This window comes from Medicago sativa, chromosome 8, assembly GCF_051527215.1.
Source record: "Medicago sativa cultivar Bolivia chromosome 8, Bolivia_mono, whole genome shotgun sequence".
Lineage (NCBI taxonomy): Eukaryota > Viridiplantae > Streptophyta > Magnoliopsida > Fabales > Fabaceae > Medicago > Medicago sativa.
The window spans coordinates 30,657,621-30,729,709 of NC_140756.1; the positions used below are offsets into that span (position 1 = coordinate 30,657,621).

The window sequence follows — 72,089 nt, forward strand, 5'->3', positions numbered from 1 at the left end:
TCACTATCAGAATCACTTGCATTTGCATTGACTGATTCTTTGGACTCTTCTTTGATAACAATATGTTCATCTAAGCATGTTCCACCAATATCATCTCTATTTAAAACATCTCCTTGGTCCATTAAAGATGCTTCTATTGCTATATCTGTATTGGTGAACTCATTCAACTGATATGCATCTGAGCCATCTTCTTCTTGTGGAAAATCAAAAAAATTTCTGGGTTTGACTTTTACCACTGTATACCAATTTTTATTGGCATTCTCCTTCACATAATAAACCAACTCAGCTTGAGAACCTAGGACAAATGGATCATTTGCGTAATATAACTTTGTGATATCGACACTAATAAATCCATACTCATCTTTTTTATATCCCCTGCCTTGATTTCGAACTTGAGAAGGAGCCTCGAACCAGTCACATTTAAATAATATCACAAAGTTATTATCTAAATATCTTATTTCGGTGATTTTTTGAATCATGCCATAATATTCAATATTTCCTGTCAACTCATCACCTTTCACCATCACACCACTATTTTGGGTTTTTAAGTGTTGTTCAACACTCTGTGTACGAAATTTGAAACCATTAAGAATGTACCCATTATGATTTAGTACCCGAGAATCTGGCCCTCTTGATAATGCAACTAGTTGGTCATTGATCCTTCCATCTTGTAATTGTTGTAATCGAATAACCTGCATAATATTGTTTAAAAAAATTCAATTGATAAAAGGATGTTTAAGTTAGCAATATAACATTAATGCCATCAAATTCTCATAATAGATGAATGTTACCTCATTTTCAAACCATTTGGGAAATTGCTCCATCCTCTTTTCAACATTTCTATTATTTTCATTTCTTACCTTCATCATGTGCTCCCTAGCGTTGTTAAAATATACAACTTAATTAGAAATACTATTAATTATAATTTTTATATTAATTAAAAATTAGAGTAAACATACTTACTCGATCCAAGGTCTAACTTCCTCGCAATTTTGTAATATGTAAAAATGAACTTGTTGAATTTCAGAAAGGCTCATATTTTCCCAAGAATCTCCTCCAATGTGCCGGCCATTGTTTTTAAACACGGATAAATTTGTGCAATCATCACTTACATAGTCCATATATCTATCTGGTCGATTTAATCTAGAATCCATATCAATCAAATATCTTGCACATAATAATGCCATACACTCTTCAGCTACATACCCTTCTGCTATGGAACCTTCTGGACGTGCTTTGTTACGCACATAATTTTTTAGTACTCGTAAAAATCTACAGGTAAATACATAATTATACATATACATACATACACACACACAGATATATTAAAATGCAGACATCAAAATGTTATGTAAACTAACCTTTCAACAGGATACATCCATCTATATTGAACTGGACCTCCGAGCTTTGCTTCATTTGCCAAATGAATCGATAAATGAACCATAACATCAAAAAAAGACGGTGGAAAAATGCGCTCTAGTTTACAAAGAGTCACTGCAATATTCTTTTCTAACCTCTCCAATTCATCCACTTTTAACTCTGTAGAGCACAACTCACCAAAGATAAAAGACAATTCAATTAATGGGTCACACGCATCTTTTGGAAGTAATCCTCTTATGGAAAGTGGAATGATTCTCTCAAGAAGGACATGGTAATCATGACTTTTAAGTCCTGAAATCTTGCATTCATTTACATTTACACGACGACTAATATTTGAGGCATAAGCATCGGGAAACCTGGTATCTTTCAACACTTGACAAAATTTAATCTTTTCTGCCGCTGACATTGTGTAACGTGCTGGGGGCATGGTATACTTATCTCCATTCCTAATAAGATGAAGTGGCTTCTTGAATCCCATGTGCTTCAAATCCATTCTAGACTTGAAAGTATCTTTTGTTTTGCCTTCAATATTCAACAATGTTCCAATAGCACTTTCACAAATATTTTTTTCTATGTGCATCACATCTAGATTGTGTCTTAACAATACAGTCCTCCAATAAGGTAATTCGAAAAATATACTTTTTTTCTTCCAATTATGCTTTTCCCCTTCCTCTCTCTTTCGTTTTTTTATAGTTTTACCAAAGATAACCGGCTGTATTTTTTCATGTTGTGCTATGACCTCCTCTCCAGTCAATGGTTGTGGTGCCTGTCTAACCTCCCTTGTATTATCAATTAGTGGCTGAAGGTAAACATCAATGTCATTTCCAGGACTATTTTTACCGGGAATAAGTAACGATAACATAAGATTGGGTTGTTTCATGCATAACCAAGGAGGTAAATTGTAAGGAACTAAAACCACAGGCCACATACTATAATTGGTGCTCATCATACCAAAAGGGTTAAAACCATCTGATGATAGGCCAAGTCTCACATTACGTGCATCTTTAGAGAAAGATCTATGTTGATCATCAAATCTTTTCCAAGTCAAAGAGTCAGCTGAGTGTCTTAAAACTCCATCATCAATTTTCTTCTTCTTATGCCAAGTCATGTCTTCTGCAATTTGTTTTGACATGAATAACCTTTGTAGTCTTGGTTTTATGGGAAAGTAGCGAAGTATCTTATTAGGGACATTTTTCTTCTTATCTTCCTGCCATCTACTTTTCTTACAAATAGGACACTCATTAAGATTTTCATAGTCTTCTCCTCTATACAAAATACAATCATTATCACAAGCATCTATCTTGACATAATCAAGTCCAAGATCCTTGATAATCTTTCTAACCTCATACGTTGAGTCAGGAAGCACATTACCTTCGGGAAAAGCTTCACCAATAGCTTTAGAAGTGAGTCAAGTGAGGTATTGCTCCATCCATACAGTCATTTCATTTGAAAAAGGCGTATAATAAAAGATAATTTGGAGAATTTTTTACAACCTGGATATAATGTTTGTTCAGCATCTTTTACCAATCCATAAAATCTTTTAGCTTCCTTATTTGGCTCTTCATTGCTATTACTAGATGTAGGATGATCAAACACATTTTCTCTATTTGCATTAAATGACTGATGCATGTCATAAAGCATGTTGAACGTCTGAGCATCATCGCTCCTTTCATGATCAGCACCATAGCCAATGTTATCTGCATCCTTCAAATCACTGTCACTTGATGAATCATCCGACGATTCTCCATGATACTCCCAATTATCATAACTTGGTTCAAATCCAAAATCAAGTAAATGACGATCCACTTCACTTCTTGTCTTAAATTTAATATTATTGCATCTACAACAAGGACACCTGATAGTGTTTGGAGGGTTGGGCCCAGAAAAAGCAAAGTCTAAAAAGTCATCCATTCCTTTTAAATACTCCGGTAAACTTCTATCTTTAAGGTTGATCCATCTTTTATTTTGTTTAGGCATTATCACACGATCCTGCGATTCAAAAATAAAATATGCACAACTTTAAAAATATGTGACAAATGAAACATTGACTATACAAAATATAATTCTCATAAGAATGTGACAAATTCACCATAAAAAAAATATAATTCTCAATCATAAAATATGCACAACATTAAAAATATGTGACAAATTCAATGCATTCAAAGCTTGTTTTTATTTCAATGCGTTATAAATCTAATGGAAACAAATCATAAATTTAACTTAAAATATTCAAAACTAATTCTCATAAAATAATTTGGGAGAAAATCTTAGATGGGAACGTAAGTAACATGTCAGCATTTACAAACAACCAATAAAAACATTACACCTCATTTAATTTATTAAAAAAAATTAAAAATAAAATAAAGATGAAACGTGTTCTCCGTATTGCTTGCTCTTCTTTCGCCATTATCTTGAGGAATTGTTTCTCCAACTGCAGAGTTTATATATGACCTTGAGGAGATTAATTCTCAAATTTTAACGTGTTGAATTCAATAGGTTCTGAAGTTAGCGACATAATAAGGTTTGATTTTAAGTAAAATCACTGAAGTCCTTCACACACATGGAAGTTCATGGTTACAAATCTGATGTAGTTTTTTTTCAGTTTTTTTCCTTCTTTTTGGTGATTAATCTGATTCAGTTTCTATTATGGCAATCCAGTCATAATTAATACATCATTTGTTTGTTTAAAATTGATTCATTTTTCTTCTTCACACACATGGAATGAATCCTTGGACAAAATACGTGCACCAAAACAATGTGGAAGGAGAGTAGTAATAAGGAGGTCACGTTTCATCTTTATTTTATTTTTAATTTTTTTTAATAAATTAAATGAGGTGTAATGTTTTTGTTGGTTGTTTGTAAATGCTGACATGTTACTTACGTTCCCATCTAAGAATTTCTCATAATTTGGTCCAAGAAAACGCAATACAACACTCAAGCGTATGAGCTAAAGGGCGGCCCAAGACAAAAAACCAACACCAACAATATAGCCTCATGAAAACAGGCCGTGCTGCCCAGCCAGAAAACACAATGCACCTCTAGCACGATTGCCAAGGGCACTACGCTGCCAAAACAGAAAAACAGAACCACAAAAGCCAAAACAGCAGCCCTTTAAACAGCCCTCTAAAAGCACACAACAACTCACTATATATACATATATAGTCCAGGAAATTAAATTAATAATCCAATCACCAATTATCTAATAATTGTCTACTTTTGATTCAAGCCTTCAAATGTAAGGATTATTCACATAATCTAATATTTGCTCATGAGATTTTAGTTATCGTACACAATCTAATATCTCTTCATCATAATCCAATCTACATCCCCTAACTAAGAACTTTAAGCCTAATTAAGGAACTCACCTCAAATTAGCTTCTCTTGATGTCTAAGGCCTCCAACTTCTACTTTTTTCTCTAAAACCTCCTTGCCTTTTCCAATTCCTTCTATACTGATCCCTGTCATCGCAATTTTCAGTTAATCCAACAAAAATTCAACACAAAATCATGAGATTTTGAGGGAAAAGTTGAGAGAGATATGGAAGGGAAGTGGCTCGACCACTTAAAGAAGAAAGGAAGAAAGAAAATTCTGCCACATGAGAGAAGAAAAGGGGATAGAAAAATTCCTTCAACTTACCCTTTGATTCCTTCAATTAGGTGGAGAAGAAGCTTGAATAAAAGACATGGAGAAATTTGAGTGAATGAATGGGTTGAGGGTTGGGGTTAGAGATGGCTGGCGAGAAAGAAGAGAAAGAGGGAGAAGTCTTAGTTCTTTTTCTTTTGTTTTTATGTCACGTGAAACTTTTTTTTCTCAATGTTTGTTGGCCAAATGGTGAATTTTAGTTTTTTTTCTTTTCTTCCTAATACTTGGTGTTCTTTGATTTTTTTTTTTTAATATTAATTAGTTGCAACATATGTAATGCGTGTCCTCCATATCCTTTTTTATAGAACAAAATTACAGTTTAAAACTAAGTGGCAATGAACAAGTCTACAAACTTGGATTCCTTAAAAAAATAAAAAAAAGTCTACAAATTCGGATAAACTTAATAGACTTTACAAAATTATATTATTTCCAACAATAATAATTGTTGTTGGGATAAGTTATTTTTTCCAGCGATAGCGAAATTGTTGTGAAAAAAAATACTTATTTTAGGAAAAACAAAACTTATTACAACGACTTAAATAAGTCGTTGCTGTATGCATATTAAAAAATTGTATTATTTCCAACGATAATATTTTTGTTGGGATAAGTCATTTTTCGCAGCGATAACAAAATTGTTGTGACAAAAATTAACTTATTACAACGACTTAAATAAGTCGTTGCTATATGCATATCAAAAAATTGTATTATTTCCAACGATAATAATTGTTGTTGGAATAAGTCATTTTTCCCAGCGATAACGAAATTGCTGTGAAAAAAAACAACTTAATACAACGACTTAAATAAGTCGTTGCTATAGGCATATTATTGACAACAAATTGATTGTCGCTGAGAAAAAGTCGCTGCTAAATATCTTATTTCTAGTAGTGAGAATTCGGATAAGTTATCTCTTGCTTTGAACAATGTTTGGTTTGGGCATTTAAGGGTTTGAGCTCGGGAGGCAAAGTTTGATAGGTTTGCGGCGAATGATAAGAAACCACTTATAGTTTCAAAGTCCGGTCATGGAAAGGTTGCGGGAACCAGAGGTAAGGATGTCGACGGAGGATCGTTAGGGGAGGGAGAAAAGAAAGTCAGGCTTGGTGAGGGAGATGTGGTGAAGGGAAGAGGAAGAAGAGGGGAGGGAGAAAAGAATGTGAGGATCGGTGAGGGAGAAGTAGAGAAGGGAAGGGGAAGAAGAGGGGAGGGAGAAAAAAGTGTGAGGATTGGGAATGTAGAAGTGAAGGTGCAGGATGTTGGAGGTGTTCGGAAGGAAGATAGGTGGGGGAGGGAGGTTTTTCCATCGCCGGTGCTGAAGGTAGGGAGTGATGACATGCTGTCATTACGTAATTTTTAGGACTTATTGTGACATTTTGATAGAGTTCTCATGCAAATTATACTGTTCTGGAGTGCAAAAAGCTGAAAAATTGAAGTCAGTCTGAAGCAAATCGCGCCACGCCAATTTCAAGCCTTGCCGCGATTTAAGAAGCGAAATTTCACATCTTCCTGTTTTGAGGAAATCGCGGCGCGCCATTATACAGCCGCGACGCGATTTTGCAACTTCAGGCCCAAAACTCTATAAATACTGCACTCTTTGGTGAGAACAAGGGTGACGATTTTGGAGAGCAAAGTGCGATTTTGAGACATCGGAGACGGCTAGAAGGACGATTTTTTCAACCTTTTACCAATTCATGTATGTTTTAATTCAATCATTGATTATGCTATTTGTAAACTCGATTATGAGTAGCTAAATCTCTTAGAGATTACATCCGAGATGAATCTTTGTAACCCTAATTGACACATGTTGCTGTGAAACTCTATTTTGTTTATGAATGCAATTCTAGTTTATTCAATTCAATTGTTCTTAATGCTTTTTATATCTTGATCACATATAACCTGATTTTGTGAGAACGAATGACCACAGACCATGGCTTTCGACTTAGACCTAATTGAATTGTTCTAATAAACAGGGTTAGTCTAGGAATAGATAATCGTTTGTTAGTGATAATAGGTTAACGTTCGGTAAAACCTTCAAGAATTATTAGACCACCCAAGGGATTGGGGGCTGTAGTTTGAGAAGAGGGTTCTAATTCAAGGGATTGATTAGAGCTATTTTGTTAATCATCGTAAATTAGAAGAAGATTCATAACAAATAGGTGCGGTATACCAATTAGGGGAACTTAGAGGATTCGAAGGATCTGATCTCATCTCTCTCCATATTTTCTTAATCAAATCTATTTTCTTTTATTTGATTTCATAAAATCAAACCAAATCTACTACCTAGTGGCAAACCAAAATAAACTTTACACATCCTATTTCTATAACGCAATTGAATTATTGAAGTTAAAAACAGTCCTCGTGGGATCGATATTTTTACTACTTCGTTAGTATTTGGTACACTTGCCAATCGTCTATCAAGTTTTTGGCGCCGTTGCCGGGGACTGTTGAATTATTTTGCTGTTTATAATTTAGGATTTCTGCAATTTAATTTAGGATTTCTGCAATTTAATTTTCTGTTTTTATTTTATTTTTCTGTTTTAGTATCCATTGATTACTTTGCATTGTGCAGTGCTACTAAGGTATTTTGCTGTTTATGCGAGGTAAGGTGAGCGCCGACGATCTCGAATTCAATCCAGAAATTGAAAGGACTGCTAGAGCACTCCGGAAAGCTGTCCGGTTGCAAAGGTTGTCTCATTCCGTTCCACCGGGTGTTCGAGAACAAATACCGGAGCAAATCTCTCTTGAATCTGAAACATCTGCTTCTCCTAAATCTGCAACAATGGAAGGAGTTGTACCTCCGAGACCGAAGCTAGGAGACTATGGGTTAGCAACTCATCGCGGTCAATTGACCCACACTTTTCAACCAGCTAACCCCGTTGCTTTTAACATCAAGACCACCGTTCTCAACGGTTTGAGGGACAAACAATTCGATGGGACTGAAGCTATGAGTCCACATGAACACTTGAGCCGCTTTGCTGAAACTTGTGAGTTTTGTGTGCAACCAGCCACCGTGACTGAAGCACAAAAGAAACTAAGGCTATTTCCTTTCACCTTGACGGGAAGAGCAAAAGATTGGTTGCTAACAATACCCAACGTGACTGTCCAAACATGGGAAGAATTAGAGCTGAAGTTCTTAGAGAAATATTTCCCTATGTCTAAATATTGGGAAAAGAAGATGGAGATCTCTAACTTCAAGCAAGGGGAGAATGAGTCGTTGTATGATGCTTGGGAGCGATTCAATTTGCTTCTTAAGAGATGCCCTAATCATGAATTCACGGAGAAACAATACCTCCAAATCTTCACAGAGGGGGTAACGCCAAACACTAGGATGTTCTTAGATGCTTCCGCGGGAGGTAGTCTCAAAGAGCAAAACTGATCATGAAGTCCAAGCTTTAATAGAAAACATGGCTGGAAATGAGTATCGTGCTGAAGCTAAGAAGAAAGAAAGAGGAGTGTTTGGGGTGAGTGAACAAACTGCTATCTTAGCCAACCAAGCAGCCATGAACAAGCAAATGGAGGCTCTAACTAAGGAGTTTCAAGGCTTCATTTTGGCTCACAAGCAACAACAAGTAGCTGCAATCAAGTGTGACTTATGTGGTGAAGAACATCCCAATGGTGAATGTGTACCAGAAGGATCTAGTGAGGAAGCTAACTACATGGGAGGCTATCAGAGGCAAAACCAATACTACACTCCAGGAATCAACAAGCATCCCAATCTAAGCTACTCAAATAACAACGCTTTGAACTCTCAGATGCTTGCTCCTCCACAACAACAACAAAGAAAGCCTTCAGCTCTTGAGGAAACTATGATGAACTTTATGAAGATGACTCAAGGAAACTTTGAAGAGATGAAGAAGAGTCAAGAAGCTGAAAGAAAGAACAATGAAGCTTCCAGGAAGATGCTTGAAACTCAGTTGGGGCAATTAGCTAAGCAATTGGCTGAACAAAACAAAGGCGGATTCTCAGGTAACACTAAAGAAAACCCTAAGAATGAGTCTTGTAATGCTATTGAATTGAGGAGCAAAAAGGTTTTGACACCTTTAGTTCCAAAAGCTCCAAAGAAGGTTGATGATGTAGTAGTTGAGATAGAGGAAGATGATGAAGTTGAAAAGAATAATGAGGGTGTAGTTGAAAAAGAAAATGATCATGGAGTAGTTGAAAACGAAAGGAAGAAAAAAATAGAGGGAGAAAAAAGTGAGAAGTTAATAGATGAGGATTCAATCTTGAGGAAGTCGAAGAGTCAAATCTTGAAAGATGGAGATAAACCACAAGTTATTCCATCATATGTGAAGCTTCCATACCCTCACTTAGCCAAGAAGAAAGAAAAAGATGAAGGTCAATTCAAGAAGTTCATGCAACTTTTCTCACAACTTCAGGTGAATATTCCTTTCGGTGAAGCTCTTGATCAAATGCCATTATATGCTAAATTCATGAAGGACTTGTTGACTAAAAGAAGGAAGCCTAAGGATGATGAGAACATAGCACTTTCAGAGAATTATAGTGCTATTCTCCAAAAGAAGTTGCCACCTAAGCTGAAAGATCCGGGTGCTTTTACTATCCATTGTTCCATTGGACCGGTAGACATTGGTAGAGCTTTATGTGACTTGGGAGCAAGTATCAACTTGATGCCTCTTTCAATGATGAAGAAGCTTAAGTGTGGGGAACCAAAACCAACAAGAATGACCATTACTTTAGCTGATCGGTCAATCTCTTACCCTTTCGGTGTGCTTGAAGATGTGCTCGTCAAAGTTAATGATTTGGTGTTTCCGGCAGATTTTGTGATCTTAGATATGGCTGAAGATGAAGAAATGCCACTCATTCTAGGAAGACCTTTCCTTGCAATTGGTCGTGCTTTGATCGATATTGAAATAGGAGAGTTAATGTTAAGATTCCATAAGGAGCAGGTAGTGTTCAATATCTTTGAGGCAATGAAGCACCAAGATGAGAACCCCAAGTGTTACCGGATTGACGTTGTTGAAGATAACTTCCTTGAATCTCAACACCTTCAACCTATGGAAAGAGCAATTGTTAAGTCTATAGACAGAAAAGAAGTGGTTGAAGATGTTGGAGTGAAAGAGGGTGTTAAGCAACTTGAAGCAAGCACAGAACTTATGCAACAACAATCATCAGGAGACATCGTTGGCAATAAGTACGGGAGATTGGAAACTTGGAACAATATAACGAAAACTACTCTCGCTGGTCCATGTGGTATATTTGCTTATAAGAGGATTCCCTTCGGTATGCGTAATGGGCTGGCTACTTTTCAATGGTGTATGCTTTCAATCTTCTCTGATACAATAGAAAGAGCTAGGAGGTACTATGACAAAGGGGTGGTAAGGAACAAGCCTTTTGATAAAGCTGTGGATCTAAGGAAATCTGGTGCACAAGGAACTTTCAAGGGTAAGGAACAAAAGTTGAAACTGTACCGTGAAGGTGGACTCCCAAACTATGAAGAGGGAGAGACATCAAATGATCCTTAGGGGTCGTCATCAGTCAAGCTAGTGACGGTAAAGAAGCGCTTGGTGGGAGGCAACCCACTTTTTAATTTTCAGGTATGATTTTATTGCTTTCAATTACAAAAACACAAAAATATTTTTCTTTTCTTTTTAATACGAGGCATGAAAGTTTTGAAAAATTGTTCAAGTATACCTCCTGCCAAGAAAATCATGCAAGGTACTGATGTCTTGCATGATTCTCTCCTCAGAAGTTTTTCAAAAATTCAATGAACTCAGGCATTTTTCAAGAAAACAAAATTTTTGGCCTGAGGAAGCATAGAATGCTCCCTGTTTGACCAAAATCGTGTCGCGCCTATATATGGCCGAAGCGCGATTTTCACAAGCAGCCAAACAAACTCCCTGTTTCTACAAAATCACGGCACACCTAGCTTTAACCGTGGCGCGATTTTGGCTAGTATTTGAAAAAAAAAATATATAGCCGTTGGAACTTAACCGTTAATAGCCGTTGATTTTTGCCCGTTATAACTTGAAATCGCGCCGCGCCTTGTTATATGGTGTGCCGCGATTTTGCTTATCAGCCTATAAAAACCTCACTGTTCATCATCATTTTCATTCCATCTTTCCTACATTTCTCTACAAAAAAACTTCCCTAGACTTCCCATTCACAAAATTTTTCCCATCTTCATCTACTTTATCACTTCCTAAACATCATCAACACACAATCCAATCACAAATTCATCAATCCAAACCATTATCATCTACAATCCATCACAATCCATCATAATTTCCCCAAACTTCACAAAACTTCCCTTTCACCATCTTCCTTAACCACAAATGGCCTCCAATCCACGAAACACCCGCTCAAAGAAAGCCACCAACCCCAAGCCATCTACAAGCAAAGCCAAAAGCCCTCGTGCCGCATCCGAACCACCCAAAAACGCCATTCATTTCATCAATGACCAAGCCCAAGAGTTCCACCAATCCATGAAAAGTTTTGAAGTTGTGGGGGAGAGAAAGTTTGACTTCACAAGGCTTGTTAAGTATCCGTTCTTTGAGGCTGAATTACGAAGGAGAGGGTTGACGAAGTTGAATGAGATGATCGATGAAGCGAACAACAAAACCGTGATCGTCGAATTCTTTGCAAATGCACGGGTTTCCGATACACCCTTTCAATCTTTTGTTCGAGGCAAGACCATTGATTTCAGCACTGAAGCTCTTAATGAATGGCTGAATGTTCAACCACCGGAGGAGTGTTGGGTTGAGAAACTGAGGAGGGAGAGATTTGGTATGACGGAGGATACATTTGATGACATCATTACCACAATGTGTAGGCCCGGGTCGACTTGGAAAAAGTCTCGGATGCTTACTTATGCTGAGATGTTACCGATACCCAAGGCGTGGGTGTCTTATTTGGTCCAGACTCTTGAGAGTGCCTCTTGCACTTCTGAAATTCCTCTCAAGAGGGTGCTTGCTGCCTATGCTATCATCAAGGAGTACCCTATAGATATTGGCCGCATCTTGGCCAATAGTCTTCATGATATTGCAATCGGTAACACCACACAATTGGGGCATGGAAGCTTGATTAATTGGTTGTGTGAGCAAGAGTTTGTGCCGGGATATGATAGTGATCTCAACACCAGCAATATGAAGCCGATCACCGACTCCGTTATGGATGGATTCATGAAGAAGTATGAGAGCTACATGAAAGAGAGAGAGAGGGAGGCAGCAAGGCAACAACAAATGGAGCAAGGAGGGAGTAGTAGCCAAGGGGGTTATGCCCCTCTTCACCCAAAGCTTGAGGAGTTCATGCATGTTCAAGCTAATTGGATGACGGAGACTTCGGACCAGCTGTGGGTGAACCGTCCTAGGTTCTCAGCTGCGTGTGTTGCGGAGGCTCAATTGAATATGGGTCCGATTAGTGGGTCCTATGAGAGGTTTGGAGGCTCCCGTGAGCGCATGGAGCAGTATTTTACACATCAGGAGGAGTATGGTATGCGCATGAGGAGGGAAATCACTGATGATTTCAATGCCACCGAGCAAGATCAAGGGGATGGCATCTTTGAGGGATTAAGGACACCGGGGGCTGGACACCCAGATGATGATGTGAACATGGGCTGATCTACTGATGAATTAGCATTTCCTGCTTTGTATTTTATTTTCGGTTATTTTTTTCTTTTGATGTATTTTCTTTATTTTATTTTTATGTCGAAGTCCCTTGAACTTATTTCCCTATTGTAATTGCTCCTGCAATTGTTTATTATTAATGAATTTGTTTTGTTTCATGTGACCTATTCCAGTTTAGTAACAGTTGTTTGATGAAACGGTATTCCAAAAGTTCTAAAGGAGGGGTGACTTGATTCATAGGCGAAGTGTATGGCGTTGCTAGGTAGTCACATACTCCCAGAAATCTCAGCCATAAGGTTCATTGCCAAATTTTGTTTTTCAATTTACTTATATTTAGATTAGTTTTCCATGCAACTACATTTCTAGAACTTGCATTGTTTCTCTATTATTGATTGGTCTTTGTTAATTACACACTGAGGCAAAAGTGCTTGGTCCTGTGAGCCTTTTTGAAGCCTACCCTGTTTTCATTTGTTGAATTTATCCTTTCTTAACCAATTATGAGCCGGTAGGATTAGAACTTTTTGTTCGGTGACAAACTACAAATGAAGCCTAGAGCCTTTTTAGGATGATTACCTTGAAATTTTAATTTGAGTTAGGCTATGTAGGATGTTGCTTGATAATAAGTTTGGGGTTGCCTTTGGAATTTGCAACCTACTAAGTTTGGGGTGGGGGTACTAGAGAACAAGTGATGAAAAATGAAAAAGAATGAAAAACATACACACAAAAATAGGTGTATCAAAAAAAAAAAAAAAGATGAAAGAAATTGAAAAAGGGGCACACAATGTCATATCCGACTAACTTCAAACTCGATGTGTCCCAAGCTTTTGATAAAGTTATTGAAAATGTTCTCTAGGTACCTAAGTTTTGTTTCAAATAGGGATTGGGGGATTGAATCTTGTTTTACACTTGTAGGAATGCCTAACTCAAATTTTGTGTAGCCTACTTATCCAAATATATCCCACCTTTCACCTAAGCCCCGTTATAACCCTAAAGACCTCAAAAGTGTGTAATGATATTGACTTTGATTGATGTTTAGAAACTTTTCAAGCGTATGGTAATATGTAGACCTGCATGTCGACTGGTAGAACCCTATGTCAATTTGATGCGAGGAGTTGTGAATTGGTGGATGCGAACAAGTCAAACTAGCTCATCTTTAGCTAGAAGGAGAATGAACTTTTGGGTACTATCGTTTTGTCAGGTAACTGTTATTTTACTGTCGTTTGTCACTGTTGCAAGCAAATTCCTTGAGGACAAGGAATGGTTTAAGTTTGGGCTTGTGATGACATGTTGTCATTACGTAATTTTTAGGACTTATTGTGACATTTTGATAGAGTTCTCATGCAAATTATACTGTTCTGGAGTGCAAAAAGCTGAAAAATTGAAGTCAGTCTGAAGCAAATCGCGCCACGCCAATTTCAAGCCTTGCCGCGATTTAAGAAGCGAAATTTCACATCTTCCTGTTTTGAGGAAATCGCGGCGCGCCAATATACAGCCGCGGCACGATTTTGCAACTTCAGGCCCAAAACTCTATAAATACTGCACTCTTTGGTGAGAACAAGGGTGACGATTTTGGAGAGCAAAGTGCGATTTTGAGACATCGGAGACGGCTAGAAGGGCGATTTCTTCAACCTTTTACCAATTCATGTATGTTTTATTTCAATCATTGATTATGCTATTTGTAAACTCGATTATGAGTAGCTAAGTCTCTTAGAGATTAGATCCGAGATGAATCTTTGTAACCCTAATTGACACATGTTGCTGTGAAACTCTATTTTGTTTATGAATGCAATTCTAGTTTATTCAATTCAATTGTTCTTAATGCTTTTTATATCTTGATCACATATAACCTGATTTTGTGAGAACGAATGACCACAGACCATGGCTTTCGACTTAGACCTAATTGAATTGTTCTAATAAACAGGGTTAGTCTAGGAATAGATAATCGTTTGTTAGTGATAATAGGTTAACGTTCGGTAAAACCTTCAAGAATTATTAGACCACCCAAGGGATTGGGGGCTGTAGTTTGAGAAGAGGGTTCTAATTCAAGGGATTGATTAGAGCTATTTTGTTAATCATCGTAAATTAGAAGAAGATTCATAACAAATAGGTGCGGTATACCAATTAGGGGAACTTAGAGGATTCGAAGGATCTGATCTCATCTCTCTCCATATTTTCTTAATCAAATCTATTTTCTTTTATTTGATTTCATAAAATCAAACCAAATCTACTACCTAGTGGCAAACCAAAATAAACTTTACACATCCTATTTCTATAACGCAATTGATTTATTGAAGTTAAAAACAGTCCTCGTGGGATCGATATTTTTACTACTTCGATAGTATTTGGTACACTTGCCAATCGTCTATCAGGGAGCGGGAAGCCTAAGATAGCAAAAAAGGAGAAGGTTGTCATTCTAAATGTCAACGAGGAGGGGGAAGGTTTCTAGAACGTTGGAAACGGATGACGAGGGAGAAGATGAAATTAAGGTAAACCATATTACTAGTTCAGGAGGAAACGTTAAGGCTGATGGATTGATGGAGTATACATCGTCACAAAGAGATAGGGATTGGGCTCACACCGGAGTTGTGGCAACGTTAGTAGTGGATGAAACAGTGTTGTCAGTGCAGCAACGTGTGGAAGACGCAGGTTTTTCAAACGCAGAGTTTATTTCCATGGGTGGAGACAAGGTTTTTCCTCATTGTCGGAATAATGAGGACATCATGCACGTCTTTAGTGAAGCAATACACTTTTTTAGAATGTTGTTTTCTGCTGTTCACAGATGGACGTCGACGGATGCCGTGTATGAAAGAGGAGCGTGGGTTCGTGTTTATGGCACTCCAATTCAGGCTTGGAACATTAACTTTTTCAAATTATGTGCATCAAAATGTGGAAGGTTTATTAAGGCGGACGAAACTACATCGGATAGAGGCAGAATTGATTACGCTAGAATTCTAATTTCTACGGCGTCTTTGGAGGTACTGAATACACTATGGTGCTTCTTGTCGATGGGTCAGAATGTACTATCAAGTTGGTGGAGGAGTGGGGCTGTTATCTTGGCGAGGATGCTTTCTTGTCGGAGGAAACTGTTGAGCACCATGTTTCAAATGTTGATGATGGTTTGGAACATGGTATAGGGGACGACTTTTCATGATGAAGATGTAGATGTTGATCTTTTAATTGAGGATATTCATAGAGAATGGAAGGAACATGAAGCCAAAGCTGAGTCCGCAAATAATCACAAGAATGTAGTCTTTGAGGGGGCGGTTCAACCTGATGCAGCAGCTGATATGGCAGATCTGAAGCATACAGGTGCGACTTCAGCGGAAGCCAAAGCTGAGTCCGCTTATAATCACAATAATGTAGTCATTGAGGGGGCGGTTTAGCCTGAAGCAGCAACTGATATGGCAGATCTGAAGCATACAATTTCGACTTCAGCTATGTCGCCGATTGCTAATACAAAGAATTGCTCAATTCGATCACAACCTTGTCCGTTATCTTTTGCGGGAGGATCTAAATCGACAAAGGGAAGCAGAGGCAACAGAAAAATCAAGAAGAATTCGGTTGGAAATTTCACTCATTCATCTCGCAATTTAAAAAGGTTAGCACGGATGCCCGAAAAAGACAGAATGGAGATTCTTAAAATTTTGAAACGACATGCAAAGGGTCGCAAAGCAAGGATTTTAGCACACTCCAACAAATCTAAAGGTGTGGTAATTTCTACTCCTGCAAAGGTATCTTCAAGCACTTCTCTTTCATCTGTGAATAAAGATTGGGAACTTTGGGTCCCTTTACAAGGTGGTTCTGAGGCGGCGGCGGCTGATGCTACAGAGATTGGCGGATTGATTGGTGTCAAGTATTCAGGGGATATTAATAATCGATTTAATGTTTTATCCAAGGAAGGTAGACGTGGACTTAGAGAGGAGGTGGGGAGAATTTTATCGCAAGGTGTGTCTGGAGGGAGCGGGAGTGGTCGTTAGTTGTTTTTGTTGAGGTTGTAGTTTTTGGGGTGGATTGTTATTTACAATGAGGATTCTTTCTTACAATGTGAGGGGTTTAGGAGGTTTTGAGAAGAGAAGTGAAATAAAAAAATTGGTGTCAGATAAAAAACCATTTGTTTTGTGTTTACAAGAGACTAAACTTTGTATTGTTGATGACTCGTTGATAAAGGCTATTTTGGGGACTCCTTCGACGGGTTTCTCTTTTCAACCTTCGCTAGAAGCTTCAGGAGGTTTATTGACGGTGTGGGATTCTTGTGTTGTTAATGTGTGGTCGACGATGAGGTTACCTCATGTTTTGATTATTCGAGGTACGGTTATTCAGACAAATCAGGAGTTTATAATTGCAAATACTTACGCTCCATGCGATACGGCGTCGAAACAATTATTATGGGATCGGCTGAAGCACTTTGTGGGTAATAATACTGAAGACAATTTATGTCTTTGTGGTGATTTTAATTCTATCCGATCCATGTCAGAAAGGCGGGGTAGGGGTACTATTTTTCGTCAACATGATTCCGACATTTTTAATAATTTTATCGAAGATTGTTCTCTTGCTGACTTACCAATATGTGGTAGATTATTTACTTGGTATCGTGGTGATGGGCATTCCATGAGCCGTTTGGATAGGTTTTTGCTTTCTCCTAATTGGTGTGCGACGTGGCCGAATTGCATTCAATTGGCGAATCAAAGGGCCTCTCTGACCATGTTCCCTTGATTTTGTATGTTGATGAAGACAATTGGGGACCGCGGCCTTTTTGCATGTTAAAGTGTTGAGCGGATCTACCTGGTTATGATCAATTTGTGCGTGAAAAGTGGGCATCCTACAACATAGAGGGGTGGGGAGCATTTGTTTTGAAGGAGAAGCTGAAGTTGGTGAAGGGATGTTTAAAAGAATGGCACCAAAATCATTGTCAGAATTTGGAGGCTCGGTGTGGCATGTTAAAGGAGCGAATGTCGACCCTCGACATCAAAGGGGAGACAACCGCTCTTGCGGAGGAAGAAGAGGTGGAACTCCATGAACTTTCTATAGGTCTGCATTCTTTATCGCGTATTCAGACAAGTAAGTGTTGGCAACAAGCAAGATTAAAATGGTTACAAGAAGGGGATGCTAATACAAAATTCTTTCATGGTGTTATGTCTTCAAGGCGTCGTAGTAATTCAATTCAGCTACTACAGATTAATGATAGTCAGATTGAAGGAGTTCAAAATGTGCGTGGGGCTGTCTTTAATCACTTTTCTTCCCACTTTCAAAACACAATATTGGCATGGCCAGGGGTGGAGAATTTGAGGTTTTCTCAGTTATCTTCGGCTGAGGTGGCTTCTCTCATTTGACCTTTTATGTTAGAAGAGGTCAAGCAAGCAATATGGGACTGCGACAGTTATAAGAGCCCGGGTCCGGATGGTGTCAGTTTCGGTTTTCTAAAACAATTTTGGTCAGTTTTGAAGGGTGACTTCATGCGTTTTGTAATGGAATTTCATCGAAATGGTAGATTGACGAAAGGTATTAATGCAACTTTTATTGCTCTAATTCCAAAGGTGGCTACTCCTCAACGCCTGAATGACTTCTGCCCAATTTCCTTGGTGAATTGCACGTATAAAGTTTTAGCTATAATTCTCGAAAACCGCTTGCGCTCAGTTATCGGAAGTGTGGTGTCGGATTGTCAATCCGCTTTCGTTAAAGGCAAGCAAATTTTGGATGGTATTTTGGTGGCAAATGAGGCCGTAGATGACGCGCGCCGTCTTAAAAAGGAGATGTTGCATTTTAAGGTGGACATTGAAAAGACTTACGACTCGGTGGATTTTATTTATTTGGATGAGGTTATGAAGAAGATGAATTTTCCGGTGCTTTGGAGGAAGTGGATCACAGAATGGGTTGGAACAGCTACGGCGTCGGTTCTTGTTAATGGGTGTCCCACGGATGAATTTCCTTTGGAACGTGGGTTACGTCAAGGGGATCCACTTTCTCCGTTTCTTTTTCTGTTGGCTGCTGAAAGGTTCCATGTGCTTATGCAATCTCTAGTTGAGGCCGACCTTTTTCAAGGGTATAAAGTGGGGCGTGAAAATGCCTTGGGTCTGTCACCTTCAATTCGCAGATGATACCTTGATCATGGGAGGAAAAAGTTGGTCGAACGAGCGAACAATGCGGGCTACCTTGTTGATTTTTGAGCAAATGTCTGGTTTAAAGGTAAATTTCAATAAAAGTTTACTTACGGGAGTAAATGTATCGGATTTTTGGCTGTCTGAAGCCGCTTTGGCTCTTAACTGTCGTGTCGGAGCTTTCCCTTTTGTGTACTTGGGTTTTCCTATAGGAGGGGATCCGCGTAAGTTGGACTTTTGGAAGCCGGTTGTGAACTGCATTCACTCTAGATTGTCGAACTAGAAGAGCAAATTTCTATCGTTTGGTGGCCTCCTAATTCTTCTAAAATCTGTCCTGTCATCCCTACCTGTTTATTTTCTTTCATTCTTCAAGGCTCCCACATGTATTATCTCTTCCATAGAATCTTTATTTAAATTTTTTTTTTTGGGGTGGTGGTGAGGATTCTAGAAAAATTGCCTGGGTTGATTGGGATTCTGTCTGTTTACCGAAGGAGGATGGAAGGTTAGGTGTTAGAAGGCTGCGTGAATTTAATGTAGCTTTGTTAGGGAAGTGGTGCTGGCGTATGTTGGTTGATAAGGAGGGGTTGTGGTATAGAGTCTTGAGGGCTAGATATGGGGAGGAAGGAGGTCAGTTGAAGGAAGGAGGGAGGGAGAGTTCGGTTTGGTGGCGAATGATTTCTGCCATCCGTTTCGGTGTAGGAGTGGGGGAAGATAACTGGTTTGAGGAGGGTGTTCGTAAGATTGTAGGTGGAGGTAGTAGTACTTACTTTTGGTAGGACAATTGGGTGGGGGGAGCACCTTTACGAGTGCAATTCCCTCGCCTATTTGATTTGGCTGAAAATAAAGAGGCGACGGTGAGGGAGATGGAGGGTAGAGGGTGGGCGGTTGATGGAGGTGCCTGGGAGTGGAGAAGGCGTCTGTCGGCTTGGGAGGAGGAATCTTTGTCGGAGTGTGCGACTTTGCTGTCTGATATTATTTTGCAGGAATCTATTTTTGACAGGTGGAGGTGGGTACACGATCTTATCACTGGTTACTCTGTCCGAGGGGCTTACAAGTATCTCACGATGCCGGTTACTACTGCAGGGCGCGCTATTCCTGATGTTGTGTGGCTGAAGCAGGTTCCGATGAAGGTGTCAGTGTTCGATTGGCGGCTCCTACACATCAGACTCCCGACAAAATATAATCTGGTACGTAGGCGAGTTCTCCATCATGAAGATACCGCTTGCGTTGGAGGATGTGGCGGTCAAGAGACAGCGACTCACTTACTTTTAGGATGTACCGTATTTGGTGGTTTGTGGCATCTCATTTATCAGTGGCTTGGTATTTCTTTCATTCCTCCAGAGTCGGTGGCTGACCATCTTCATCATTTAGGTCAGTTAGCGAGTGTTCCGCTTTCTAAGCACACTTTCTTCAAAGTCATTTGGCACGCGACTGCTTGGGTTATTTGGAAAGAAAGAAACAACAGACTCTTTAACAACAAAATTCAAGAAGTGGTTCATTTATTAGAAATTGTTAAGTTCTTGTCATATTCCTGGTTAAAGGTTAATCTTCTCACTTCTGCCTACAGTTATACTGACTGGTGGCGGCATCCTTTGTTATGTATGTGTGTTGGGGAATATCTGTTTTCGTTTTATTTTGCTGTAATTTTATTGGCAACAGATACTTGACATTGTATTACTTTTGGGTGGTTCTCTTTTGCGCACATTGTGCGAGATGAATCACTCTATTTGAGTTATATTCCATTTTGGTTTCTTAAAAAAAAAAATCATTATCACACTATTCTTTTTTATCTTCATCTCTCTCAAGATATGTGCACCTATATTGAGGTATTTAACAAACATTTTCTATTATAATATTCATTATTTTTTGCTAAAGGAAAACCAAAGTAAAAACAATAAGATCAATAATGAATCCACCTATATGCCCTGTCCGCATATTATTGATCTCTAGCTAGAATAGTATGACGATGTTCACGGGATGGGACTATAAATAATATTTAATGATGATGTTATCTTTAATTTCTTTATCACATACATATACATGCATAGAGGGTGTATCAAATGAGAGGACTTTTATAATGAGAGATGAGAGGCTTCAATAACAGCCCTTAGATTAATATTAACGGTCCGATGCAGTTTAAGTGTTAAAAAGACTTATGGTGTTCTCTCTCTTCTTTCTCAAACTGAGAATCTAGTTTCCGCGCTATGTCCAATCGAATTCTCTTATCCCCCCTTCTTCCTAAGAACTGCAGTATTCGATTAAAACTTTGACGGAGGTTAAATCGTTAGATTGCATAAACGATTTCGATTTTTTTGTAACAGATTAAATTTCTTTTAAAATAACAGCAGTTTTCTATTATCTGTGTGCCTTCCTTTGGTAACCGCTCCATCTTCCTTCTTCGAATCTCATAAATTTGTCCTTATTTTAATATGATTAGCTCAACGTAATATTAAATTAACATGATCTATTTAATCTTGTGGTGATTGCTTTTATGATATATGGGTATCTTCAAGCCTTCCCCAAGAACTGAAAAAGTCAAAATTGGAAGAAAAAGAAAATTACAGTAACACACGAGAGGGAAGAGAGAAGATGCAGAAGGATCCTATGCAATTTTATTTTACTTTTTATATTGATGAAACGAAAAGATGGAGAAGGAGATGGGAGTGGAAGAAAACATTAGATGCGTGAGGAAGGGTTCGAGGTGTCTGGGTTTGTGAGGAATTGGAATTGTTTGTGAGAGAAGAAAGAAGGCGCGTGTAACAAGATGAAGGAGGTGAAATTCCTGTGCAGTTATAAAAATTAGATAATATGTTAAAGATTGATCCAAGAGCTGTTATTGAAGCCTCTCATCTCTCATTATAAAAACTCCTCTCACTTGATACACCCTCTACATGCGTTGTATGTATGTATGTATGTTGTGGTGGTCGAGGATGGTATATGTGTGTTTTTTAAATCTACACTTTCCCATCCAAATTAAAAACGAAGAGAATCAAACCCGATATTTTGAAGATGAGCACTATGTATGTAGATAATTATTTGATAAATTTTAAGGGTCAAAGCTCCCAAAGCTAAATTAAAAACTATATTAGGTTGTATATGAGAAATATATCATCAGATCAGAATGGTAACGTCGGTTGAACATCAACCATTAATATGCGAGTTAAGGGTATTTGCAAACGTTCTTCTGACGTTTAAATGAGTAAGAGATCAAAGATTGAAAGGTTAACAAATAGATTGCATGTATCTTACGACAACGAAGGGGTGCCTTTTATAAGTTTGGACGCAAAGCCTTTGAAATAATAAGGAAAATGCTAAAAAGTCACTATAGGCATTTGTTAAGCATCAAATAAAAAGCTTTACGTGAGATTTAAGACACACGAGATAAGAAGAAAAATGACTTAATGGTCATTCATATAGAGTTTCCTACCATTTATGTCATTTATTATAAATTCATTTTATCATTTTCGTAATATTTAAAAAATAAAGCACGTATTCAATGTATTTATTTGCTCAACAAAATGTTTAATGTATTTTATGTTGGCAATATATTTTGGGGCATGTTGTAAATTTGAACAAAGTCACACCAATAAACTTTGGAACAAAAGGAAGCAACAATCAAAATCACAATAGCTTCAAGCAACAACAACGACACCAACAATAAAGCCTATCTAAGCATAACAAAACCACAAGCATAACCAAAGCAATAAAGATTCAATAGAGAAAACCAACACACCAATATTTATTTACCCAGTTCATAAGAATATGTCCTAGGCTTGGGGGATAGAACAACTCTCCTATTTACTATGAAATAAGTGATGCGTTGAGGTTACGAGAAATTAGATCCTAAACTCGCAAAGAACAAACTCCAATTTCTATCTATTTCTAAAATCATTCAAACCCACAATAAATCATAGGAGAAAACAAGAGAGAAATGTTGTTGATCATTGCTCTAATTAGATCTCACTATCCAAGAATATGAAGTGTTTCTTAATCTAAGAATCTCACCCAAAGCCACTTGTTGTGAGTTAGAACAATAAAATCACACCAATAAACTTAGATGTGTGAAGCAAAAGGAAGGAGTAATCAAGTGTAAAGTAGTCTCAAACAACAACAACAAAAAACATTCCTAGATCTAAGTGAAGCAACACCACAAGCATAACCAAATCAACAAAGATAAGAAAGAAGAAAGGAAACATCACACCAATATTTGTTTACTCAATTTGAACAAATCTATCCTACATCTAGGGAAGATAGCATCTCTTCAAACCATTATGATAAGAGTGATACAAAGAAGTTTCAAGTCATTCAGACCCACATGGCATCCTAAAAGAAATTAATAAAGAAAGCTTTTTGATCCTTTCTCTAATGAGATCTCATTGCCCAAGCTGTTTTTTAAGTGTTTAAAAACCCAAGACCCTCTCACCAAAGGTACTTCAACCTAAAGTTACCTCATTCTGTTCCCCAATATTTTCTCCCTTGAAGTTCTGTTTCTCTCTTGCCAAAAAAATTGAAGAACGAAACCTTATATGGTGTTTAGACCCAGGCAAAATTACGCCACGATTTTCCTAGATCGTTTCACAATTTAGAGACTCGTACACAGTACAGTACATAACTTGATGTATTCAAAATTGTGCCACGATTTTCTTCTAGTAACAACCTCCAAATTGCTGAACCAAAACCGGGCCATGATTTTTTAATAATTTCAACATCAATTTTGAGTCGATTTACAATATTTCTTCACCTTAACTCTAAATTAGTGGGGATGTTGATTTAACCATCAACCACCTTGCTTACCTCTCCATCTTCAAATTACTCTTCAACAGATTTGATCAAGTCCAAGCAATGCTTAAACCTTAATCTGGGCAACGACTTGGTGAACACATCCGCCAGATTTTCTTCTGAAGTTATTTTCTTAGCCTAATCTCTTTCGATTCAATCATGTCTCTTCCGAATGTCAATGTGCTTTGTCCTTTCACGATTCACTAGGTGATTTTCCAAATTGATAACACTTTGGCTATCACAATCTATCTCAACACATATAGAAGCAATTCCAAACCCGTCAATGATCCATTTCAATCATATATAACTTTTATCACCCCTTCAACAAGGGTAATTTACTCCACTTATATAGGCACGATAGATTGTTGATTTTTCTTACAAATAATAGTTGTGCCATAAAGAGTCAACACAAAACCCGATAAAGATTTCCTTGTGTCCATATTGCACGCGTAGTCTGCATCTACATACCCTATAAATCGTCTTCCTCTTGATCTGATCTTTTGTACTTCAAATTGTCCTTCAAAGACTTGTTCAAGTATATCAAACCCCATTTCAAAGCTTACTAATGTACAATACCTGAATTTTCCATAAACCGACTCACTATCCTAACTACATAAGCTTAGTCTAGTATGGGTGTTACATTTGGTATCAGAGCAGGTCGATTCAGATCGTGCCTTGGGTCATTAAGTTACAACAAAGGTAGTGGGACCATTGGGTTCCGGGTAAATGTTCTAGTTGTCGTTGTTAGTTGAGCCTGATCAACTCAATTTAGCATTCGACGATTAGAACAGATGCCTGAGAGCTGAATAGGAACCAGGAGGAATAAAGTATGTGATGAAGATGCACTGAAGAGTGTGAATTCAGAAGTAAGGACTCATAATGAGTATTAGTAAGAAGTTGATCATGCCAATAGGTGTCCGGTGAACTAAGCAAGAAGAAGTATGAATCCTTCGGGGAAGTAAGGCGATGTTAAGAAGGTACGTTCCGACATCGTTGGGTAAGATGTTAGTAATACTTCGTGTACCCGTAAGTAAAGATTCTGGATATATCTAAGAAAGACCGAAAGCTTTGGTAAGAATTGTTGTTGGAACAGGTTTATGGTATGAAAAAGGAAATATTTATTAGGGAACGTAAGTACAAGGCTACAAGTTAAGGAGAAGTCGACATATGTTGACGGAGTTAGTAGGCTCTCAGGAATGGTATCAAGAGATTGAAGTTAAAAACTTGTATGTTCAGAGTTGACAAGGTTTTAGTATTTGGGAAGTTACGTTAAGCGGCAAAACGATGAGGTAAGCTACTCATAGTGAGAGAAGTTAAGGATTCAAGTGAAAGTTTTATGTTATCAGGACTAAGGCGTTAATTTCCGACGTGCCGAAAATTGTATCGAATTAGGTTGATGTATGCCATGCATAGATAATAAAGCATTCTACGATGTTAGGAATGATTGATGTGCATTAGATTACTTGACAAATAAGAATTTTCATGTAAAGAATAATTTCCGGAAAAATTGAGTTGAAGAAGCTCACCAATAGCGAACATGGGGCGAAAATTTTCTGCTTTTCCGAAAAAACATCAGTTCGTCACTAGGGTCTGCAGTGATTATTGGGGAGTTGTCTTCACAATAATCTTTTATGCGACGAAAACCTTTTATGACATCAAGTGATGAATGCATATCACATCCTAAAGTTTCCAAAGGAAAAAGGCATGAACAATCATTAACGAAGTCGATTCGGTTTAAGGTGACTTTGGAAGTTAATGTATCAAGAGTCAAGGAGGAGCTTAGACTAAGAGTTTAGAGGTTCCGGTACGTAGAATGGACGTCATAGATGTGAAGGTATGAAGTAAGAAGTTAAAGTGGTGCAAAGTTATATGAAATCGTAAGGTTCTCGAATTATGTAGAATTATGAGTATATCTCAAACCTATGTTTTGCTTAATTGACTTGTTAAGGCTCCTTATGATGATAAATCATAAAGTTTACCTGAGTTTAGAAAGATAAATGCATATGGGTGATTGAAGTTGACTATTTTTGAAATTCCAAAGAAATTTTTGTAGGTACCGGCTCGTTACGATTCGCGTGGAGCGGACTAAACTCATTAGAACCCAGATTTGATGGCACGTATGTGTTATCAACTCGATCTGTGATTTTAGAGTAACGACTAGGGCCTAGGTTCAGTGTGTTTTGTAACTAGTGGGAAAGTTATCAACGTCAATGACCCGTGTGCTAATTTATGAAGTTTTCTTTTTAAAAAAAAAAAAAACAACGAGCAAGCATAGGAATGATTAAGCAAAATATAGTATGCGAGAATGCAAAGGTGCAGGGTTAAATGTTTAAGAAAGGTATGTCCAAGTGCAAGAAGAGTCTTTTACAAGAATTCGAGATTTGCTTGGAAATAAGTTTAAGTATGATATGTATACCTCAGCAGGTAAACCTAACCAGCAAGAATGTAAGGTCTGTCCCCAAGTAATATGTTATGAGTATACGATAAGTTATCATGAGATTTAATCTTACAAGGTAGTGGTATAAATAAGTGTAAGGTTGCGACGTTGGTTACAACGTGGAAGATCTTGAGAATAGACCAAGAAGATGGAACCATGTGGTAAAAATGAATTTGAAGTATCACTCGTTTCAACGAACTAGAGTATTGGTTAAAGCCAACCGGTGGGAATCAGAGTAGCGCCGTGGAAATTAACCGATAAAGTTGTGGACAGTGACCATGGAACATGGAATGTTGTAGTAAGAATCCTCGTGAAGAATATTTGAGACGGTAATACAGTTTTAATGAGGAGTACTATGAGACGAACGATGAGTTCTCGATGTGACAAGTAAGTATTGATACTCACACAGTCAGTGTTGATTAAGGTAGAAGTATAAAGGGAGTATCTTCGCTTAAGTAAGAGGAGAAGGACTAGAGTTACCACAAAGGAAGTAATCAGATTGCCTATCTGGTGGTGTCAAATGTGTAGAAGAGCTATTGGTTAGTCCGGAAAGAGCATATGCTATGATAATGGACTAAGGTACATGAGGTTTTCACGATGAAGTACATACCCTCCTATACCAAACTTGTTAAATGATAACGATACTAGATGGAATAGTTTCAAGCTTTGATTATTATTTTCTTAAAGTGAAGATTGGTATTAAGGAACTTGGGAACGAAATTGTTTTAAAAGTATGATATTAATCATTAATGAAACCGGTGAGGTGCGCCGTAAGCGAGCAAGCTCACTTAAGACGTACAGACTTCAGAACCAACTTGTTATAGACAAGTTTGGGGCGAGTCGTAAAACCTTTTTAATAAAATTTAGAGACTCGTCCTGTGGTTCTGCGGTACCATTGCAACTCGGTTTCAAAATGAGATTTTCTTTAGTCAAGTAAATGTTCGTTCCAAGAACCTATGTACCAAAGTTTGCAAATTTTAGAAGCAAAATGCTAGAATGAGTATCGTTATTAACTAACAAGAAGCGGTACTAGGTAGTATGCAGAAACTGTAGAGGATAAAGTTTTATGAAGAAATGACTAAATTATGTGAAACTAATAACGTACGGGATGCACGGATTTGTGCTAAGAGCATTCAATGCAAGTGCAAATGAACTTAGTAGAAAGTTTCAAGAGCAAGTGGACCACAAGACAGGTTAATGGATTATCCGGTGAATCGGAATCATTGATTTCACTCTTCATGTCAAGTTAGACGAGTTGCCCGTGTATTCGGGTGCAAAGAGTTTTGAAGAGATAGAAAGGTTTCTTGAGACTCTGACAAAATATAAGAGATTTGTATAATCATCAAGATAAGTAACATAAGTAAGAGGCATAAGTCGCAAGATGCGGTAAGAAAGATTATGTATGCATAGTTAGATGTATGCATGATAACATGAGTTAGATGCACGGAAGCACTGCAGGGCAAACTTGGTTTCTGGCAAGATTCCAATTAAAGGGTGAATCCTGAGTGTTCCAGTCAATGAAAGGTTATTTGTATAAGTGGTTCATGCTAAGCAGAGGAGAAATGGAACCAAGACAACCAATTCGCATGTAGCAGAGGTGTGTTTCTAAACATGATGTTCTAAGATAGTTCTGATATTATAAGAAGGAGAGTAAGACTGAAGAGGCTATATTCGATTCTATGCGGATTAAGAAAGAAGAAGAGTTACATGTTTGATGAGGAAAGTATATTTCGAACTCTTTGGAGTGGCTATGGACATATTTTGTTTAACTAAAAATCGAAGAAGACAAGTTTAGTCTCAGAGATTGGTAGATGGTTTCTAAATTTCGGGGACGAAATTTCTTTAAGGGGGGTAGAATGTAATATCCCGCCTGTCAGTATCGGAATATTACCAGTCGATCGTGCCAGAGGATTGAAATTCAAGGAAAGTAAGTATGGAGAATATTATTATGAGATGTCAGCTTAATACGGATAAAGTATCAGTGTCGAATTTAATACGTTTAAGACAAGGGCAATTTGGTAATTGCACGGGAAAGGATATTTATTTGGTTTTGGCACCAAAATATCTCACTTTCTCCTATTCTTTCTCACTCTAGGTTTTGGGAAAGATTTTTCCTCTCACTTCTCTCTATTCCCACGCCTCTATCTCTCTTCTCCTTTTCATCAATCTTCCAAAACTTATTCCTCTCAATGATTAAGCTTATGTTATGGTACTTCCAAGTTTTATGAACAAGTAAAAGCTTCTATTGAGCTTATTCTTTCAACTCTATCATCACAAGGAAAGAATCATGAGATTAGGGTTTTGGTGAAGGAAGTTTTGGGTTGGAATAGAAATAAGCAAACAAGGATCATGATGTCTTAGATTGCAAGAAAACAACAAGAAAAATGGTTTGAAGCTTGAATTGGTTAAAGTTCATGGATGAAGCATAAGCTAGGGTTTGAGCTTGAAGCTTGAAGGACTTGCAAGAAACATGTTAGGTGAGTTCCATAGATAGATATCCTACCCTTGGGATTATGTTTATGTCACGAAAGATTAACATGAAAATTCTAGGTTCCAAGTATTATGTTTAGTACCCCTTTTGTACCATTTATGATCACATATTGTTAATTGATGCCATGCACATGATATAAGCTGTTTTTATGATGTTTTGGATGATTAGAATGAATTAGAACACTTGAATTGAGGTTTTTATGCAAAATCACGTTTTCTGCAGAATTCTGGACTGCTACAGTTCTCCAGGCGGAATTTAGCTCGCCATGGCGAGCTGGGGATCAGGGCTCTCTGGAGTAGCTCGCCATTTAGCTCGCCACGGCGAAAAATTTCGCCATGGCGGAGAGAATTTGGCCAGGCGAAATTGACTGCACAGCATGTGTTGTCAATTCGTTTCGTGGCCAGCGAGGGCTATCCGAGGCTCGATCTTGCAGTATCTTTTTAAACTATGAACCCCTAAATTCTAAGTGCCTAAAGTACAATTCCAAACAAGGTTTTAATCAAGGGAAAGGAATGGCAAATTGTTATCAATACTTGTTGATAAATGGTACGCAAGAGTGATATGTTATGCAATATGTCCGGGTAGTGATGAAATAAGAAAGGGCATGAACGTAGAGCCTCGACATAGTTGTTGAGAACTAGTAAGTTAAGCAAGAATCTCAAGAATGTTAAGACGCGAAGTGTAATCTCTTCGCATAAGAGTTAAGTGCCATACGAGTATGGCAAGACGTGAATCGATTCCATATCCATTCACGAAGTAAGTTAAGCAAGCATTAAGCTTACCTCTAGTGGGATCGTTTAAGGGTCCGAGGTAAAAGAGAAGGCATGTTTAAGTTTATTTTTCATGCATAAGACTAAGACTTATAAGAAAGAAAGAGTGTTATGTCTCTTGTTATCCAAATTGGATTCAAGGGGTTCTCCAAGGGGAATGGGGTAAGCCGTAAGGGACCCGCACGTTCACTAAGGGAGTCCGGTGCGCTCTTGCTAAGCATTTCACCGGTAGTAAGGGATTATCTTCCGGGGTTACTCCACTCGGGACTAATCCATAAAATGAACTCAGATAAGTTGTTTGTTACACGCTAACATAATCAATGAAGCTAACTATGCATAATTATTATACATGTTTACGTTATGTCATAGAGCCTTGACGTAGATCGTCAAGAACAAGTAGAGACTTGGCGTAGTTCGTCAAGAAGTAATAAGATATCAAGAATCACTTTTGTGATAAGAGATGATATGTTGTAGATACAACATAATAAGCAAGTAGAAGCAAGAATAGAAAGATATGCCGATGACGATCTTAGGTTTCCCCTAATCGTCCGGTTTAGAATCGTGTCATGATAGAAGTATATGAGAGCCTTGATGCATAGAGTGTATTCTTGGCAATGCGGTTTTAGTTTCCCCTTGACCGCCATGACATGTATAGAAGAGAAGCCTATAACAAGTTAAGAATATTATGACGGCCCTAGTATGCACGACCGTCTAAGAAAGCAAGTCCCCACACACGTATAATCAACCGGCAGGTTGTATTGTAGACACGTGGTGACCGTAGGTTTTCCCCCCGTGGTTGCCTATAGCCTAGGGTTAGGTGGAACTCACTGAGACATTATGTCTCATCCCAATCCTTATTTGTTTCAGATATCAGGATGGTTTAGCAAGCTAGTAGCCGGATGGATGTTTCAGCAAGTGTTCGTTCGTACCAGTCGCAGCATGAATGGATGTTCAAGGATGCATTTATCATATTTTAGAAAAGTTGAGTTGTAATCTTATTGTACGAACGCATTTGTTGTATACGATATTCATTCGAAGTTTTCATGTTGTAAATCTTTAATGTATCCAGTACTAAACTAATACACATGCTAGACTTTCTAGATACGTCTAGTATGGGTGTTACATGTTGCTTTTTAAGGTGGACTTTGAAAAGACTTACGACTCGGTGGATTTTATTTATTTGGATGAGGTTATGAAGAAGATGAATTTTCCGGTGCTTTGGAGGAAGTGGATCACATAATGGGTTGGAACAGCTACGGCGTCGGTTCTTGTTAATGGGTGTCCCACGGATGAATTTCCTTTGGAACATGGGTTACGTCAAGGGGATCCACTTTCTCCGTTTCTTTTTCTGTTGGCCGCTGAAAGGTTCCATGTGCTTATGCAATCTCTAGTGGAGGCCGACCTTTTTCAAGGGTATAAAGTGGGGCGTGAAAATGCCTTGGGTCTGTCACCTTCAATTCGCAGATGATACCTTGATCATGGGAGGAAAAAGTTGGTCGAACGAGCGAACAATGCGGGCTACCTTGTTGATTTTTGAGCAAATGTCTGGTTTAAAGGTAAATTTCAATAAAAGTTTACTTACGGGAGTAAATGTATCGGATTCTTGGCTGTCTGAAGCCGCTTTAGCGCTTAACTGTCGTGTCGGAGCTTTCCCTTTTGTGTACTTGGGTTTTCCTATAGGAGGGGATCCGCGTAAGTTGGACTTTTGGAAGCCGGTTGTGAACTGCATTCACTCTAGATTGTCGAACTAGAAGAGCAAATTTCTATCGTTTGGTGGCCTCCTAATTCTTTTAAAATCTGTCCTGTCATCCCTACCGGTTTATTTTCTTTCATTCTTCAAGGCTCCCACATGTATTATCTCTTCCATAGAATCTTTATTTAAATTTTTTTTTTGGGGTGGTGGTGAGGATTCTAGAAAAATTGCCTGGGTTGATTGGGATTCTGTCTGTTTACCGAAGGAGGATGGAAGGTTAGGTGTTAGAAGGCTGCGTGAATTTAATGTAGCTTTGTTAGGGAAGTGGTGCTGGCGTATATTGGTTGATAAGGAGGGGTTGTGGTATAGAGTCTTGAGGGCTAGATATGGGGAGGAAGGAGGTCAGTTGAAGGAAGGAGGGAGGGAGAGTTCGGTTTGGTGGCGAATGATTTCTGCCATCCGTTTCGGTGTAGGAGTGGGGGAAGATAACTGGTTTGAGGAGGGTGTTCGTAAGATTGTAGGTGGAGGTAGTAGTACTTACTTTTGGTAGGACAATTGGGTGGGGGGAGCACCTTTACGAGTGCAATTCCCTCGCCTATTTGATTTGGCTGAAAATAAAGAGGCGACGGTGAGGGAGATGGAGGGTAGAGGGTGGGCGGTTGATGGAGGTGCCTGGGAGTGGAGAAGGCGTCTGTCGGCTTGGGAGGAGGAATCTTTGTCGGAGTGTGCGACTTTGCTGTCTGATATTATTTTGCAGGAATCTATTTTTGACAGGTGGAGGTGGGTACACGATCTTATCACTGGTTACTCTGTCCGAGGGGCTTACAAGTATCTCACGATGCCGGTTACTACTGCAGGGCGCGCTATTCCTGATGTTGTGTGGCTGAAGCAGGTTCCGATGAAGGTGTCAGTGTTCGATTGGCGGCTCCTACGCAACAGACTCCCGACAAAATATAATCTGGTACGTAGGCGAGTTCTCCATCATGAAGATACCGCTTGCGTTGGAGGATGTGGCGGTCAAGAGACAGCGACTCACTTACTTTTAGGATGTACCGTATTTGGTGGTTTGTGGCATCTCATTTATCAGTGGCTTGGTATTTCTTTCATTCCTCCAGAGTCGGTGGCTGACCATCTTCATCACTTAGGTCAGTTAGCGAGTGTTCCGCTTTCTAAGCACACTTTCTTCAAAGTCATTTGGCACGCGACTGCTTGGGTTATTTGGAAAGAAAGAAACAGCAGACTCTTTAACAACAAAATTCAAGAAGTGGTTCATTTATTAGAAATTGTTAAGTTCTTGTCATATTCCTGGTTAAAGGTTAATCTTCTCACTTCTGCCTACAGTTATACTGACTGGTGGCAGCATCCTTTGTTATGTATGTGTGTTGGGGAATATCTGTTTTCGTTTTATTTTGCTGTAATTTTATTGGCAACAGATACTTGACATTGTATTACTTTTGGGTGGTTCTCTTTTGCACACCTTGTGCGAGATGAATCACTCTATTTGAGTTATATTCCATTTTGGTTTCTTAAAAAAAAAATCATTATCACACTATTCTTTTTTATCTTCATCTCTCTCAAGATATCTGCACCTATATTGAGGTATTTAACAAACATTTTCTATTATAATATTCATTATTTTTTGCTAAAGGAAAACCAAAGTAAAAACAATAAGATCAATAATGAATCCACCTATATGCCCCGTCCGCATATTATTGATCTCTAGCTAGAATAGTATGACGATGTTCACGGGATGGGACTATAAATAATATTTAATGATGATGTTATCTTTAATTTCTTTATCACATACATATACATGCATAGAGGGTGTATCAAATGAGAGGACTTTTATAATGAGAGATGAGAGGCTTCAATAACAGCCCTTAGATTAATATTAACGGTCCGATGCAGTTTAAGTGTTAAAAAGACTTCTGGTGTTCTCTCTCTTCTTTCTCAAACTGAGAATCTAGTTTCCGCGCTATGTCCAATCGAATTCTCTTATCCCCCCTTCTTCCTAAGAACTACAGTATTCGATTAAAACTTTGACGGAGGTTAAATCGTTAGATTGCATAAACGATTTCGATTTTTTTGTAACAGGTTAAATTTCTTTTAAAATAACAGCAGTTTTCTATTATCTGTGTGCCTTCCTTTAGTAACCGCTCCATCTTCCTTCTTCGAATCTCATAAATTTGTCCTTATTTTAATATGATTAGCTCAACGTAATATTTGAAGGTGAGAAAAACACAAGAAGGGGGGTTGAATTGTGTTTTGAAAAATTCTTCGTTTCTCCTAAAAACTGAACACACTGATCAGAAGCTAAGTGAGACAGCTTCTGAAGTGATGATCAGAATCTAAATGCAGCGGAATAAAACAGAGAGAGAGAAGAAGAACGACACAAAGCAATTATACTGGTTCCTTCCACAATCCGGAAGTAGTCCAGTCCCCCTTGCACTTCCAAGGAGATTTCACTATGAGTAATATCTGATTACAAATGCTCAAGCACACAAGCTAGAGACTTCCTTTGCTCAAGAACACAATCAAGAGACTTCCTGCTCAAGCACAACTGCAAGAGACTTCCTAACTAAACAAAATTACACAGAAAATTGTTTAAGGTTGAACACTTGATATACAATCAGAGGTGCTCACAATACAAATCAGATACAGACTCAATGGACTTAAGAATTTCTAAGATATGACTTTGAGACACAGAAATTCTAAGTGAATGCAGAACAATTTCAGCAGAGGTTTGGCACTTGTAAAAATGTTATGAGTCTTTCGTTCAGCGTTCTTGCATTACCAAATCTCTAGGTCTTCACTCCTTTATATAGAGGTGTGAGAGAGACGTTGTGAAATTGCCAGCACACCAAAGAGTCGTTGTTGAAGCTTGATCTTTCACCAATGATCTTTTGCCTGATTTGGTTGTTGTCCTATGAAGAACCAATTTGAAATCCATTCCTTATCCAAAGGAACATATATGCAGGCGAGACCGTATTCTGGAGCTGTTTTCTTGTCTTGTAGCGTGGACACAAAACAGAGTAGTGGAGAACGTGGTTGTACAATTCGTACAATAGTACAATGTCAACGCTTTCGTCCAAATTGCAAGCACATGCCTTCAAACACCTTTGAAATGACCGTTGCAATGTTCCACTGATTTTCTGCTGTGTTTTCGAAACCAATAGACAGCTTTTGCAATGTAGATTCTTCAATCTTTGAATGTTTTGCAAATCCAGTTGATCTTCAGCTTCTGGTGAAATCACTTCTGATGAGGCAGCTTCTGATGATGCAGCTTCTGATGAAGCAGCTTCTGCAGCTTCTGATGGTGCAGCTTCTTCAGCTTCTGATGATGTGGCTTCTGGACCTCTTATCTTCAGAAGCACTATTCTTCAGGAGCAGCTTGACTTCAGGAGCGTTTTACTTCAGGAGCGCTATTTCTTCAGGAGCAGCTTGAATTCAGGAGCGCTTTGCCTTCAGAATCATCTAAGCTTCATTTTCTTTTGCTCTTTATTTGCTCATTCAGAACCAATTAATGATGTAACTTTTTAAACTGTGGTCCTGTACACTTGAACAAATATTAGCTAGTCCAATTTACAATTTTTAATACCTTGTTATCATCAAAACTTTCTAAGGTTCATTGTTAAACACATTTTGTTCCAACAATATTAAATTAACATGATCTATTTAATCTTGTGGTGATTGCTTTTATGATATATGGGTATCTTCAAGCCTTCCCCAAGAACTGAAAAAGTCAAAATTGGAAGAAAAAGAAAATTACAATAACACACGAGAGGGAAGAGAGAAGATGCAGAAGGATCCTATGCAATTTTATTTTACTTTTTATATTGATGAAACGAAAAGATGGAGAAGGAGATGGGAGTGGAAGAAAACATTAGATGCGTGAGGAAGGGTTCGAGGTGTCTGGATTTGTGAGGAATTGGAATTGTTTGTGAGAGAAGAAAGAAGGCGCGTGTAACAAGATGAAGGAGGTGAAATTCCTGTGCAGTTATAAAAATTAGATAATATGTTAAAGATTGATCCAAGCGCTGTTATTGAAGCCTCTCATCTCTCATTATAAAAACTCCTCTCACTTGATACACCCTCTACATGCATATGTATGTATGTATGTATGTTGTGGTGGTCGAGGATGGTATATGTGTGTTTTTTAAATCTACACTTTCCCATCCAAATTAAAAACGAAGATAATCAAACCCGATATTTTGAAGATGAGCACTATGTATGTAGATAATTATTTGATAAATTTTAAGGGTCAAAGCTCCCAAAGCTAAATTAAAAACTATATTAGGTTGTATATGAGAAATATATCATCAGATCAGAATGGTAACGTCGGTTGAACATCAACCATTAATATGCGAGTTAAGGGTATTTGCAAACGTTCTTCTGACGTTTAAATGAGTAAGAGATCAAAGATTGAAAGGTTAACAAATAGATTGCATGTATCTTACGACAACGAAGGGGTGCCTTTTATAAGTTTGGACGCAAAGCCTTTGAAATAATAAGGAAAATGCTAAAAAGTCACTATAGGCATTTGTTAAGCATCAAATAAAAAGCTTTACGTGAGATTTAAGACACACGAGATAAGAAGAAAAATGACTTAATGGTCATTCATATAGAGTTTCTTACCATTTATGTCATTTATTATAAATTCATTTTATCTTTTCGTAATATTTAAAAAATAAAGCACGTATTCAATGTATTTATTTGCTCAACAAAATGTTTAATGTATTTTATGTTGGCAATATATTTTGGGGCATGTTGTAAATTTGAACAAAGTCACACCAATAAACTTTGGAACAAAAGGAAGCAACAATCAAAATCACAATAGCTTCAAGCAACAACAACGACACCAACAATAAAGCCTATCTAAGCATAACAAAACCACAAGCATAACCAAAGCAATAAAGATTCAATAGAGAAAACCAACACACCAATATTTATTTACCCAGTTCATAAGAATATGTCCTAGGCTTGGGGGATAGAACAACTCTCCTATTTACTATGAAATAAGTGATGCGTTGAGGTTACGAGAAATTAGATCCTAAACTCGCAAAGAACAAACTCTAATTTCTATCTATTTCTAAAATCATTCAAACCCACAATAAATCATAGGAGAAAACAAGAGAGAAATGTTGTTGATCATTGCTCTAATTAGATCTCACTATCCAAGAATATGAAGTGTTTCTTAATCCAAGAATCTCACCCAAAGCCACTTGTTGTGAGTTAGAACAATAAAATCACACCAATAAACTTAGATGTGTGAAGCAAAAGGAAGGAGTAATCAAGTGTAAAGTAGTCTCAAACAACAACAACAAAAAACAGTCCTAGATCTAAGTGAAGCAACACCACAAGCATAACCAAATCAACAAAGATAAGAAAGAAGAAAGGAAACAACACACCAATATTTGTTTACTCAATTCGAACAAATTTATCCTACATCTAGGGAAGATAGCATCTCTTCAAACCATTATGATAAGAGTGATACAAAGAAGTTTCAAGTCATTCAGACCCACATGGCATCCTAAAAGAAATTAATAAAGAAAGCTTTTTGATCCTTTCTCTAATGAGATCTCATTGCCCAAGCTGTTTTTTAAGTGTTTACAAACCCAAGACCCTCTCACCAAAGGTACTTCAACCTAAAGTTACCTCATTCTGTTCCCCAATATTTTCTCTCTTGAAGTTCTGTTTCTCTCTTGCCAAAAAAATTGAAGAACGAAACCTTATATGGTGTTTAGACCCAGGCAAAATTACGCCACGATTTTCCTAGATCGTTTCACAATTTAGAGACTCGTACACAGTACAGTACATAACCTGATGTATTCAAAATTGTGCCACGATTTTCTTCTAGTAACAACCTCCAAATTGCTGAACCAAAACCGGGCCATGATTTTTTTAATAATTTCAACATCAATTTTGAGTCAATTTACAATATTTCTTCACCTTAACTCTAAATTAGTGGGGATGTTGATTTAACCATCAACCACCTTGCTTACCTCTCCATCTTCAATTTACTCTTCAACAAATTTGATCAAGTCCAAGCAATGCTTAAACCTTAATCTGGGCAACGACTTGGTGAACACATCCGCCAGATTTTCTTCTGAAGTTATTTTCTTAGCCTAATCTCTTTCGATTCAATCATGTCTCTTCCGAATGTCAATGTGCTTTGTCCTTTCACGATTCACTAGGTGATTTTCCAAATTGATAACACTTTGGCTATCACAATCTATCTCAACACATATAGAAGCAATTCCAAACCCGTCAATGATCCATTTCAATCATATATAACTTTTATCACCCCTTCAACAAGGGTAATTTACTCCACTTATATAGCCACGATAGATTGTTGATTTTTCTTACAAATAATAGTTGTGCCATAAAGAGTCAACACAAAACCCGATAAAGATTTCCTTGTGTCCATATTGCACGCGTAGTCTGCATCTACATACCCTATAAATCGTCTTCCTCTTGATCTGATCTTTTGTACTTCAAATTGTCCTTCAAAGACTTGTTCAAGTATATCAAACCCCATTTCAAAGCTTACTAATGTACAATACCTGAGTTTTCCATAAACCGACTCACTATCCTAACTACATAAGCTTAGTCTAGTATACTACAAATCCTACAATACGTGATGTTTCCAACCCCACTTGCATAAGGAGGACCCTCTATCTTCTTTTTCTCATCCTAAGATTGAGGACATTATTTAATGGACAACTTTGTGTGATGGCCCAAAAGAAGGCCAACGGTTTTAGATTTTGGCATTCTAAAACACTCCACCGCCTTCTTCAAGTAACTAGTTTAAGACAAGAATAGTTCATCTTTGTCACGGTTCCTTATGATATAAATTCCATGAACCCTATTTTTCGGACCAAGATCCTTCATCTTAAATTCACCATTTAAGTTTTCTTTGAGCTTTTGATCGCAACCTTGCTAGAACTTGCTGTCAATAGACCATTCACATATAGTAGAAGGTAGATAATGACTTTCTCATCCTTCTTCAATATGTAAACACAAAATCGTACTCACTTCTCACAAAACTAGTCTTTAAAAGAAACTCATCAAACCGATGATACCATTGCCTTGGGATTTGTTTTGTAACACCCCGTTTTCCCAACGTAAAATTTTCATAAATAAAATCAGAGTTTTTCATCATAAAACAGAATGTCACATTTCTTAAAAATCATAAATGGAATAAATAATAATTTATCCTTCAAAACGTTCAACAACATAATATTTAAAACTTCGCACCGGAATAGTTTGACAACTTAAATAATCTTTGGCACAAGGTCCTCAATATAAAATCTCATAAAACTTAGTTCAACATCAATTCTTAAAAGATTCATAAAGTAATACGTAAGGAACAGAAAGTAAAGACATAATCCCATCCCGTTATGTATCAGAGCACCTAAGACACACACACTTGTGAGGAGTCCACTCACGACTGCAACTAATCTTGGTTACCTGCAAGTTACCCATACGAAGAGCAACATTTTCAAGCAAAGGGGTGAGATTTCACCAAACAACAATATTAAGCATATAATTCATCAATCACATTTAACAACTTAAACTTCATCAACTAGTATCATTAAACTTCCTGCATTAGTCATAAACTTCATCTTATATTATCATAATAAATAATCATAAACATCATATATCATCTTAATCATAACATCATATATCACCTTAATCATAACATCATATATATCATCATAAATATCACAAACATCATCACATATCATCATTAGTAAACATGTAGCATCTTATCATAAACAACTTCATAATCAATCTTCATAAGCAACTTCATAATCAATCATCATAAACATCTTAATCATTCATCATCTTAAGCATCATAATCATTCATAAAGCACTTCATTAATAGCTCATCAACTTGACATCTTAACATCTTAACATCTTAACAACTCGATAACTTGACATCTTAACATCTTAACAACTCGACAACTTGACATCTTAACAACTTCGACTCGACTATGCAACTTCAACTTCTCAAATCATCTTGACAAATGCAAATGCATGTGGTACCATTCTAGGGCATAAGCCCTCATCGTCGTGGTTGAGCATAAATATACTCCTAGGGCATAAGCCCTCATCGTCGTGGTTGAGCAAAAGCTCCATCGTCGTGGTTGAGCAAAAGCTCTAGGGCATGAGCCCTCATCTTTAAATGAGTATGCATGGACTCAACATCTTACGTATTAGAAACTTCACGAACATCTATGACATCTTAACAACTTGACGACTTCATAACGACTCGACGACTTAACAACTTCATATCATCTTAACGTCTTAACATCTTAACATCTTAACATCTTAAACCATCATATATAATTTACATTAATACTCATATAACAATATCACATTGATAATATTAACAGCAACATGACATCACACAATTAATTCATCATATATCATCGTATTCAAGTATCAACAATTCATCATGCATCTTTGTAAGAACATAAATAATCATGCACAACATATTTTCATGTCAAACCAAGGCTACTGGAAAGATATGACAATTATCAACAACTTTCATGTTTACAACAAAGATCAATTCAAAACAGATACATATGAACAAAACGCAAAAACATGAAACAGAGAATGCTGTCACCGTACAATTTCGCTAAGACCTCCTTGGAGTATTTTCATCATAACTCAAAAACTAAAAATCATATTCACATCAAACCAAAGCCACTCGAAAGCTAACAAAATTATCTAAAACTTTCATGTGTACGGCTAAGACCAATTCTGTACCGATCAATACCAGTTTTCATTTTAAATTCGGAAAAGTTGTGCTGAAAATCCATAAAAATTCACTGTGACCTACGTGCAGTAATTTGACCATAACTCAAGTTCTATAAATCCTTTTGAAGTCAAACCAACGTCATTAGAAAGCTAACATCCATACCTACAACTTTCGTGTTTACACCTAAAGCCAATTCAAAACTTAAATGTGTGAAAAATATGCAAAAACATAAAACAGAGAATGCTGTCAGAGATAGCTCTCGGGAAAACTCCATTTTTCATCCCAAAATCCCAATTTTGAATCCCCCTAAGCCCAAATTTGGTCCCAAAGTTTGTTTAAACGTTTCTAAAGACACCCAAATCCATATAAAACTTGAACTAAAACACCCTTTCAACAAAAATCACCATTTGACCCATTTTTCATGAAAACCTTCAAGAACAACATAAATTCACTTCAAGTTCTATGATTATGATTACCCATTGCATCAATCATTAACAAAAACGTATCATAACAATAACAACAACAAGCATCCATGAATTCATCAACAACAACATTATATTTCATCAATTTTGAGTGAAACCTAATTTCTCTAATCATCAAAATCAAACAACAATAACCATTAATTCTCAATTCTTCACTTAAACCCTAATTCTCAATCTCTCAAAAATTCTTCCTACAACTCGTTAAATCTAATCGTTAGAATCATACACATAATAAGATTGAATGCTAGTCTCACCCTTACCTTAGAATTATCGATGTAGCCTCTTCTCTCTTCTCTTTGTCTTCTCTTCTCTTCTCTTCTCTCTAAACCTTGTTTTCTCCAAAAACTGATCGTACGTTCTATGTCTTTCTAAACCTAACTTCTCTTATTTAACCCCTCATCTAATTTTTCTTACACCTCAAAATTACTCTTTTCCTCATAATCTTATTTATTTCTAAATTAAATATATATCTCTCCCACTTAATAATATTAATACATCAAATAACAAATATACCTCTTCACTGAATAACAAATATATTTCTACACCAGATAACATATATATTTCCACACAAAATAACAAATATATTTCTACACCAAATAACAAATATATTTCTACACAAAATAACAAATATATCTCTACATCAAATAACAAATATATTTCTACACAAAATAACCCCACAACTTAATATTTATTTTATTTTCGAATCTTATTTTATTAAACAATAAAATAAGTCACAACGTCTCATAAATTTCTCTAAAATCATATAAATCACATAAATCTTATAAATCACACTAATCATATAAATATATTCTAAAACTCATTAAAATAATTAAATAATCGAAACGGGCCTTACATGTTTCAACTCACACAACAACTTCTTCAAAAGGCACACCTTAGACTCATCATCCACAAAACCTTTCAGTTGTTTCATGTAGATAGTGTCTTCAAGGCATCCATGTAAGAATGCAATCTTAACATCCATTTTCTCCAATTTAAGATTTTACTAATTAACGATAGTCATATGTATCCTTATGGAACAAAGCTTCACCACGGATGAGAAGATCTCATTGTAGTCAATTTCCTCAACCTGAGTAAAACTTGTTTCCACAAGCCTTGATTTGTACCTTGGACCTTCAACTCCCAAAATACCATCCTTTTTCTCGAAGATCCACTTGCATCCAACTACCCTTTTGTTTTAGGTAATCTCACAAGTTTCTAAGCATGGCTCTTTTCCAATGAATCTATTGCCTCACTCACTTCCTTCAACCATTCCTTGTTCTCTTTTCTCTCAAATGCTTCCTTGAAGGACATGGGCTTTGAGTCTTGCAATCCTTCAACCTTGTGTAGAGAATAACAAACTAAGTCAGCATAACAATATATTATAGGTGCCACAATGGTCCTTCTTTCCCTATATCTAGCCAACTAATAATTAGGATCCATTATCGGTTGACTTCCACTTAAATTTAACGGCGGAGTCTGATCCTCCACCTCGAACTGAGTTTCCCCTACCCTTGTGTCTGGTTCTAAAGTCTACAGGTCTTTGCACTTCATCCTCACGCAGGTCTCATCAAAAGTAACATCCTTGCTTATAATGACTTGTGGTCCTCCATCAGATTCCAACTTCCACAACTTGTCTGCTGAAAAAACATCTCACTACCGTTACTCGTCTGCTGAAAAAACTCACGAAAAAGGATCAGAGAAAGAGGGTGTAGCAAAGTGTGGGGAGTGTCCCATTTTATATCAGATGAAGACTGCTGATAAAGATCCTTCCTTCAAAGGCCATTTAACACCAACATCAAGATATCTCAAGTCCGACTCGATCACTTTCCAAAACCCTCCCTTCTAAAACCTTTCAAAATTCAACTTGCACACAAAGCCTTTAAAGTTTAATTCGTGAACATAGCTGTTTAAAAGAAGGGTTTCTTTAATTGAATAGACTGATTTTCATATTTTTCAAATGACAAATACTTTTGAATTCAATATATTTTTGTCCTTTTAAAACTCTTCCTGTGTGTAAACTCTATGGGTGGATATGTGAGTTAATCATTCACAAACTCTATAGCTGCAAAATAGAAGAGCAATTTGAATCATTCATAAAATAACAAGTAAAGTCTTTCTACAGAAAATGGAACACAATCATAAACTTTTAATATTTATTTTTGAAAAAAAAAAATGCATAACATAACATAAAATAAGAGGAGATGGTGTCATTGATACATGATGGAATGGATTCCATCAAGGCTCAACAGGAAAAAAAACTTAAAACTCTAGAAAATGCATCAAAACTCCTATCAATCAATAAGAGAGGCAAAGGAGGCAAGACCGCTAGAACAAGAATTACATCAAAAAATATTACCGTAATATTTTAAAATCTAAACAATAGAATCCGACTTAATTGATACCACTAGATTGCATCTTATTCCATCGATCCAAACAAAGTCAATGAAAGCAACAAAAGTAACATTGAAACTCATGGTAGCTAGCCATGATTGAATGAATATCAGTTGTGAGATGATATGCTTGTACACTTCCAGTCGACTGATACAAAGACATGTTCAAGGAGCCCAAATCAGAAAGCTTTGTCAATGCCTGCAGCCGGATTTTTACCGAGACTATTCCTAGAAAAATTAATGAGATTCAAAACATGAATTAGTATGAAATCACCAAATAATATTTCACATGCTCAAAGACAAGAGTTAGTGGGATAAAGTAGGAGGCAAAACAAAGGAATCACTAAAATAAGGACAAACTTGAGTTTCTTAAAGGTGGCTAGCCTACAAATATTCTCCAATTCCCTATCACAATATTTCTAGTTAAATCACTTAGATGATGTGGAAAAAATTTACATGAAACTATGATAATGCTATGATTAGAGATTAATCAAAACATCTAAAAACTAGTCCTAGCAAGTAGCATCCCCCTACAATACAATACTTAAAAAAATTCACTACATAAGTAGGAACTTGCTAAATTGAGATAATTTTCACTCATACAAGATTCTAATGAATCCATTTGAATGGGACAATATAAAGGACAACTTGTTGCAGAAAGCAGGTCAAGAATATGTTCTTAGCAATGTCATATGTTTTTGATGAATCCATTTTGATCCAAGCAACAACATAATAACCACCCTCAAGACCAGCAATAGGATTATGCTCAAAGTCAAACTAATATAAGATGTTTCACTAATTAATTGTCTTTCATGGACAATATTTCTAGCAATAAGATTGATCATCTATTACCCACATCAATCTCTACCTCAAGTTTAAAGCAACATTTTATAATTAGCAGAGTGCATTTATATAATCAAGATGTATTTAAAAGAAAAAGAATATGATTCCGTCAACTCATTAGTCTTATAATTAGTTTTGAACAATTGACATAAAACGAGATTAAGAATCTACACTGAAAAAGAGCATAGATTATATACACCATGCTTGTTGAAGTGAACTATCACTTTCTTTACAAGTATGAATATCAATTAGATGGATTCCAACATGTTTGCCAAAAATAAATTTTATGCAGCTAACAAATTTGGATATATCATCCGTGATGCTATATATAACAAAAGCAATGTCTGGGTCTCACAAAAGGTATATCATGAAAATACAGAGGCAAATGGCTATAAACGTCAACCAACATGTAACGATACTAACCTTTATTTAGATCCTTTGGAGCTGCTGGCACTGAATCGAGAGCACAGTATTTTTGTGGCCATGACTGCACAACAGAAAATGTAAATCTATAAAGAAAATGATATTTACATTAAATGGAAAATTCATCATATTTAGAGTAAAATTTTTGTCAAGTCTGTGGTCAATTTTGCGTGCAATGTATTAGTACAAATTTGTCTTAACAAAAAAAAAATATATATACCTTGGCGTAGTTAACAACTTAACATGTTCCCCCATATTGGTTTTGCTAGCAGTGAACATGAGGAGTGGAACCAAAGCAAAGGGAAGCTCATATGATAGGATCATCTGATCAGTGGACAAAGAAGGGCCTAAGCAGAAGCTGATTTTGTAGTGAACAAAAATGAATGCATACACAAACAACATTAGGAATTATATAAACGATGTCATGTTGACAAATATATGCATCTGTAACTTTATATAACAACATGAGTGGCCCTACATAATCCTGTTAACTCGCATGAAGACAACGGCACAATTAAGAAAAACTGTTAAACACACAGGGGCAGACCTGGACTCGGAATATCACCGGGGCACAATTTTTGTATCAAATAATTAAATAATATATTAAAAATAGTTGTAATAACCAAAGTTACAAAGAAAATGCTCTATTTTCCATTTGTAGAAAATAAGTTAAAATTACATCATTATTAATTGTTTCAAGAACATTTCTTTCTATTTACGTTACAAGACGATCATTTAAACATTGATCACCCATCTTGTTACTTAGTTAACATACTTAATTTTGCTAGGTAACCATACTTAATTTTGCTGTATTTTTTATTCATTGACATGTGCAATCAACCAATGACTCATACATTAGTTATTGGACTGCAATTGCAAGTTTTTTAGAGATATTGCTCAAAAAGGACAACTATCGTTAAATTACAGTATATTAGATTAAGTAACAAGCTAATTTATAGACAGCAACTAACATTTTAGCAGGTCTCAGTAGCAAGCTAATATATACACGGCAACTAACTTTTCTGCATAATTTAAAATAAAAAAAATTGGGCCTGGGCTGGTGTGGCACTTGCCACAGTAGGCCCCGGCCAGGTCCGCCCCTGTAAACACAGCCAATTCGGGACACATGTTGCTTGTATTGAATTTCATAAAGACAGCTATGTATGTTGAACATAAAAATACCAAACACGGTTGTTCATGATAGAAACTGATTACATGTTCAATTCAAGGTTAAATAAAAAAACTTATGAAATTAAGCTTGTGTGCTATGAGAAGAACAAATGAAAATTATCTCTGTGAAAATAAAATCCGCAAATCATTGAAAACTGTACTTGAAACATGTTTCCATGGGCACAATTAATTCCTTGTAAAGATTATAATTCAACTGTGAAATATCATACCCAAGAAAAAGCTCAGACTTACATAACCACAAAGTAATCGTCAATTTTGAAGAGACCACTTCAGAAGTTTCATTGTCATTGATTTCAGAAGAAATCAAATTACAAAATTGTTGCCAAAGAATCTAATAAAAACTTCAGCTCTTATATGTCTTCTCTACGTCCAGAACTTCAACGCTTCACCGTTTTCCTGGTTTGCCCCATTCCTTGCAAAGCATGAACACTAAATATACCCAAAGATTTTAATTAGAATTCCAACATCAGCAGAGGCATAATGATAACATAAATTGTTGACAACGACTAGCAATTGTGAGCTAATTTTTGCTACGCTATTATTTGTTAATTATAGTGAAACATTTCCAATAAACTAGATTTTAATATAGGGATGAATGTATAGAGAGAATTATTAATCTAAAACACACCAAAGATGTTGAATTTAAAATTCAAAGATACATATGTATGTGCCCGGAGCAGGTACCTGACTAAAAACTCGATAATATGAGCATCAGGGCCTGCATCATTTGGAAGTTGCAGTTCAAGTTATTCATCGATCATCACTTTTTGAATGTGAGAAATCTTCACCCAATCTTTTCACCTTTAGGTTGCATACACCGTTGTTTGAGCAACGGCGAACAATCATAAATGATTAGAGTTGAAATGGATTTAGGCAGACCCTCCACTGGTAAGCAATGAAGGCTGGGGCACCCAATGAGATTTAATTCTTGAAGGGATGGGAGGTGGCAGATACCTTTGTAGTCCAGTTTTTTAAGATTCACACAACCATCAATACGCAGAGAAGTAAGAGAGAGGGGAAGCAATTGTGGATCAGGAAAAGACTCCACATCCACATTGTACATCTCCAAACTTTTTAGGGAAGAGTTGATTCCCAATGCACATTTTAGTGAGGTGATAAGAAGTTTAGAGCAACAACGGAGACCCATGTATTTTAGGCTTGACGGCAAACCTTGATCACAGAAGGACTCCAGTTGCGGACAATCATATATGTATAGGTGAGTAAGAGATGGAAAGAGAGTGCGCATGCATTCAGTCAAAGATTTCAAATTCTCCAAATTGCAAATATACAAACTCTTCAGACTGGGTGCAGAGAATCCTGCCTTGGGAAAAGATACAAATTTAGGGCACTCAATAATTATCAAATATGTAAGGCTAAGATCACGCTCATGCTCCTGTGAAATGATTTCAAGATTACTGCACTTTTGCAAATGGAGAGATTGGAGTTTAGGGAAGAAATCCAACGGAAAGGTCCTTAGAGAGTCACAACTACTAGTGATGTTCAAAGATAGAAGGAAATTATAGCAACAGTCTATGGGAATTTTCACAGTTGGGCAATCCCTGATTTCCATCGATTCGAGAGAAGTGTTTGATAATGTCTGCCCAACCCATTCAAGCAACGATCCTTCCATGCAATATCCACCAATGCTGAGAATTCTCAAAGTGGATGGTTGATAATGAACTTGCAGCTTTTCACAATCAATCAGACGTAATTCATGAATGGATGGAGCCAATGGAACAGAACCCGCAAGTTGTTTGCAGTCAAAAATATCAAGTGTCGTCAAACTAGGAAGTTTCTCAGGAAGATTGCCTTTTAGATTTGGACAATCTCTTATCCAAAGCTCTTTGAGACATGGAAAAGCTCCGGTCACAATTTTACAATCCCATTCTTCCCATCCCTCCATATCCTCAAATATTAAGGTTTGCAATGATGCAAATGAAATAAGATCTGAAGAAGAGCTACTCCCATTTCCATAAAACTCACTACCAATCATCACTATCCCAGATAGTCTTTTGATATGCAGTTTCTTGAGAGATGGCAAAATTCCAAGTGGAGGCAACAACATACAATTTTCACAATTGACCAAATCTAAGAACACCACATTCGATAATGAATTATCTCCAAACCAATCTGGAAATCGTGTACCACCGTAGTCGAAGATTGATAGCTCCTTCAAGTGTTTGGAAGGTTGTAGCTTTTCAAGCACTTCCCTTTCTTTCTCTGAATTATTACTTTTCGCATTCCATGATAAACTTAGTTTCTCAAGGTGTACTTTATTTTTCATGTTTGCTGCCAATGCATCAAAGGAATTGACAACGTTTTGCAACTCTGTAATTGATAGTTCTCCATGAAGATTGAGTTCTCCTAACTGCTGAATATTGGCCTCGCTACCTTTGTTCACAATAAACCGACACAAGACTTGAAGATTCTTTAATTTTCCCACATCCATTGGCATTTTTCTCACTTGAGTTCCAACCAGATCAAGATAACGCAGATTAGTGAGTTTACATAAGTTGACGGGTAGCTCTTTCAAATAGAAGCAATTCCTCAACTTCAGTATTTGCAAGTTAGAGAGAGAACATACTGAATCTGGTAGCTCTTTTATGCCACTATGGGAAAGGTCTAGATAACTGAGGTGCTTGAGATTTCCTATGCTGTCAGGCAACTCTTTCAGATTGTAGCAATAAGGCAACAGTAAGACACGAAAGAACATAAACTTTGAGAACAACTCTTGCAACCATTTTATAAATATCTGGTCATTCCAACTATCAGCAAAGGGATAGTCGTGTAATGGTAGGAATGTGCGTAATCTTTTAGCATTGTATAGGGTCTCAATTAATTTGGGAGATGTATTTTGATTTCCTAAAAATGAAAAGTGGCGAGTTATTTTCGAGATATGATTTGATTCCTCATATTTGAATGTGAAACAAAAATCCCCGTTTACATATTTTGCCAAATCGTTGAGAAGGTCGTGCATTATAAAATGCATTTCACTTTCCCTTGATTGCTGAAAAAATGAACTGGAAAATAGATCTTTGAAGTACTGTTCTCCAACTGCTTCCATTGTCATACTCTGTTGAGGGCATTGCAGAAAGTTTTCAGCCATCCATAATAAAATTAATTTCTCCTTTTGAAACACATAATTTTTAGGGAATAAGGCACAATAAGAAAAACATCTCTTGAGATGAGATGGAAGGTGATGATAGCTCAACATTAAAGCGGGGATGATGTTGCTCTCCTCTTCTGGTAAGTCCCATATCTCACTTGCCAATATGCTTTCCCATTCCACCAAAGATGACTTTTTGCACAATAGACTTCCAATTGTTTTCAAAGCTAGAGGCAATCCCTGGCATTTTGTAAGTATCCTCTTAGCAATGTCCATAAAGTCATGATTTATCTGAGGATTTTCATCTTCGAATGCATGCTTAGCAAACAACTTCCAGCAAGGTTCTTCTTCTAATTGCTCTAGTTGACGCATTTTATTTGATCGCATGATTGAAGACACTTTCTTACTGCGGGTGGTGACTAGAATTTTGCTTCCTTTAGCCCCATAATTAAGAGGAGTATGCAATGCTTCCCATTGGTCACGTTTTTCATTCCAAATGTCGTCCAAAACAAGAAGAAATCTCTTGCCAGTCAGTTTTTCCTTCAACGTCACCTGAAGCATATCTAGGTCTCTACTCTCATTAGTAGATCCAGTGATACCCTCAAGAATAGCTCTTGTGACCTTGAAAACATCAAATTCTTGTGAAACGGAGACCCAGGCTTTGACATCAAATTTACCGTCCATCTTTGGGTCATTGTATAAGTGTTGGGCAAGCGTGGTCTTGCCCATCCCACCCATACCAACTATAGAAATTATTGATAGTTGGTCGTTATTATTCTCAGCATCTGATGTGAGCCAATCAAAGATAATCTCCTTGTCAACATCTCTGCCATAAATAACATTATCAATAGGCAAAGATGTTGATGGCAATTTCTTTGACACTTGGCTACTTGATCCAACACCAAAACCACTAGATGTGCTTTCAAATCTAGTATGTCTTTTTTGCTAGCAAGATATTCTAGGTTGTCAAGTACTTCTTGCATCTTCGATTCAATTTCTTTGTGAAATGAACTGGAAGAAGCACCGAAGAAGTTCCATACCTTGTTACTAGTAGATTGAGATTCAGCTTCCAGCTTGGATTTGGAAACTTCATAGTCAATTTCTTCCAAGAGATCCTCTGCATCTAACACAGCATCTTTGACAGCATCAAGCCATGTTCTCACGTTTGGATTTCTGATCTGCTTCAGTTCTGCATCATCAACCACAGTATTGATGGAGAGAAGCGTGACGTGAAGTTTCTTCGGAAGCTTCTCGTTGAGTTTTCTTTCTCGAAAGTAGTCTTTGATTCCAGCAGAAGCAAGCTTTTCGAATGTGACCTGAAGGAAAGCAGAAAGAAGAGCACCACCAACCAATTCAACAGCCATGGATCGAAAGGAAAGGAAGGATTGCAGTAATGTGTGAAGTGAAGTTGACTCGAAGCAAAGACTGACGACTCCAGGGAATTTGTTTGCCGTCGGTATGCAATAAAGGAGATCACATATCTAAAGTGCCATCTATTTCTGATTTATGTGTTTACTATTTTATTTTTTATTTTTTTAGTGGTTTTTGTGTTCACTATTTGATACAATTATACTCCTCGCTGCCTATGAAGCCCATGTATCAATATGGGTACGGATACAATACGATACAAGTATGTGGATATGTGTATTTTTTAAAATTTAAGATACGATACGGTTAAGATATTTTGTCAAATTTTTTAGACTAACACATATACAAGTATGTGGATACGTGTATTTTTTAAAATTTAAGATACGATACGGTTAAGATATGTTGACAAAATTTTTAGACTAACACTCATATGAGTGGAAAATACTTGAAAAAAATAAGCTTTTATTTTTTGTTACAAAGAAAATAAGCATTGATTACTCTTTGTTATTATATTATTATAAAAGTAACAATTTTTTTAAAAATAATACATGTGATCAAAACAAAAAAGGGTTAATTGTTTAAACTGGCCCCGTAAAATATACGATGTCTGAAAAATGACTCTGTAAAATAAAAAATACATATTTTAACCTTGTAATTTCATATTCTTCTTATTTTTTGACCCTATATAATATACGCCTGGTCCAAAAAAGTGATCTAGAGAATGAATTTTTTCGGGCATCGTTAGGATGTTAAAACATGGCTTTACTAAAAAAAAATATTTTTCTGACTAGGGACGAATATATTGTGAATTTTTATTCCCCATAATTATGAATCTCTTAAACAATTCATAATTAATTTGTATCTCATTTAAAAACTCCAAAATTTCATGGTGAAGGTTCTTATGATGTTCTAATCATACCTAAAAAATTAGACAACGGAATTTGACCCGTGAGTATACGTTTACTCGAAACAAAATTGCAATTTCACATGTTTTGGTTGAAAAGTAAAAATAAATTGAAATGTCTTTGAAATGCTATGAAACTTTGCAGATCATTTTCATGTATTTCTATAGATGTCTTTGCAAATAATTAGCTCAAAATTCGATTTCTAGGTTGGGGTTTTCGTTGTTTTGTTTTTTGAGTTTTTGGCGCTTTAAAAATTCATAATTAATTCATTCTTAGTTGAAAAATTCTAATTTTTTGTGTAAAGTCATATTTTAACGTCTTAAACATGCTTGAAAAAAATATGAAAAAATTCAACCTCTGAGTAGGTTTTTTAGACTTCAACTATATTACAGGGTAAAAAATAATAAGAATCTCAAATTACATGGTTAAAATGTGATTTTTATTTTACAAGGTCATTTTTCAGACTTCAGATATATTACAGGGTCAATTTCAATAATTAACTCAATAAAAAACGTAAAGTTTTCTTATAAACCATTTTATATTTTCATACGTTGGAATATTGAGAGAAACATCATTAAAAGAACACAAGACAAATATTATCTAATGTTGATTAATTGAATCACTTCTCTCTCATTACCTTCATCCACGAGAAGTATAAATTTAAGTGATTCGAGAAACAATTCTAATGATGTATATCTAAAATTGAACCATACACATCTCTAATGAATTTTTACAACATTGTCTCACTTTTTTTACCTTTCATCTTTTCTAGGATACGTATCTATGAAGCATCTTATGAGTATATTTGTGTATCTGTGGTGTATCCTATATGTATCCAATAAAACATTTTTCTAAAATTAAAATAATGGGTTAAATATGTTTTTGGTCCCTATATTTTTCCCTCCTTTGACAAATAGTCCTTACATTTCAATAAATCTTTTTAAAATCCCTACATTTTTCTTCCGTTAGCACAAATAGTCCCTGCTGTCAAATAATTAACGAGAAGCTGACGTGGCAATTAGTGGACCCCATTTTTTAAAGGTTAAATATGTTTTTGGTCCTTATATTTTGCGTGACTTTGAAGAATAGTCCTTACATTTCAATAAATGTTTTTAAAATCCCTACATTTTTCCACCGTTAACAAACTTGGTCCATGTCGTCCATTTTCGCTGACCGGACAAATGAAACATGCCACATATATGCCACCAAGGACATTTTAGTAATTTACAATAAAGTGCAGGGACATAATTGATTTTTCAGCTGAACCTTCTCTCTCGTCTTCTTCCTCTCTCCGCGTTTTCTCTATTTCTCCCCAACCACCATCAGCCTCACACACCCATCCTCAACCACCACCGTCCTCTTCACTATCAATTTGCTCAGATCTGTTCTCTCTCATGTCGCTGCCGGCGACATCCTCTTCTCCCTCACGCTGTCAGGGAACCATTCAAACTTCAAGTGACAACGACTATGAGGACCAGATCGGAGTTAAAGTTGGAATTTTTGTGAGTAAAGTTTTGGGTAAAGGTGAATTATGCCCCCCCACTTTATTAGAAATTACTAAAATGTCCTTCGTGGCATCTATGTGGCATGTTCCGTTTGTCCGGTCAGTGAAAATAGACGACAGGGACCAATTTTGTTAACAGTGGAAGAATGTGGGGATTTTAAAAACATTTATTGAAATGTAAGGACTATTCTTCAAAGTCACGCAAAATATAAGGACCAAAAACATATTTAACGCTTAAAAAATGGGGTCCACTAGCTGCCACATCAGCTTCTCGTTAATTATTTGACAGCAGGGACTATTTGTGCTAACGGAGGAAAAATGTAGGGATTTTAAAAACATTTATTGAAATGTAAGGACTATTTATCAAATAAGGGCAAAGTGTAGGGACCAAAAACATATTTAACTCTAAAATAATTAATTCTGATACTTCGTGGGTACGTATCTGCGAGTATCCATGGAGTATCGGTACCTGATACGTATCTGATACGAATACGTCTCTGTTTTGGAGTATTTGAGTTTCATAGCTCACTACTAAGTGTCCTCTCTACTATTTTTATTTGTTTAATTTTATTTAGAGTAAATGGTAACTTTGGTCCTGACTCAGGATTAATTACAAAGTAGTCCTGAATGTGCACTTCTGTTATCACTTAAAACAATTTTGTTAACTGATGATGTGGCAAATGTTTTATGCTGACAAGGAGTATGAGGTGTCACAGAGGCTAAAGTGAAAGTAGAAAATTGTCACTTTGGTCCTTGAACCGAAAATCAATATCCCGAAACCGAAAATAAATATCCCAAACTCGTCCCAACAAAGTGTTGATCTTAGTCAAGAACTGGATCATCTACCTCAATGAAGTTGTTTTGTGGTTGCAGGAGACTTGTTAGGTATCTGACTGTACATACTTACTATCAGTTAGGTCCCTGACAGTAAACACCTATTGTCATTAAAGTCCCTGACAGTAAGTTTATGTTCATTAGTTTATTTATATACTAAAGTTGCTAAATTATAAGCACAATTGTGGTGGAATATTTTGTTTAATATTTTGCAAAATCATTATGTAATGACTTATTGAATTATATGCCCAAATGTAGTGCAATCTTTTAATTACTATATGGTTGATCTTTATGTAATGACTTAATAGTTATGTTATTGAAACATTTTCGTATTCAATTATGTAATCATTTTGGCAAGTGGTATGCTAGTTTACAAGCTTTTAACACGGATACACAAAAAATCAAATGCTGCAATGCCTCTTTCTTGTTTATTACAATTTGTAAGGGAAACCATGTCGTGATTTATATGTGCATGTGATGCTACCACTTTGTGCATGTAAGTGTTTATTGTCAGGGACCTAACTGATAGTAAGTATGCACAGTCAGGGACCTAACAACAAGTCTGCCGCAACCAGAAAACATCTTCATTGAGGAAGATGACAAAGTTCTTGACAAAAATCAACACTTTGTTGGGACGAGCTTGATGATATTATTTTTGGTTCAGGGATATTGATTTTCGGTTCAGCGGCCAAAGTGACAATTTTCTACTTTCACTTTAGTCTTTGTGACACCTCATACTCCTTGTCAGCATAAAACTTTTGGCACATCATCGGTTAACAAAATTATTTAACATCAAGGACTAAAGTGATAACGGAAGTGCACATGGACCATTTTGTATTTAATCCTGAGTCAGGAACGTTTGTGACAGCGAGGTATAGAGCAGGGACCAAAGTAAACATTTACTCTTTTATTTATTTTTTTATAATATTAATACAACATTTATTATTCTTTTCCATTAATATATCATTATTTATTTTATTTTAACCATTTAACTGCTACATTAATTATAATTAATAAGGGTATTTTATTAAATTAAACATATTTTACCGTTTAAAACTCAAAATGGACATCTAATTTGATACAGATGGAGTATATGTTGGGTTAAGATCCTCTCCATTTGTTAAAATAAATAGAATTTGCAATTTGGAGAGAGATAGACAAAAAAAAAATAGATGGTGGGTCCTACCATTAAGTGGGTCCCACCATCATTAATTATTTTATATTTTATTGAAACTTTTGTGTCTTTATCTCTTTATATGAAAGAAATGAAGAGTAACATAAATGGAGAGGATCTTAACTCGTATGTGTTAGTGTTACATGGATGCATTTTTATTACGTTAACGCGTGTAAATAATGAATAATGTTTTTTTTTAATGAAATTTAGATTTTCATTAAAATTATGTGTAGATTTTTATGACTTAAACTCTTATCATTTTCATTATTATAGGGAAATATTTGTTTGTGAGTATGATTGAAATAATAAAACAAATATAGCTTAAAGTCTCTCATTCTCCTTATATATTATTGTTATAGATAATATTGTTCTTGTTATTCCCTCAAAAAAAAAAAAATATTGTTCTTGTTATGGCGAAGTGATTCCTAATTTAATGATATTAACTATAATTTTAATTAATAATTTAAGTAAGATTATCAAAAAAGAATAAAATACTTTAAACGAAGGATAAAATTGTTCCTGTTATAACTGCATATTTTCTTATCTCTATCACAAAGGTAGATCTCACAAGAAAAAAATTCTGAAAAGTCAAGTATCACCTCTATTCAGCTCAATTAAAAGTCATTTTATTCTTAACAATCAGAAAGTTCATTCAAGCATACCATGCCAACATTGTCTCTTCCCCTTCCTTAATGTTTGTACAGTTTCACTAACATATATACCAAAGTGTGAAACTCTAGAATATCACTTTATACTATGGTCATAAAAACTGAAATTAGTGAAATGATTTTAATTTGAGGAATGTATAAGTGTGTATGTTGCATTTGCTCATGTAGAATACTTCTACATGGAAGACAAATACAACATAATTATAATTTACAAAAAAAAAATCTAGAACAAACTAAAGGAAAACATGTAAAAACAAAACATATATAGTAAAGGAAAATATTTTTTTGTTGCATTCATATTTCATTTTTTTTCAATGAATAAAGAACATGCATAAATTCAAAGAATATTCGAAATACTAAAATAGAATTACAATTATTTTGTAAGTGTGTCTAAACACTTGCATTGGTGTTTAGGTAGATCCAGATAAATTCTAAATATGTCTCAACTCATATTAATTAATGGGTTAATTATGTTTCTAGTCCCTATAAAATAGCGACCTTGTAAGTTTAGTCCTTACTTAATTTTAATAGCATTTTTAGTCCCTATAAAAAAAAATTACTTATAATTTTAGTCCCTGCTAAAACAAAGTTTGATTAATTATCCTTAAACTCTTAAATTTTTGAACGATTTTTTTGAGACAAGATTAGAACACTATGAAAGGTTCGTTTACTAAAATTTAGAATTTTCAGACATGAAATGAATTAAATATGAATTTTTTAAAACGACAAAAGTTAAAGATAAAAAATAATAAAATCTGGATGTAGAAATCAAATTTTGCGATAATTTTTTGCGGAGGAACTTTTAGTAATGTTCTAAACATGTCTGCAAAAAATTGTTCAAAAATTTAAGAGTTTAAGCATAAATTAAACAAATTTGAATTGAGTAGGGACTAATACTCAGGGCAAAAAAACAAAATTAGTGACTAAAAATGCTATTAAAATTAAGTAAGGACTAAACTTACAAGGTCGCTATTTTATAGGGACTAGAAACATAATTAACCCTTAATTAATTACCTGAAGGGACATGTTTTCAAGCAATCTAACATAATCAACAGTTGAGCACCATGCTGGAAGGTAAAATGAATCACATATTTTCTTCAAGAGATCCTTCCTACATGGTTGAGGGACTCTTCATCCTGAAGAAGATCCCTACGGCACCATGTTATTGTTAAAATGGTGCCACCTGATCTTCTTCAAAAAAAAAAAAAAAAATGGTGCCACCTGATGCTGCTACCCGAGCTAACTCTCCAACAAACTGAAACAGTTTTTGTATGAAAAAGGAAACTGAAGTGAGATTGATTACAACTTCATAAGCATAAAGAACAGAAAATATCAAAGAAAGTGAAGTGTAGTATGCAAGCGAGACAGCAAGATAAATAAGAACCGTTGTAGTGTCAGGCATATGCTCGCCACTCTCCAGTGACCATACCAGATCAAACTGTCCGTCAGGGAATGGTTTCTCTAGAGCGTCAACAATTCGAAAGGAAACCTACCATTACATTACATAAACATAAAAAGTAAACATAGACATGATGCTAACACTAACATGTAATCGTGAACACCAGCAACAATTTAAAAATAAAATGGAAGTGATTGAATATAACCACATGTGTCAATATCGTGTCGAAATCCAACACGTGTTAAATACGAGACATGTCTTCAATATGAAGCGTCAGTGCTACACAGGTCACACAAATATTAGTACTAAAATGTGTAAAATATAGATCAGAAACATGTCCAGAAAGAAAGACTTTGTCAGATAATCTTTATTTGAAATTACTTTTTGTGATAAAGGTATTATTTGCATAAAAGTAGAACCATCAGGGAATAATTTCCAAACTGCATAAATAATTGATATCCTTATTTGTTGAGACCAACAATGAAACAGAATTTATGAGGAAAACAAACAGAATAAAAAGGTTTAGTTACCTTAAGTACTAATTGACTGAGGCACATGCAGACGCAGAAGATTTTGATGGAAAACAAACAGAATAAAAAGGTTTAGTTACCTTAAGTACTAATTGACTGAGGCACATGCAGACGCAGAAGATTTTGATGATGCATTGAAAGTGTTAGTTGTCGATGAAACATGCCTTCACGGAGCACCTTTCGAGAACGGAGACTAAGATTCTAGAAAAGGTTTATTCAATTCATGACATTGGCAAAACGGTGTCCAAAGCGTGTGTGCGGACTACGTGGAGTGCTTTATATGCTTCTATTTCATGACATCATAATTCATAACTTGAAGCACCGACACTGCAATTGTAGTATGTCCTTCCTAGGCAATACAACAGTATACACGTAAATGTAATGTGCTTATATGAAGCTTGACAACTCTCAATACTACACAAAAAGACTTTTAAAAGCTTTTCAAATCAACAGATAACTTTCTTCTTGAACAGATAAATCCATGGCTTACTTATGATTAAGATTACTTCATTCTGTAATTATGACATCATGTAATGATTATGGTTAAAGGATAAGCTCAACTAATTCTACTGTTAATGATATTAGTACTTGCAGCTAATTTTTATATTGCAAGTATCTACAGCTACAAGAAAATATGTGAGTTTTCAAACAAAGGTGGTAGTTGCAAAATAATTAGAGTTCAACTGAAGTTTATTCACCCATGTCACTTTGAATCGTATATATGACAAAAATATATTAGTTTTTCAATAAAAAAACAATAAGGAAATAATTTATGTGGGAAATGGAATCCAATCATAAACTTACATAAGGAAAACAGCAAAAGTAAGATTGAAACTCAGTAGCAATTTTTGAAGGATTTCAGCTGTGTGACCGTATGCTAATCTTATGAATAGAGATAATTTTAATACATAAGGATCCCTATCAACCCCCTATGATACAATACTTAAAAAATTAATACATAAGGTAGGAACAAGATCGAGATAATTTTACACTCGCAAACATACATACACAAGATTTCTTGAGAGATGGCAAAATTCCTAGTGCAGAATTTAAGATTAAGGATCTTGAGAAGCTCAAATATTTCCTAGGTATAGAGATTGATCATTCCAACACTGGAATCATCATTTGTCAAAGGAAATATTGTTTGAACCTGTTGAAGGACACTGGTTTACTTGCTTCAAAACCAGTTAAAATACCCCTTGATCCTTCTGTCAAGCTCCATTAAGACACAACAAAGCCCTTTGAAGATATTCTTAGATACAGAAGATTATTAGGGAAGTTGTTGTACCTTACAACAACTAGACCAGATATAGCTTTTGTCACACAACTGTTAAGTCCATTTCTCACTGCACCTACAATCACTTGTTATGACATGCATGCAGAGTAGTAAGATATCTCAAAGGCTCACATGGGCATGGATTATTGTTCAGAAGAGATGCCAAACTACTTGGGTTCACGGATGCAGATTGGGAGGTTGCATTGATGCTAGAAAATCAACCTCAGGTTATTTCTTCTTCCTTGGTACATCATTGATATCATGGAGAGCATAGATGCAGCATATAGTTTGAAGAAGTTCCTCTGAAGCAGAATACATAGTATTATCCTTTGCCAGTTGTGAATTGCAGTGGCTTCTTTACTTTTTGCAAGATTTAGAAGTAAAATGCAACAAGCCACCAATACGATCTACCGTGATAAGCAGAGTGCAATATACATTGCAGCTAATCTAGTGTTTCATGTGAGAACAAAACACTTGGAAATTTACTTCCATGCATTTTGTTAGAGAGAAACTACTACAAGGCCTCTTCAAGCTACTTCCTGTCAAATCATAATCCCAACTTGCAGATTTCTCTACTAAACCACTGCCACTTAAGAATTTTCATTCTTTCATATCCAAGCTTATCATGCTAAGCTTAGGGAGGGTGTTAAACTACTAATACACTAGCATTGTATCAGTTAACTTACTATACAAGTTAACTTGCTTCACAAGCTTCTTTTACTTTGTAGCTTGACCATTACTATTGTGTATCATACTTAGAGTAGCAAACCTCATGTTACAGCTGTCTGTTAATTAGAATCACAGCTACTATATAAAGCTACATTGTAAAAAACTCATCATAATTCAATGAAACAATTATATGTTCTCTGATTTTCTCTTTCTTTTTCCTTAACCTTTTGTATTTTCTCAGTTTTCATCATGGTGATGATGAACTTTATGATTATTGTTATTGCAAAGGAAAACATCTTCAATCCCTAAATAAACATAATACGGAGTCACAAACAATAAACAAAGTTGCAGTTTTCTTGAAAGGGGAGCAAAATTGTAGTTGTTACATATGTTATTTATTTATATATTTTTGTTTATTTTAAACTTAGCTACTATACTTATACTAAATTTTAAAATAATTGAGTTTCAAGTGTTTAAAGCATCTTATTTTCAGATATAACATTGATCTTAAAAATCCTCTTATTTTTTTATGTTGTTTTTTTGTGTTTATCGTATACTTAATATTTTTTACGAATGTAACCTTATTTCAAATTTAAAACTATCCAAAATTTAGAAAAGGTATACTTACTAGTATCTTTTAAGTTTGCAGTATTAAGTGGCTGAATTACTTTGTTACACATCTTAAGATTAAATGACTTATCGGTTAAATGCACCTTGAGGAGCTTTTGTTCTAGAGAGAAATAACTTGTTGCTTTGTTTAATGCTTCAGCTGGTTGTGTGAAGATACTTCAGTTGCATAAATGGCATTTTGATTTGGAGTACTCTTTCTTCTTTACTTTGCTCATTTATGCGATCAAATAGAGAGATGGAGAAGGGAAGGAATAGACCCGTGATTTCATTTATACAGTAGTTTTTTGGTTTGTATTACAAATAGAGAATTCTTGGCGCAACTGGTAAAGTTGTTGTCATGTGACTGAAAGGTCACGGGTTCAAGTCCTGGAAACAGCCTCTTGTGTAAAACAGGGTAAGGCTGCGTACAATACACCAAATGGTGGGACCCCTTCCCGGACCCTGCATATGCGGGAGCTCTAGTGCACCGGGTTGCCCTTTATTACAAATAGAGAATTCTGACGACTTAACTCTGATGAAATCCTTGCATATTAATACCAGGAGGTAGTAAGATTAATATCATCATTTGTTGTGCTGACCAGAAAGTGATCTTGTGTTAAAATAAAAGGGGCTTAAAGAAAGCCCCCCATCGATTAAAACATATACAATAAAATACTTTATAAATCGTAGAGTTGTTTGAGATGTTGATTGTATGAATGTGATCTACCTTGCATTGTGAAATATTGTTGTTGTTAGGAAGATCGCGTCAGATAGTTTTTAAATTTTGATCTGATAGTTTATATTTTTTCTCATCATTCTCATATACAAATGTCATTCTCATAGTATACATCATCTCTCTCTCTCTCTCTCTCTATATATATATATATATATATATATATATATATATATTGTTAAATTTTTCAATGTCAAGGCTGGTAAAACACATCATTGGTGCCAAAATTCAGAAAAATGGTTGACGAGGGAGCGACTTATTTGTTGTAAAATGATATGGTCGGGTTCAATGAAGCAGTTTCAAGCTCACCACACAAGTATAAACTCAATATGATGCAACATTCCAATTTTATTAAAATTTACGACGCTAATATACCTTTGAATCATTTCGACGGTCTATCATTCAAAGAAATATTGGTTTCTTTAGAAAAAGAAAAGATTACAAGTATATCAACTTTAGGTCATATATTTATAAAGTTTTATTTTAATTTCACTTCTGCATTGTTCTAATTTAATATTATTTGTTATTTGGTTCATTTTGATGATCGTAGATGTAATCAGTCATGTGGTTGAAAAGGATTATCTAAGGAAGACTAAGAAGAATGGAAGAAAGAACAAAGTGATAGATCTTATGGTAGAAGATTTAGTCAAGGTAAATCACTAAAACATGTTGGGATATAGCAGGGCCGTCTCTATGGAGCTGGGCCTCCAATTTTTTTGGAGCCCAAAATATATATATATATATATATATATATATATATGGGATTTACTTTTCCCACCGTGTGAGTTTCCTCGCGCGCCCTATTTTTTTTTTTTCCAAAAATGTCCTTGAGTTTCCGGATTTTATAATCCGGAATGGTGTAAAAATTGGATTTTTCCGGATTTTGTAATTCGGAAACTTCAAAAAATAGGGCGCGTTACATGATGTTTCCGGATTACATAATCCGGAAACCCCCTAAACACCCTTTTTCAAGGTAAAACAGTTCGGATTATATAATTTGAACTGTATCAGTACAAATTCTAAACATGTTTGTAACATGGATAGTCATTTTAGGGACAATATTAATCTTCCTAACTCACATCCTTCTGTTTTTGGGTCATTGTTTCCTGTTCTTAGTCAAAAATCGGGTTTTCGGGCTGCTTGGTCGGATTGCTCCAAAACTTACCTAGAAAATCAGAAAAAATTCAAGGACCATGACTCCCAAAGAAGGGACTTCTTACGGGACTCCGCTCCTCAAAATCCAAAATTCCATCGTTTAGACCCATTTTCATTTTTCATATTCTCAGAAAAATCTGAAAAAATTTGCATTAGTTTTATTTGATTTTTAAAATTTTTTGGTTGCTATTTTTATATTTTTATGATTTTATTTGACAGGTTTTTAGCATTTTTTTACTTAGTTTTTTTGTTGTTTTTATAAGCAAAACTCAAAACTGCTGAAATGTGAGAGAGTCTGATGACTGATTATACATAAGAATTGTCCGGATTATAAAATCTGAAATAGTAAACGTGAATCTGGATTTTAAAATCCGGAATGCACAAGGACATTTTTGGAAATTTTATAGGGCGGGAGTAGGCCATAGGGTGGGAAAAGTAATACTATATTGTCATCCCCAATTTTTGACCTAACATCCTACATTCATACGCCGTCTGACCCTAATTATTCTTTGACTTTTTAGAGAAAATTTCGGCAGAGAGGTATTTTAAAATACCTCATTTTTTGTTCTAATTTCGGGCCCTCTTCTCACCTTTCTTTTTTATTAGTCTTTTAGTTTTATCTTACCTTTTATTTTCCATCTTTTAATTTTGTTTTACTTTGTTTTATTTTAATTTGTTTTTATTTTATTTCTTATTAGGTTTATTTTATTGTTCATTTCATTTTAATTAGTGTCCAAAAATAAAAACCAAAGTGTCAATGAGTCCAAAGTTAAGTGTCCAGGGGTCCAAAATATTTTTTCCTCCAAGCCATGCCATAATCAGTGCAGAGTCAAAACTTTCTTTCCAATTTCACCAAAACACGTTCAATCATCATCAAGTCCATTAATTAAACATGATGTGTAAGGAAATGGGGGATAATATTTGTGCGGAGTTAATATTCTAGGAATGTTGGGTATGTATATTTGTTATGCATTAATCCTTGAATGCTTATGTTTGATTATATTTAATTGTGAAATCTGAACTAACCCCCGATGGTCGTTTGGTTGACCGCCTACCTTATTCGTATAGATGGGTAGACATCATGCAAGATTAGTTGCTTTCTCTTGGTGAGTATTCTTGGAGGATAGCTTTGGTCAGAGCTACCTCGTTTACCGCTTTGATGTCATAGTTCCTAGGGCTCTGATTAGGGGTCTGTCCTAGATGTTTATTTAATTATTCGTCTGTTGGAGATTTTGAGACTATGTAGTGATATGAGTTGTACGTATGATGACATGGCTACTGGTGACTTATTTTTTTATGGTTGACTGTTGTGATGATTATTTTCATTTGATGAAGAGATGTTATTATTATTCTGCTGCGATGTTTGGGAAAATTATTTATGCATGTTGAATTATTCGAAGAAGTGACATCTAGATCCTTGTATAATTTATATTATCTACATGATTATCGCTTTAAAGGTTTATACGTAGATCAGGGCTACCCGTTTGTAGAACTAGTAAGACCATTCTCTTGAAACCCTTAGTAAGGTAGACGTAGATTAGGGCTGCCCGTTTGTAGAACTACTAAGTAAGCTTAGAAAGAGTGTGCTATGAGTGTCCTAAGATTCATAGATGGGCAGACCTAAGGGAACCTTGGCCTTCATTGCCTTGGGAAACACTAGAAAGCCAATTTAAGTTTATGTTTCAATTACCTTTGAATTAGCAAGACCCGACACGTAAGGATCACCGTGCGATCAGCAGGTGCAGTTAGTCATCGGAGGAAAAGGCCTAATTAGGTACCCAGTGGCTAAAACCCATTGGGTCAGGTGGTGCCCTACCTATTTAGGAAACTCCTAATGGACTTATCACTTCTATAGTCACCAAGAGATAAATAAACGCGACATTTAGATTACGTATTATCCAACAATAAATATACAGAGGGGATTCGAATAATCCTAATCGCTGCTTACTTTTCTACAACCAAAAACAGGTAAATTTGCTCTGTTGCAATCACTTTTATACCGTCAACTTACAAAAATAAGTAACTCGAATTGTTTGGACGGAAAGAAAAATCCTTGTGGATACGATACTTTACTTGCTACTTTATTACTTGATGTGAACGACTGGTACACTTGCCATAATCAATGCAAGAGTTACAAAGTAATTCTTCCGCAATAATTTTACATCAATATTCTTTGTATGGATCTTCTTCCCATTAACCCCACTTATAGTTAACAACATTGAGCTTGATGAAGTGCTTTCATCACTTTTCATCCTCCTTTCTTCAGAAATAATTTTAGTTGCAACTTCTTCAAAACTCAAACTTTCCTTTCCATACATCAAAACAGGTTTGAGATGAACATAAGAAGGTGGAAGGGATAAAATGAGCCTTAACGCTTTATCTTCATCATCAATCTTAACTTCAATAGATTCTAACTCAGAAACAATATCATTCAAAGTACTAAGATGATCAGGGATTTTTGTACCTCATCCATGCGCAAATTGTGGAATTGTTCCTTCAATAACAACCGATTTGAGATTCTCTTTGCCTGATATAACCCTTCGAGCTTTTCCCTGAGTTCCTTAACTGATGATAGATTCTGCACATTCGCAGGAACATTCTTTGCCAAACACAGATGAATTGCACTTGCAGCTCTCAAATCTAATTCCTCCCACTTATCGACCTCCATCTTGGAAGTTTTTTCTTTCAGCGCCTTGTGTAATCCTGATTGTGTCAGCACATCCTTGACTTGTACTTTCCACAAGTCAAAGTTGATTCTTCCATCAAACTTCTTTATGTCAAACTTCATTGTGCTTGAATAAGATATAGCAGTGGCACAATACCACCATTCTTCAGAACCTTTACAATATCACACTTCTTTTTTCTGATGTGGAAGACCAGGCGATGCTGCAACCACAAAGCATACTAAGATTTGTGATATCTCACGGAACCGAAGCTCTTGATACCACTGTTAGGAAATAACAGGGCTGAAGCAGAAAAATAAACACAATCACAACACAAGAATATAACGTGGAAACTCCAAAATCGAAGAAAAAACCATGACCGTTGTCTAAACCGACAACCAGAGAATTATTACTATGTGAAAATTTTTACAACACATAGACTTCTCTCACTCTCACCCCAATGCCCCAGTACAACCACACTCTCACAAAGCAAATATTTAAACTAAGTCAGATATAAGCTTAAAGTGCTACTGACTGGTGCATCTAAAAACAAAGAACCTAGGTTCAATATATAGCCTTGGTCTTCCCATTGCTTCATTAAACTAAGCGAAGTGGGAAATAATCACCAATAACTAATATTTTTTGACCTCCTTCTTTATTCAAGAAACTTAACAATCAAACCCAACAGTAAGAACATCTTGGTGATTTCATTTAATGATGACTATTTTTGGTGATGGTGATAATGTGTGAATCATATGTACTTGAGTTGGTGATTCCTTTGATGATGATAACTTTCTTGTATACTCTGGAGATGATGATTGAATATATTTGAGATAATTAGATAAGAATATATGTGAATATTCTATGTTGTGATGAACTTGTGTAATTGAAGATGTAAAAGGTGATGAAATGTTATTTATTGAGAAGAGATGTGATGATGTAGTTATGTGGTAATATGTCTAATTGAAGTTGTGATGTTTGAAAATGAGTTTTGTTAAGTTAAGATGTGAATTATGTGAATGAGGTGAATTATGTGAATGATGTGAATTATGTGACTTATATGCATTATGTGGAATATGTGCTTTATGTGAATATAAGTGTAGATGAGTGTCGCGTCATTTTTGGAGATCAAAGCTATTTAATTAGCGTTTGACTCACTTTTTATTTCACGACTTTGAAAAAATTTATTTAAATTGGGGGTCCGGGGGTTAGTTATATTTAGGGAAGGTATTAGCACCCTAAATATCCGTAGTACTCTACGGGAACCTCTTGGTTTTATCTAAATGGTGTGCTATAAACTTGCTTATTTTGAAAATGGATTTTGAAATGATAAAAGAAAGGAGACCTAGTTTATCTACATTTTATTGATTTGGAAGGACAAGTCCCTTGCCTACGTACCCGTGAGGGATCAAAATCACGTAGTTCGTGGTAAAAATTGACGTTTGATTGGTTGAGTGTTTTTTATTAGTTTTTGAAAAAAGGTTTTAAAGTAAAAAGAAAGCCAAAGTGGCAAATGAGTATTTGTTTGTGTTTTTTTTTATATTAAAGAAAACGGACTCAAAATAAAATTAAATTGATTGATATTTGATTAAGAAAATAAAAATGAAAAGGACGTCACTTGATGTATGATCAAGGTTTATTTAAAAATATTTTTGTGATTTTTGTCTATTTGCATGTTTTTGTTGTTTTTGAATAATTGGACCAAAATTAATCTAACGGAGCTGAAATGTAAAGCGTAGGTACCTTATGGTGGTGCTGGACCACCACAAGGACCTTCTACCTAAACTAGCAAGTATAAAAATAAACATGCACCCACACACGCACACATGCACCTAAACTATTATAAAAAACCTATTAATACATTCTATGGTCTGCGAGAAAATAAATGTGCATGATTTACATCAAACCTAAATTTACATTCTAAGTTGTGTGCAATAAAGAAAGATAAATTACATTAGGGCCTACTTTATACATTCTAATTTCATTCAATGACATAAGAATAAATTAAAATGCATGATAAACTAGACTAAAAATGCATGAAATATTTACATTCAAACTTTAATGTACAAACTAAATTCTATATGATAAAAATAAATGACATAACAAATAAACAAACATGCAATGGATAAATGAATGAACGATGTATATGCTAATAAATATAAGAAATAATAAGGTGCAAAAGACATAATAGTAAGATAAATAAAATGCAAAAGATTTTAAAATGCATGAATCATATAAAAAATGCAAGGGAATTTAAAAATGCATGAGAATGATAAAAATGAGATTGTGGGGGTGCAGGCAGTAGACAGGGGGATGCAGGAATTTAAACAAAATGGGAATTGGGCTTAGGGAACCTTGCTGGGTCGAGAATACATGGGTCATGGGTCGACCCAGTATGTCTAGTATATAAGGGCTGTGGGACAGATTTTGTTCATTTGAAATAAAATTTCTCTCTCTTCTCTCACGTTCAATTCTTTTCTCTCTCAATTGTCCTCTCTTCTTCAACATGAAGAACACGATGGTGTTCTTTCTTTCCACCCAGAAACCGGCGAGGGAGTAAGGTGGTTCCGGCGGTGGTCGGCCGGCCAATACGGCGGCGCACCACGCCGGAACCCTTTTTTTATTTTTTTTTTAATTTTCGGTTTCAAACTTCCTACTTCTTTCTACTTCTATTCTTCTCCTATTTCTTCTTCTGTTTTTTTTGTAACCCTCAAACCCTTGTAAACTATATATACACAAACAACACAAACGATGAAAAGAAACTACCTTTCACTATGTTTTGATCCGACTTTGTTCTGTTTCCGTTTGTACTCGGTTTTGAAGATTGATGCCGGTTCCGATTGTGTGGTTCGACCTGTTATACCCTAATTTTGGACCTAAAAATACTTGTTCAACTCTTCTTTTCTTGCATGTCAAGCCATTTGATATGTCTCTGATCAATTGCATCTTTCTCTGCATCTTATTTCAATATTACTTGCAAAATTTACATAGAAGGGTATTTTAGTCATTTCTTATGTTAAAATTTCTTTCAGTCTTTAAAAAATTGTTTGAGTCCTTTCAAATAGTTTGAATAAGTCCTTATTCCAATCCCATGTCAAAATCCATTTTTAAAATTGCATTTGAAGTCATTTTGAGTCAGTTTAGCCCCTAGGGGGCATTTTAGTCTTTTCAAGTGTTAAAACCCTGATTAGCCCCTAAAATTTGTCTCTGAGTCTTTTAAATTGCTTGTATAAACTCTTGCTTCAATTCTCTGTTAAAAATCCATTTTAAAATGTGCATCTGAGTCATTTTTAGTCGTTTTAGTCCCCAGGGGCATTTTGGTCATTTCACACGAAATTTCGGCAGAGAGAGGTTACTTTAAAGTACCTCATTTAAGCCATTGGTTCGTTTTAGTCCATTTTGTCAATTTTAATCGTTTCACTTTACGTTTTTTCCAATTTACCAATTTTTATTCCAATTTTATTATTATTTTCATTTTTAGTCCCTAAACTTTTTTAAATTGCACTTTGGTCCTTTTATGTCATTTTATTTCTTTTAAGGTTTTTATTTTTTATTCCTTTAAGTCCTTTAAGTCAATTTTTGTTTTAAGTCCTTTTTTGGGTCAATTACAGTCCAGTCCTCTAAATCCCCTAAATTGCGGGTTGGTCCTTTAGTTCTTAATTTTGCAGAAAGGCCCTTGAGTCCAAAATTGGTCCAGTTTCGAATCAGAGCAAGTCCAGGGACACATGTCAACAAGCCATTGGCCACCAAGGCCACATGGCAGCCTATATAAGGGGCCAAGTCATCAATGCACAGCAGAGGATACCATTCACTCAGTGACACATCACCACAGAAAGTCTAACAAACTTTCTCTCTCTTCTCCAAACCCTAACCACCGTAACAAACCTTCCACCACCACTTCCTCCACCGTAACAGAATCACAAACCACCACAAACTCTGAAATTCATACGAATTATCCACCAAATTCATCATAATACATACAAAATCAGTACAAACTTTCAGAAGATCAAAGCACAACGTTTCAATTCGGGAAAGCTAGTTCGAATTTGCAGAGGATTCTCAGTGATTTTCTGTGAAAATCATCATCATCGAACCCTCACCTTCGCAATTCAAGCAAGTATTCGTCAATTGCGAGGACGAATTCCTTGCGATCACGAAGGATTTGGTGAAAGAAAGAAGAAGAGAGATTGAGTTCGAAGCGAACCAGAGAAGAGGAAAACGAACAACAACGAAGCATTCACCAGAAGAATCAAAGGCTCTCTTGAGGATCTTGTTCGAATCTCCGTTCAAATCCAGGTATAACTCAAGAAACCTTCTCATTTTTTGTTCTAATCTTCATCGAAGGTTCACAATCGAAAATAAACGGTGAAACAAAGTGGATTAACAAGTCCTAAAACTTGTTCGTTCGAAAGGTTTGAAAACAGATCAAAAACTTGAAAACCGAAACCCTAAAGCATGAATTCATGAAGATTCACCGTTTATTTTCACAAACAGAGTTCAAATCCTGATTTAGCGTAGAAAATAGAGTAGTTTAGGATTCGTCTCAAGAAGTTTTGAAAAAGGTTTGAAAACCTAGAAGCCGAAGGTTTCGAGCGTAGATCTGCTCAAACCTAAGCTTCGTTTCAAAAAACCAATCCCAGAATCATAAAGAGGAAACTCAGGTGAACACAACGATGTGAAAAAATTGCAGAAAACGTTCAGGTGTGGTGGCGCCGCCGGTGAACCACCACACCTCCGTCGTTGTGTCCATCGGAGAGGATGAAGATCATAAGGTGAGAGAAGAGAGCTTCTCTCTCTAAGGTTTAACTTAGAGAGAGAAACGAAGAAGTAAAATGAAGTGAACCGGTCCACAAGTCCTTTTATAAACTACTGAACCGGTCTGGTTCAATCCTGGTTCGTTTGGTTTTACATCTTAGCCGTTGGATCTAAGGTTTGATCCAATTGGATCAATCCAACGGCTGTGTTTGCTCCCTGTGATCCAAGTCTGTTAGGGTTTGGGCCTGGACCTTTGTTCTTTGCTGAATTTCGTTGTTTCTTGATTTTCTTGCTATGTGCACCATGTGGCATGCTTTTCACACCCCTGTTCACTCAAAATTTCTTTTAAAAAATTCCTAAAAATCTCCTACGTATTTTTGATCATTTTCTTGATATTTTTATGATGTTATTTTGTGTTAAATCTTGATTAGAAATATGTGTAGTTTTTTTTTTAGTTTGTTTGCTATTCTTGTTAAAATTTGTGATGTTTTTGTGTATCTTTTAAGCCCAAAAATCCTTCAAGAGATTCTAAAAAATTCATATAGGCTTCTTATTAGTTTTGTAATGTTTTGTGGTGATATTTGCACTAAAAAAAATTGATAAAAAGTAATGTGGTAGCTTTCTTGTTGTTTTGTGATGTTTTGTGCTAAAAATTGATGAAAATTTGCTTGATTCTAATTCCAATTTCTTGGTGAATATTTGTGACCTATACCACTTGATTTTGTGAAATTTTAGCTACTGTTTGTGTGTGTTTTTCTGATGCATATGAATATGTGTGATTGGTTTCTTGTGTTACAAGTTATGTGAATATTGCTATGTAAAAAAGATAAAGTGTAAAATGTGTCTAAAAGTGTGTCATAACTCTTGGTTTGAATATGTGCCTATAATTACCACATTGTGGCTGCAATAAAGTCTCTTGAAAAGTGCTATGATGAGAGAATTATAGGTCATGTGCATATTGAGAAGTTATGGTGAACTTTTAGTGTATTTTAACCCTTTATTCTTGTTGATTTTACCACTTTTGTTTAACACTTTCTTGCCTTATCTCTTTATCCTATTGCATCATGTGATTACTAACCCTTTCATTTCATATTGCATACATTCCATGAGCATTTCAATCTCCATCTCACATTCTTGATTTTTTATCTTCCTACACTTTAAAATTCATGCAAAGCTTAGAATGTAAAAACTTAGGAATTTTGTACTATTTTTCTTATGCTTTTACTTTCTTGCAAGACCATAGAATGTATCTAGGCCAATGATGTAATAAGGACAATGGACTCTAATGATGTCCACCGACACTTGCACACACCTCACTTTAGATGTATGGCTAGGTTATGCATGTCTAGATGTATGTTTAGGATTGTATGTTTAGATGAATGCTTAGGATTTATACTTAGAAAAATCAACTTTCCCAAAAATATAAACAACATCACTCAAAATATTTTTCCTAATAAACCTTGGGATCAAAATCCCATTGAATTTTCCCTTTGTTTTCTTAAGTAAAAACCTCAATGAATCCTAACCATACTTGGACCACATTTTGCAAAGTAACTAATTCCACCCCACATTTTCTAAATCTCATACCCTTGAGGCCCCTTTCTATTCTTCAAAATCCCATTTTCAAACTTAAAATCAACCAACAAAAACAAAAACATTTTTTGAAGAGAACTACGGTGGATTTGATCCCTTAAACGGGTACGTAGGCAAGGAATCAAAATTCCTTCAATTCAAATAAAACAAAAATTCAAACACATTCTTCTCCCTCCAATTCTTCACTTAGAAAACTCTTAGGTGTAAATATCATTTTTCAAATAGCATTTAAAAATAAAGCGCGCGCGTAGAAATTAAAGACAGTTCCTATAGGTTACTATAGTCGTTATGGGTGCCTAACACCTTCCCGTAGCGAAAACAACTCCCGGACCTCGATTCTCAAGGGTTTTGCTTACTTTTTCCCTTCCCAAGAAAAAATAAGATATCACCGGTTACAAAGGTTCAAACGTAATCAATGTTTGACACCTGAAAACCAAGATAAAACACGACCCTGCGAGGCTTTGTGTATTGATGGCACCGGTTGTTGGTCGTTGTTGTGTCCGTCGATCTGATGATGCTTGGTTACGTGATGTATGTGTTAGAGCTGTGCTACGATGTTTTGACTGCGTGCAGGTACGATTTCGATGAATCGATTTCGGTTTTGATGGTGTCGGCTTGAAAACCTTGTGTGGTGGTCGATTGGGTTAGGTGTTGTTGATGAACCTGGTTATTGAGTTCACGGTTGTAGCTTGAATGTGTAGATGTTGTTGTGCGGCTAGGGTTTTGAATTGTGGCTGTGTTTGTATTCGGTTTTGGGAGGGTTTGAGGTTTGTGTTCGGTTGGAATTGAATGTGTTATGCGTGACTGAATTGTGTAGGTTTTTTGAGATGATTCTGTTGATTTTGATGCAGGTTTGGGATCGAGATTGTGTTGTTGAAAAAATGGTTGATGAGTTGTGCGATGAAAACGTTTGGCTCGGTGGATTTGTGTGATAGACTTGACCGTGAAAATGGTTTGTTTCTTTGTGAATTTCGGCCCCCTTGACTGTGTGTTTTGTGCAGGTTTTATAGTGCTGGACTTAGGTTTTGGGGTTTGTTAATGAAGAGCAAAAACTTGTGCTTGAATGGGGATGAGAAGGAGGAAAAAAATGTGATTCGGTTCCTGGATTTTGAGCAACACGTTTGCAGATGTACCTGGACATATTTTTTGACTCCATGGACACTACTTGGACTTATCTCTTAAAAAACAAATAACAATAATAATAAAGATAAATATGCATATATTTTTTGGATTTTTATTGAATTAAAAAATGAGATAAAAATAGAAAAATAAAAAAACAAACTACGCCTACCTCTAAAAAACAACAATTAAAAAAAAATGAAAATAACGATGAGGACTAATTTAAAAGGAAAAAATTGAAAAGTTAAGATTAGATTAAATTAAAAAACAAAACAAAATTAAAGTTAATTAAAACTTAAATAAAAGATGGAAATTAAAAATAAAAATAATGAGAGAAGAGGGTCCAACTCGAAATCAGACATGAGGTATTTTAAAATACCTCTCTGCCAAATTTTTCACTGAAAAAGTCAAAGACTTAATTAGGTCAAAGGACACGTGTCGGTGTATGAATGTAGGATTCTTAGGTCAAAAATTGGGGTATGACAGATGCCCCTATTTAAGTTTCTTCGTCCGGAGATTTGAAGATAGAATCTTTAATTCGATCGAAGCGAAGAGACTTAAATACAAAGTACACCAATTTTGGACCTAAGATGCTATGAATGCTCGTGAAATGCTTGTATGAATGTAGGACGACAAAGTTAACTTGACTGAGACGAGAAACAACGACAGGATACCTAAATTCGTTGAAGAATGGGATCCGACTCCGCTAGGGGGAATGTAGTTTCACTGGGGAAAGATTGTCTATTACCGAATTGATAACTGACATGAAGACAAATGAAAGGAAAACAAAATCTTGAACAGACACTGGGAATTTTGAAATGTATTTGTAAACTGATGGTTTGTAGAAACTGACATTTGAAGTTAAATTTGACCGGTGACACCTCTTGAACAGATATACTGGGAATGACACTTTTGAAAGGGTTCAAGTTGTCCTTTTGTCGGAAACTACCCACTTGAAATGGATTGAAGGTAGACTCAAGTTGTCCTTTTGCAGGTACTAGCCACTTGAAATTGATTGATTTGACTCAAGCTGTCCTTTTGTCGGAACTAGCTACTTGAAATTGATTGATCT

The 72,089-nt window shown here is 35.9% G+C and overlaps 1 protein-coding gene and 2 pseudogenes across 3 annotated transcripts in view; 1 reads left to right on the forward strand and 2 right to left on the reverse strand.

Annotated features, from left to right (window-relative positions):
* The window catches only part of LOC146898325 (uncharacterized), a 5,587-nt pseudogene extending 73 nt beyond the window's left edge, over window positions 1-5,514 (reverse strand). Inside the window, exons 1-5 of the transcript XR_015023129.1 lie at window positions 4,746-5,514; window positions 1,362-3,369; window positions 964-1,272; window positions 792-876; window positions 1-692 (exon numbers count right to left, since the gene is read on the reverse strand). The exon at window positions 1-692 is cut by the window's left edge and continues 73 nt beyond it. The product of XR_015023129.1 is annotated as an uncharacterized LOC146898325 (transcript). The remainder of the gene's footprint in view (window positions 693-791; window positions 877-963; window positions 1,273-1,361; window positions 3,370-4,745) is intronic.
* Window positions 5,515-31,498: 25,984 nt separating this feature from the next.
* LOC146898326 (uncharacterized) lies at window positions 31,499-32,302 on the forward strand. The gene has a single exon (XM_085736542.1). It carries the CDS (start codon window positions 31,499-31,501, stop codon window positions 32,300-32,302), a length of 804 nt encoding a protein of 267 aa, XP_085592668.1.
* Window positions 32,303-45,647: 13,345 nt separating this feature from the next.
* LOC146898327 (putative disease resistance RPP13-like protein 1 pseudogene) lies at window positions 45,648-49,513 on the reverse strand (annotated as a pseudogene). The gene has a single exon (XR_015023836.1). The product of XR_015023836.1 is annotated as a putative disease resistance RPP13-like protein 1 pseudogene (transcript).
* Window positions 49,514-72,089: the final 22,576 nt, after the last annotated feature.

Bases quoted from the DNA above. Each gene is read 5' to 3' on its own strand.
- LOC146898326 (XM_085736542.1), top strand. From the start codon at position 31,499: ATGGAGGGTAGAGGGTGGGCGGTTGATGGAGGTGCCTGGGAGTGGAGA.